This window comes from Oncorhynchus tshawytscha, linkage group LG14 (assembly GCF_018296145.1).
Source record: "Oncorhynchus tshawytscha isolate Ot180627B linkage group LG14, Otsh_v2.0, whole genome shotgun sequence".
In the NCBI taxonomy this organism is placed as follows: domain Eukaryota; kingdom Metazoa; phylum Chordata; class Actinopteri; order Salmoniformes; family Salmonidae; genus Oncorhynchus; species Oncorhynchus tshawytscha.
The window spans coordinates 28,091,701-28,157,923 of NC_056442.1; the positions used below are offsets into that span (position 1 = coordinate 28,091,701).

The window sequence follows — 66,223 nt, forward strand, 5'->3', positions numbered from 1 at the left end:
CTGTATGTGACTAGGCGAAAAAGCTTTCCAAGTCAAACCATGTCATAACCGCTACACACAGCCTACATCGTTGTCCCCATATTAGCTAAAGTAACGTCATAGTCAACATAGCTAATAGAACTAATGTGTTCGTAAACCCGCTACAATCATGCAGTAACTTTACAGTGTATAGTCAGTTATCAGTTCAGCAGTTACACCTGTGCGCCCAGGTGGCAATAAATTAGTAAAACCAAAAGCTTACCTCGACTTGGAAGAGTTCCAGTGTTGTGTTGGATAGTCATAGCCAGCTAGCTACCATAGCATCCCTCTGAGGGTGTTTTGAGTAGGCTATACTAGCTAGCTGCATTTGCTTGCTAAGTAAGTGAAACCTACTTGCTTCTCTTTCATTTGATTAAGTTAATTTCTTCAAAACTGTTCAACTATTGTCTCTCTCTCTCTTTAAGTCTCTGATCCTTTGGTTGGGTCGACAACATGTCAGTTCCTGCTGCAAGAGCTCTGATAGGTTGGAGGACGTCCTCTGGAAGTTGTCATAATTACGGTGTAAGTCTATGGAAGGGGGTGAGAACAATGAGCCACCAAGGTTTTGTATTGAAGTCAGTGTACCCAGAGGAGGACGGAAGCAAGCTGTCCTGTTGAGGCTACTGTGGACCTTCATTGCAGAACAGTGTGTTTTAATACCTTATTTGGTGACATAAATATATTTCGTAACGTTTTATATAAACAAGATAACTTTTGTAATGTTTTACCATTTTTATTTGTATGAAATTCCCCTTCCTCCTCTGGGGATTCTCCACTGGTGTACGTGCCCTTTGACATTTAGGTCGTAAATCATGGTCATAAACTGTTAGTGTGTAGATTCTGTTACTACTACAGTGGTTCTAAACTTTTTGTTTACTGTATCACCAATCACATATTGCACTGCCCATGAGTCTTCCCAAGTACCCCTGTGGATAGGCCAGGTACCCTAGGGTGAGACCCACTGTCTTACACAAAGCCTTTCACTATTCACCTTGTCTCCTGAGCCTGGACTTTGGAACTCATTGCTTGCCATAGTGTCACAAAACTGTCTGGAAGAAATGCTCAAGAATAGGGTTATAATGGAAAACTTTAATTCCAGTTACATATTTTACTTTAGATCTTGAAAGATATGTCAAGGTTCGCAGGTGTGACCTCTGTGAATGTCATGTTCTTCTTACATCTGCAGAGGAGTGAATATATACTGTACATGTAAGGAATGAATGCTTTAACAAACTGACCAACCTTTTGGTAGAAGGAATATCAACATAGTTAAATCATGTATAGTACATGTATAGTATATGGATCAGTTATTTTAAATCTAATAATTCAACATCAATATTTTCACAATTAAAATAGCTCACCAGTTTGTAACCCCTACTTGCAAGGGAAGACATATTCTGTTTCTGCCTGGTCACCTGAATGAAACCATAAGACAGATAAGTCTCAGTAAATGAATACAAGTAACCAAATGTTACTAAAAAGGAAAAATACATATTGGGGAAGGTTAGATTTAAACTTACTCGGCTGGTAGTAGTCGTAGATCTTGACCACCGCTGGCTTTAGATTTTGTACTGGGAGCTCCTGTATGATGTCCAGGGTGTGTTTCAAAGGCAATAGTGATGGTAACTGTCGAGAGATTAAATTATTTATTTTTTAAAACACGAAAAAAACATATTGGTCACAATTATTGAAATGCTCTAAGCAGAAGTTTCCGTTTCAGTAACACTCTACTTGACACCCAGCGTGTTAATAGTATTACCCACAAAACCTACCACATATGGCAAAACATTCCATTACACTATAGCCTCCATGTCAACTGCATGTTTATGTTATATACTTTTTAATTGACAGTATTATTGTAGTTGTAATTGCTCTGTTGCTGATAACTGGGATGAATGCAGGAGTAGGTTTCAAGAGCAAGTTATGTAAAATATGATAAAAGTGGAAGAATTCATTACAACAACAAAGGATTTAAGAAACAAACTTTAAAACGAAAGGAAACATCTTGGCAGGGAAAACACTAATGTGAATAAATGTGTAAGTGTATTCAGACCCTTTACTTGTTGAAGCACCTTTGACAGCGACTACTGCCTTGAGTCTTCTTGGGTATGGCGCTACAAGCTTGGCGCACCTGTATTTGGGGAGTTTCTCCCGTTCCTCTCTGCAGATCCTCTCAAGCTATGTCAGGTTGGATGGAGAGTGTGGCTGCACAGCTATTACCAAGTCTCTCCAGATATGTTTGATTGGCTTCAAGTCCGGGCTCTGGCTGGGCAACTCAAGGACATTCAGAGACTTGTCCCAAAGCCACTTGTCATGACGTTGGCCTCTTTGGGTATAGCAACCCCATCCCCCTCTCCCTGCCTCCTTCAACTAGGCTGCTGTGGTCAGAGGTTGTAAATTCCTGAGAGGATCTCTGTCACGCCCTGGTCAAAGTATTTTGTGTTTATTTTTATGTATTTGGTCAGGCCAGGGTGTGGCATGGGGTTTTTGTAATTGTGGTGTGTTTGTCTTGGGGTTTTGGTGGTGGTATTGGGATTGTAGCTTAGTGGGTTATCTAGCAAAGTCTATGGCTGTCTGGAATGGTTCTCAATCAGAGGCAGGTGCTTATCGTTGTCTCTGATTGGGAACCATATTTAGGCAGCCATATTCTTTGAGTTTGTCGTGGGTGATTGTCCTTAGTGTCCTATGTGTACTCTCGGTTAGTTTGCACTAGATAGGCTGTTTCGGTTTTGATTACGTTTATTGTTTTGTGTAGTGTTCGTGTTTCTTTATTTGATTAAACATGAATCTCAATCGACACGCTGCAGTTTGGTCCGACTCTCCTTCATCACCACTAGAAAACCGTAACAATCTCCACATGGACACATAGTCGAGAGAGAGTAAACTTTCATAGAGAACAAAGGAAATCCTTCCACCTCACAGAACTTGAGGTACGAACAAATGTCATGTTCTGGAGAAAGTATAAAAGATTGGTGAAGAATCCAGCTATGAACTGGTCCGTTTGTCACAACTTGGGAAAGCTCATGGGAGACGGTGTGGCCACATTACCATAACGCTGTTTATATAATAGCCTCAGATATGAGGTTTACATCTAATTGTTGTATAAGATGAATGAGTGTGTATGATACTGTTTGTATAATTGTGTTGTATGATTTTGGACTGTTTAAATGAAGAAAAATACAATTCCCTTTTGATTTGAACTAAATCAGAGGACCGCCCCTGAGCCCAGTTAGGGTCAGACATCCTGGGACAGCCTTTTCTGCCATTCCCAATAAAAACCCCACTCGGGTTTTCGATCAGCAGACCGAGCTTACCTCAATTACGAGATGGCTAAAGGTTGCAGACCATGTTTTTCTCCATTAGGAGGACAAAGGTTGTAGACCATTGCTGAATCTTTTAACCATACCACGTGGTTAAACTCTTAGACTATCGATACCGACAGAATAAGAACAAGTCTTTGATTTGAATTACTAGTCTGCAGCTAGGAATTCGGTATCATTGAACGTGAAGAACGACAACCGCCGAAACATCCATTCTATAACAAATGTCACTCTGAACAATACCCTCTAACCACAAACAAGAGAGAGAGGGAGAGCGATGGACAATTCTACAAAATAAATTAACTTTTCACCAGCGATCAAGACGACACACGTAGCGTAAATATATATATTGATTGCAATTGTTCCCGAATGAGTGAGCATTCATGTGCAAAGGATTAGCATTTCAATTGTTATAATTATCACTTTGTAGTGACTTCTTAGTCGACCCCCACTTCCCCTTTAGTCTAACAAACCGCCATGCCGGTTTAGCCCACTAGGGCACATTCTCCTATCATTACATTTACCTTGTTTGTTTATGCATTTCTGTGAATTACTTAGTTAGTAATAAATAAATGATTTAAGACAATTGATGTATGGATGACTCTTGGTGAAGACTGGGGTTGTGCAGATAACCAAAAATTTACGACGTTTAGAATGAGACTAACGTGAGGTAAAGTAAATAATTCATTAATTCGAAGACTAATTGATCAGATAAAATATCTGAAAAGTTATTTTAGGATTACAGAGAATCTTTGATAAAAACTATCTTCAGTTAATGATGATAAAGACACGACACACTCTTGCGTTGTCTTGGCTGTGTGCTTAGTGTCATTGTCCTGTTGGAAGGTGAACCTTCAACCCGGTCTGAGGTCCTGAGCAGGTTTTCATCTTTGCTCCGTTCATCTTTCCCTCGATCCTGACTAGTCTCCCAGTTCCTGGCGCTTAAAAACATCCCCACAGCATGATGCTGTCACCACCATGCTTCACCGTAGGGATGGTGCCAGTTTTCCCCCAGACGTGATGCTTGGCATTCATGCCAAACAGTTCAATCTTGGTTTCATCAGACCAAAGAATCTTGTTTCTCATGGTCTGAGAGTCTTTAGGTGCCTTTTGGCAAACTCCAAGAGGGCTGAAATGTGCCTTTTACTGAGGAGTGGCTTCTGTCTGGCTACTACCATAAAAGCCTGATTGGTGGAGTGCTGCAGAGATGGTTGTCCTTCTAGAAGGTTCTCCCATCTCCACAGAGGAACTCTGGCGTTCTTTCAGAGTGACCATCGGTTTCTTGGTCATCCCCCTGACTAAGGCCCTACTCCCCCGATTGCTCAGTTTGGCCAGGCAGCCAATTAAGAATGATGGAGGTCACTGTGTTCTTGGGGACCTTCAATGCTGCAGACATTTTTTGGTACCCTTCCCCAGATCGGTGCGTCAACACAATCCTGTCTCGGAGCTCTATGGACAATTCCTTCGACCTCATGGCTTGGTTTTTTTTATGCTCTGACATGCACTGTCAACTGCGGAACCTACTATAGACAAGTGTGTGCCTTTCCAAATCATGTCCAATCAATTGAATTTACCACAAGTGGACTCCAATCAAGTTGTAGAAACATCTCAAGGATAATCAATAGAAACAGGATGCACCTGAGCTCAATTTTGAGTCTCAGAGCAAAGGGTCTGAATACTTATGTTAATAAGGTATTTCAGTTTTTAATAAATTAGCAACATTTTCTAAAAACTTGTTTTCTCTTTGTCCTTATAGGGTAGGGAAAAAAAGGCTGTAATAAACTGTGGAAAAAGTCAATACTTTCCAAATACACTGTATGTCACCACAAGTACATCAAAATATATATACAGTCACTAGTGAAAGTCTAAACACTCCTTGCACATTTTGCTGCCTTAAATTAGATTTTTTTCCTATCCTTGCCAAATTTTCCAAGAGAGAGAGAACACATACACTAAAACAAAAACATTAAACTTCTTGTGCAGGTTTAACCTCTTTCTTGCTCTGTATTTTCTTGCTTGAGAATCTGCTATTTTCTAAGAAGCAATTATTTTATTGACCATTTTAATTGAAAACAATCACATTTCCAAAGTGAAAGAAAATTCACAACCAACTTTACTGATCTTGACCAATTTTGACAAAAACAATGGACATATGTTGCCCTAAGATTTGTGCAAAGTTGATAGAATGGATATTTTGGTTTTACCTCTGTCAAGTACATTAACACATGGTCATCTTCAGTATCAACACGATCCACTTGAAATGACCTCCTCAGCTGTGAAGACAAGCCATACATGTTATTCATCTTGCATTGACAACAAAGTTCATTTTCATGTGAAAAATATTTGCCATGGAAAAAGGCCACAGGTAACACCATAAAAGTATGTTATGACAAAAAAACGTACCCTCTCCAAAGAGTCTGGGTCTGGAGCAAATCCAGACAGCATTTTCAAATCCACAATTATCATATTGGTGGTCAGCTCCTTTCCAGAATATCTGTGCAAGAAAAGAGGCCCCTGACATCAAAGTTAGATTTTGACAAGTGCTTGTAAAAATCAAATGAATGGATACTTTGATTATTTTACCACCAAAACTACCAGGTTTCCTGATATGTTTTCTTACTGTTAGGTCCAAACTAGAAATTAAATAACCTATACATATAGTTCCCTCTAATTATTGGGACAGTGAAGCATTTTTTTAACAAACAATGACTATGAGGTTAAAGTGCAGACTGTCATCTTTAATTTCAGTGTATTTGCATCCATACCGGGTGAACCGTTTGGAAATTACAGCACTTTTTCTACATAGTCCCCCCATTTTAGGGGACCAAATGTAGGCTATTAGGAAAAATGTACATATGTGTATTAAAGTAGTATAAAGTTAAGTATTTGGTCCCATATTCAGAGCATATAATGACTACATCAACCTTGTCACAACAAATGTGTTGGATTCATTTGCTGTTTGCTTTGGTTGTGTTCCAGATTATTTTGTGCCCAATAGAAATGTAGTGTGTCATTTTGGAGTAACTTTAATTGCAAATATTTTTCTAAACACATCCATATTACAGACACAAAAGTTACAGATGCTAAATATATTATCCCCCCCAACGTCCCCTGTTATTGTAATGGTGAGAGGTTAGCATGTCTTGGGGGTATGATATTTGTGCATCTGTAACGGTCTCACTCATCATCATTCACAATTCATTCAGGATTATCTGTAATCATGGTAGCATCCATGGTAGCATTCACATTAACATACACGTTTTTAGAAACATATTCTATTCTTATTTACAATAAAAGTGACTCCAAAATGACAATACATTATTTACCATTCATTTCCATTGGGCACAAAATAATCTGAAACATGTTTCTTAGTCGCAATAATTACGAATAATTACCAAGGGCACTGTAGGTATAAAAACACCAATAGAATTGGGTCAAAAACATTTTTAGACATGCTCTATAATAACACTTTGGAGTGTCATCAATGACCTGATTGAAATAATGCTTCAGTAAATGCAAATGTGTCATTCATTCTTACTGAGACTCGAGGTTCAGCGTGACTCTGGGTCTCAAAGAGTTGCTGTTGCAGTCCACCTCTGTCTTCACCTGGATGCTGAGCGTTGTGCTGTCAGTAGGAGTAGGGATGTTGTAGTGGAGCGCCACCTGGGAAAGAGGGAAGAAGTGTTCAGGGGAACAAGGTTGTCTAAAAATATACATTTTACAAGCTTGATTTTTAAAAACTTTTCATAAACTAGATATCAAGCCAGACAAAGCTTCTTAAATGTTTGGACTTCACAGTAATATATAAATCAGATCTTGCAACATAGGATTGGGAGGAGTGTCTTCACTGACCTGCACTGAGGCACAAGCACTGCCCTTCACTTCCACCGTGTACTTCCCTTCTGTGTCCTGCAGCGCACTCTCCTGGTAGAGAAGCTTGTTGTTTTGGTTCACATTGAAGAGGTGCTGTCCCCCACTGGGAGACTGTACTGTCACTGTGCTGGTGCCCTCTCTACTGAACACTCTGGTGGAGTAGAGAGCCAGGGCCTGGAGGGCCACCACTGTGTCCTAAACACAAACAACAGACAAATGTGTTCAAAATGAATGGAGCTATCCCATTTTACAGAAAGGTTCATTTTACATTAGTTCAGTTCAAGAGTGGCTATTTCTCATATCCATTCATTATCATTTATTGCCTCCATTTCAGCGGAAGTTAGTTTCACCTGGCTTGACATGACAAGAAGCACATACATGCCTGTGGTGAAATCAAGGTAATAATGCCTCACTACTAGTGCACAGCACAGATTGCCATTTCGGACCAGATGTGTTTTGGAAGTATACCTGTGTGGAAGAGAAGCCTCCGTAGGCGTTCTGCTGTCTCACCAGCCACCTGACGATGTGGGAGGCGTAGCCCAGGTCAGTGGTAGACAGAGGGGAGGCACTGAGGGAAGCCAGCAGAACGTAGGAGCTGATCTCCACTGCCAGGGAGGCTGAGGTCTCTGAGGAGGTCTGAGTCCAGTGCAGGTGACCCCCTGAGGGATGAGGAACACACAGAGACAGAGAGAGACACAGAGCCTAGCTTATTCATCATATGACAGACACCTGAGTTCTTTGAAATAATAATTTAATTGAGACTAATGTGCCAGATTTGCGGATGGTTTGCACTTTTGTAATTACTCCATTGCCCAGGTAACAATCAAGGCAAGACATCACAAACCTCTCTTGATTACAACCAAATTATGTGTACTATATTACATATTTCATCCCTAAAAAAATACAACTTTTACATTACTGGGTAGTTTACCAATAAAATGGTCTGACGATGATGTGGAACTCATTTTTCAGATCAACCTCCAGTAACCACTAAAAAACATATACTCGGTATACATATCCAGAAAGAAATTCTCACTCCAATAAATGTTTATAGAAAGTTTGCAAAAATAGATAAGATCTTGCTACCATCTTGCTACCGTCTATTTGTGGAAAAATAACCCTGATTATCCCAGTTAACCTATTTGCTTATGGTCTTGCCTATACCTAGTGACCTGTCTTTAAAATTATTAGCAAAATAAATTCAATATTATTTGAAATGGCAAGCAAGACTTTGGCTTCGGAAAGTATTCCGACCCCTTGACTTTTTCCCAAATGTTGTTACACTACAGAAATCTACACAAAATACCCCATAATGACAAAGCGAAAACAGGTTTAGACATTTTTGCAAATCTATTAACAATAAACAGAAATACCTTATGTATGTATTCAGACCCTTTTCTGTGAGACTCGAAATTGAGCTCAGATGCATCCTGTTTCCATTGACCGTCCTTGAGATGTTTCTACAACTTGATTGTATTCCACCAGTGGTAAATTCAATTGATTGGACATGATTTGGAAAGGCACACACACTTGTCTATAATAGGTTCCGCAGTTGACAGTGCATGTCAGAGCAAAAACCAAGCCATGATGTCGAAGGAATTGTCTGTAGAGCTCCAAGACATGATTGTGTTGAGGCACCGATCTGGCGAAGCGTACCAAAAAAATGTCTGCAGCATTGAAGGTCCCCAAGAACACAGTGGCCTCCATCATTCTTAAATGGAAGAAGCTTGGAACCACCAAGACCCTTCCTAGAGCTAGCTGCCCGGCCAAACTGAGCAATCGGGGAAGAAGGGCCTTGGTCAGGGAGGTGACCAAGAAACCGATGGTCACTCTGAAAGAACGCCAGAGTTCCTCTGTGGAGATGGGAGAACCTTCTAGAAGGACAACCATCTGTGCAGCATTGAATGTCCCCAAGAACACAGTGGTCTCCATCAATATTAAATGGAATAAGTTTGGAACCACCAAGACTCTTCCTAGAGCTGGCCACCTTCCAGAAGTACAACCATCTCTGCAGCACTCCACCAATCAGGCTTTTATGGTAGAGTGGCCAGACGGAAGCCACATTCCTCATTAAAAGTCATATGACAGCCCGCATGAAGTTTGCAAAAAGGCACCTAAAGACTCTCAGACCATGAGAAACAAGATTCTCTGGTCTGATGAAACCAAGATTGAACCCTTTGGCCTGAATGCCAAGCGTCACGTCTGGAGGAAACCTGGCACCATCCATACGGTGAAGCATGGTAGTGGCAGCATCATGCTTTGGGGATGTTTTTGAGCGGCAGGGATTGTGAGACTAGTCAGGATCGAGGCAAAGATGAATCGAGCAAAGTACAGAGAGATCCTTAATGAAAACCTGCTCCAGAGTGCTCACGACCTCAGACTGGGGTGAAGTTTCCCCTTCCAACAGGACAATGACCCTAAGCATGCAGGAGTGGCATCTGGACAAGTCTCTGAATGTCCTTGAGTGACCCAGCCAGAGCCCGGACTTGAACCCGATCTAACATCTCTGGAGAGACCTGAAAATAGCAGTGCAGCGACGCTCCCCATCCACCCTGACAAAGCTTGAGAGGATCTGCAGAGAAGAATGTTAGAAACTCCCGAAATACAGGTGTGCCAAGATTGTAACGTCATACCCAAGAATACTCTTGCCTGTACTCGCTGCCAAACATGCTTCATTTTTGACTACTTATGTAAATGTGATATTTAATTAATTTCTATTTCTAATTTCAGCAAAAATATTAAAAAATGTGTTTTTGCTTTTTCATTTTGGGGTATTGTGTGTAGATTGATGTGGGTGGGAATGATTTAATCAATTTTAGAATAAGGCTGTAACCTAACAAACTGTGGAGAAAGTCAAGGGGTCTGAATACTTCCCGAAGGCACTGTATATAATGAATATGAATTCGGAGGGCAGAAATGATTAAATATCAAAGCATCAAACCTCTCACTAAAGGCGTCAGTCATACAAAAGTTATACTTTGTTCCGAACTGGTTCTCTATCAGATTAGTAAGGATGTCTCACCCCATGTTCAATAATGGCCTATTCCCTTTATTCAGATTGCAACCTCTCACTTTCGGTTATTTGAAAATGAAATAATCTCCAAAATATCACCATTTTTAAAACAAGCCATAGAAAGTTGTTTGCAATTTCAGTTTAAACCACCAGAATAGACAGAACATATAATACAACAAATACTGTGGTTAAACTCAAATATACTAATTGATTTAAAAAACTACACATTAAGGAAAGAAATTCCACAAATGTACTTTAACAAGGCACACCTGTTAATTGAAATGCATTCCAGGTGACTACCTCATGAAGCTGGTTGAGAGAATGCCAAGTGTGCAAAGCTGTCATGAAGGCAAAGGGTGGCTACTTTGAAGAATCTCAAATATAAAATATATTTAGATTTGTTTAACACTTTTTTGGTTACTACATGATTCCATACGTGTTATTTCATAGTTTTGATGTCTTCACTAATATTCTACATTCTACCAACACGATCCACTAGAAGTGAACTCCTCAGCTTTGAAGACGTCTTCACTATTATTGTACAATGTAGAAAATAACCAAAAAAAAGAAAACCCCTTGAATGAGTAGGTGTGTCCAAACTTTTGACTGGTACTTTATATATTTACAAAAAAAATTATGGGGGATTGGAAATAATGCAGACAGTTACATTGATGGAAGCTACAATCTGTAAGCTGATCTACCCCCCCCAAAAAAAAGGATATGTCTCACTCTCTCGTATTGCGACAGTGTCCAGGTGCTGCAGAAGCTGGGCCCGGGTCTCCATGTCCCCTGCCAGGGTAAAGGTGTAGGCCAGCAGAGCAGTAGTGTAGGTGTTGGACAAATCACTGGTGGAGTTCTTCAGGCAAGACAAACTGCCGTACAAAACAGGATTCTGGAGCACAAAATAACAGAGCAGCACATTAAGAGACATATTAGCCTGGTCTCAGATCTGCTAACGGTAACACCTATTCTTATGCTTATTTCTTTGGCTATTTCCAGATAAAAAATATTTTGTGGAGATGCTACTTACCGACACTGACATGTTGAGCTCCAGCATTGAAGCAGTGATGTAGGCCGTCAGTGTGACTTCATCTGTCACCCCACCCTATAAAACAATGTCAAAATACTACAATGTGTATTAAAATACAATTCTGTTGAAAGCATCATTCACAACTTCATGGCTGGTCTGATGAGACACACAACTACACCTTCTTCCATCTTCCTTAAGTTTATTATCAATTATACATTTGATATCAATAAGTACCTTCATTCTGTTATTAAAGAGTTTCCCCAATCTGAAAAAACACCCATGTTTGCCTTGCTGACTTTCCAACCAACTCGTGGACTCTTTCATTTGCGCCGGGTCAATATAAATGAAAGACTGTGCTTTGCCAAAGGATCGCAAGACAAAAGCAGTCAGCCTGTGGAAAGAGAACTTGATTTGAATGTCCCGTCATAATACCCACATAAGGTTGTCATAAACATGACTTAGAGCTTGACATTACATGCAATGACAGCTTATTTTAACTTATGTCACATCCATGGTCTGTCAGAGACAATGCTATTTGATTGGTCAATACTTAATTGAAACAAACAGTTATAATGTGTTTACCAGTAGTTGAAAAACACTATACTCACCAAGTATTCCCAGAGCCTTGTCCAAATGTGCTGTACGCACCATCAAAATGCTTGTAGTTCAGCTGCCTTTGGTAACCTGTCGGTGTGTTTTTAGAGTGAACAATAAAGTGACCAAATGTTTTTTATAGTCACTGAGTGTCTGCCCCAAATGGCACCCTATTCCCTGTATAGTACACTACTTTTGCCAGGAAAAAATAAGTGCACTATGTAGGGAATAGGCAGGGTAGGGTAGATTACTTTCTAAAAGGTAATCCGTTAAAGTTACTAGTTACCTGTCCATAATTGTCATCAGTAACGTAAATTGTGGATTACCCAAACTCAGTAACGTAATCTGATTACTTTGTTACTTTTGGACGACTTTCCCCCTTAAGAAGCATAGAAGATAAAGTATCCATCAAACACATTTGGTGACTTGTGGTCAGACATGCTCAGGTGGAACAAACTCAAACAGCCTTTTCAATGCTGAATTGAATGTCATTGAGGAAACAGAAAGGTGTCAATGTGTTTTTCAGCAAACATTCTTTCTGAATTTAAATTGGCAATAATCTAGATTTTGAAAAGTATCTGTAATCTGATTACAATATTTTAGCTGGTAGCTGATTACAGTGACTGTTTTTCTTTGGTCATCAGATTACATGGAACAGGTTATAGATGTAATCAGTTACTCCCCAACCCTGGGCGTGCCATTTGGGATGCATCCTCAATATTCTCTGATCAAATTATTTCAGTGGGAAAATATCCCGAAGTCCCAACATGTGCTGGGTCAGTGATGCACTGTCGATAAGACACTGTGATGTCATCTCTGCTGGAGCTCTATCATTTACATGATAGCAGGGTCATAGTCATTAGGGCACACTGTGGTGAAACGTAAAAAAAATGTTATTCAATGAAAAAAAAAAGGTTCTGATTGGACAAATCCTGCCCTGTTTCAGTCAGTTTTCTTCCGTTTGGTGTCTAATCAATACGATCTATATGTTGAGGGACTCTTACCACTAGTGAGGAACGTGTTAGCCTTGTCTCGAATTGCTGGAGTGAGCTGCTCTGTGTTCCTCAGGTACTCGAGTATGTAGATATTGGGGGCGAGGAGGGCCATATTCTGCTCTCCACACCCATACGGCATCTGCAGCAGTCCATCCAGGTTCTTGAGGGCCCGACCCAGGATGTCCCCTACAGAGAAACATGGGACTTCTGTAAGACTGACCTCTTTAGCAAACAGCAGCATTATTGCTGGAGAAGGGTTGCTTTTCCCACCACTATGCCTCAAAAAACTCACTACACCTCTAAATGATACAATGGTATATTACCCAGGACTGAGAGAGAAATTCGATCAGACCCATCTACCACATTCTTGGGGAGTTGCAGTTCCACCTCCTCTGTCAGAGTTTCTCCTGTGGACACAGATGATAAGATGAATGGAGATGATCAGTTCAATCAAAGTGAACATTCAACATTCATGCATTACTGACCAGTTGGACACAGCAACCAGTTGTAGGTGTCGGTCTTCTCTGTTCCCTCTGCCTGAGAGGAGAGGAGATTGTTTTCAGTCAAAGGCACTAGATGGTATCTGTACATCAGTAAGTTCCATAACAGCAGTAGACTACATACCTTCACTAGCAGGCTCTTTGTAACTGTGTCGATTCGTCCTCTCTCTGGTACGTTCACAATCTCATTGTCACATGCAGTGTGGGACTGGACAGCCTCTGCACTAACCGACACATTCAAATCCCCTACACACACATTGACAGACAGAGCACAACACAGGTTACACAACATCTAATACGCTGACTGAGAGTACACAACTCAGATTAACATCCATTCTGCTGTTTGAACAGTTGAATGGAGACTGGTGACTTACCCAGGACAGAGGGTGCCATTGTCCAACTGAAGGTCTTTCGTCCATTGGCACACAAACATGATGAATACTGGACATCATTCAGGGGTGTGAGAGTGTAGTCTAAGGAAGGAGCCGGAGTCACAGAAACCTGCCCAAGAGGAACACTTGTAAGATAACATGGAAAACCCAAGACCGATACACTGGGTGTAATAAAAATAAAACTGCAACAAAACACATTTTATACAACTCGAAAAACTCATGAAACGATCATGATGCAGTGCCGTACCATGATGCACTTGGACAGGTAGTTGAACACAGTGGCCTTCAGCTCAAAATGCTCTCCACGGATGATGGAGTAGGGCAGGGTGAGCTCTAGGAAGAAAGGCTGGAAGACAGTGATCTCCACAGGAGGAGCCAGACCGAAGCCGCCAGGGGCCAGGCAGAATGCCTCTGTCTCCCAGGTGGTGATGGTATCTGGGACTGTAAGGGGAATGTCTAGTGTTCCAGATTCCCTGTAATAAAGAAGTCAAAGGTCAAACAGAAAGCCACTAAGTGAAAATAGAAACATTCTCTAATGTTTACATTAATTCTGATTATTTCCAGGGATACACAACAACCTGAAATATATGAAGATATCTTTGGTAGAAAGAATACTAGATTTCCCTTTACGGAGTGATGTTGAATGTAAAAAATGTATAAATTTACACCACGCACCCCTACTCTGTACTGCAGTTTAATGAGGTACAGGTTCCTAATCTGGACCACTAATGTATGTTTTGATATAGGAGGGTTGGTTGTTTTGCAACAAAACCGACACTTACGCGACTATGGGGCAAAGCAGACGGTGTTGGCTTAGATTGTTGACAACAAGTAAACTATATTTTGCCTCCAAATGTTTATTGAAAACGTAAATACATTTGTACAATGAGAACTTGTATCTCAAATGCATCTTTACAGTTGTTGGTTAGCTAGCTAAAGAATTTTTGCCATATTAGCATAGACATGACTCAAAACATGGTATCTATAACAAGATACAACGAGCCACCGACTATTCCCCACAATGGCAGCATCTTGTCATTGTTGCTAACTATCTGACTGTTCAGAATGATAACATCACACAGCCTTCTGCCTCAACGATGCACAAGCATTATTTTTGTGATGTCCTGCCATCCAATCTATAAGGCAACAGCCTCACTGTGCAGTGCTCTTACCCAACTTCCACAAGATCCCATATCCATGTCTCGGGGAAGAACGTACGGACTGTCTGTATGGGTGGTGGAGCTGGAGCGGCACTAAATCCATCACCGGGTACTGCATCAGGTCCAGCTTGACCCAGGCTGTACATGGCTATAGGATGGGAGTAGTGTCTGTAGGATACTTCTAAAACAAAACAGTCATTCCCGTGTTAGAATCAGCCTGGTCAAACCAGACTGAATGCTGCTTTCAACGGTGATGCGTGCAGTGTTCGGACTGGTTTAATCAGGTGATGGGTTCTGACTTCTAAACTTGAAAAAATGAAATATCCATATCACTGAGGGAGAGAGGGGAATGTAGAACATTTCCATTTTGTGAGAATATGTTATTGTTAGACATCAGGAATCCCATGAGAAGGAGAAGGGCCACAAGTCTGGTACAAGTCAACAGGACAGCCGTGAGTTGGGGAGGAGTGAGGTATTTGGGCTGAAATCAGGTCAGATGAATTGAGTAAGAACAGATATCACTAAAGTTCTGTCTAGCAACTGGCTGTTCCGATGTGTAAGGAGGAGACCCAGCATAGGAGGAAGGGTTAAATACCAATGCTTGTGGTGCCGAAGAGGATGTCTGACGTTTTACATGCCCTCAATCAGCCCGACGAACCGGTGTCTGTATGTAGCCTCGCTACATTTATTGCCTCGCTACTGTATATAGTCTCACTACTATTATTTTTCACTGTCTTTTTACTGTTGTTTTTATTTCTTTACTCGCCTATTGTTCACCCAATACCTTTTTTGCACTATTGGTTAGAGCCTGTAAGTAAGCATTTCACTGTTCGGCGAACGTGACAAATAAACTTTGATTTGATTTGATTGTGCGATTTCGTTCATTTTTTCGCGTTTTATGCTTTAACTTATTTTGTACATAATGTTGCTGCTACCGTCTCTTATGACCAAAAATAACTTCTAAACATCAGAACTGGGATTACTCTCCACGGACTGGAAGAAGCTTTTTCCTTTAACGAGTCGAACGAAAATATATACTGCTCTCCTGGGAACAGACCCAGATCCCCGTCATTTGCATGAAGAAAAGACAGAGGAAAAGAGGACGCAGATCAGGTTGCCTTCTGAGAATCCGTAGGCGAGCGAATAAACTCCCAATTCCATCAATTCTTCTTGCTAACATGTAATCTTTGGAAAATAAAAATGGATGACCTGTGATTACGATTATCCTACCAACAGGACATTAAGAACTATAATATATTCTGTTTCACTTCTGCACCGGCAGAACAGAGAAGCTACTTTTGGTAAGACAAGGGGTAGGGGTGTGTGTCTTTTTGTCATTAACAGCTGGTGCGCGATGTCTAATGTTAAGGTCTTAACGTATTGCTCGCCTGAGGTAGAGTACCTTATAATAAGCTGTAGACCACACTATCTACCAAGAGAGTTCGGATCTGTATTATACGCAGCCATCTATTTACCACCACAGACCGATCTTGGCACTAAGACCACACTCAACCAACTATAAGGCCATAAGCAAGCAAGAAAATGCTCACCCAGAAGCGGTGCTCATAGTGGCCGGGGACTTTAATGCAGGCAAACTTAAATCAGTTTTAACACATTTTTACCAGCATGTCACATGTGCAACCAGAGGGGGGGAAAAACTCTAGACTACCTTTGCTCCACACACTGAGATGCATAACAAAGCTCTCCCCCGCCCTCCATTTGCCATATCTGACCATACTTCTATCCTCCTGATTCCTGCTTACAAGCAAAAACTAAAGCTGGAAGTACCAGTGACTCGCTAAATATGGAAGTGGTCAGATGGCGCAGATGCTACTCTACAGGACTGTAGAGTCCCGCTTTCAAGGAGCGGGACACTAATCCGGACGCCTATAAGAAATCCTGCTATGCCCTCAGACGAACCATCAAACAAACAAAGCGTCAATGCAGGATTAAGATTGAATACTACTACACCGGGTCTGACGCTCGTCGGATGTGGCAAGGCTTGAAAACTATTACAGACTACAAAGGGAAACCCAGACACGAGCTGCCCAGTGACGCGAGCCAACCAGACTAGCTGAATGCTGTTAATGCTCGCTTCGAGTCAAGTAACACTGAAGCATGCACGAGAGCACCAGCTGTTCCGGATGACTGTGTGATAACGCTCTCAGTATCCGATGCGAGCAAGACCTTTAAACAGGTCAACATTCACAAAGCAGCGGGTCCAGATGGACTACCAGGACGTGTACTCAAAGCATGCACTGACCAACTGACAAGTGTCATCACTGACATTTTCAACCTCTCCCTAACTGAGTTTGTAATACCAACATGTTTCAAGCAGACCACCATTGTCCCTGTGCCCAAGGAAGCGAAGGTAAGCTGCCTAAATTATTACCACCTGTAGCACTCATGTCGGTAGCCATGAAGTGCTTTGAAAGGCTGGTCATGGCTCACATCAACAGCATCCTCTCGGATACCCTAGACCCAATCCAATTCGCATAGCGCCCCAACAGATCCACAGATGAAGTAATCTCAATCGCACTCCACACTGCCCTTTCCCACCTGGAAAAAAAGGAACACCTATGTGAGAATGATGTTCATTGACTACAGCTCAGCGTTCAACACCATAGTGCCCATGAAAACTCATCACTAAGCTAAGGACCCTGGGAGTAAACACCTCCATCTGTAACTGGATCATGGATTTCCTGACGGGCCACCCCAAGGTGGTAAGGGTAGGCAATAACACATCCACCACGCTCAGGGGTGTGTACTTAGTCCCCTCCTGTACTCCCTGTTCAGCCACGACTGCGTGGCCAAACACGATTCCAACACCATCATTAAGTTTGCTGATGACACAACAGTGGTAGGCCTGATCACAACGATGAGACAGCCTATAGGGAGGTCGTCAGAGAACTGGTGCCAGGACAACAACCTCTCCCTCAATGTGAGCAAGATAAAGGAGCCGATCATGGACTACAAGAAAAGGGGGGTGCCGAACATGCCCCCATTAACATCGACGGGGCTGTAGTGGAGCAGGTCAAGAGTTTCAAGTTCCTTGGTGTCTACATCACCAACGATCGATCATGGTCCAAACACACAATGACAGTCGTGAAGAGGGCACGACAAAACCGTTTCCCCCTCAGGAGACTGAAAAGATTTGGCATGAGTCCCCAGATCCTCAAAAAGTTCTACAGCTGCACCATCGAAAGCACTGGTTGCATCACCGCCTGGTATGGCAACTTCTTGGCATCTTCAGTACATCACTGGGGCCAAGCTTCCTGCAATCCAGGACCTATATAATAGGCGGTGTCAGAGGAAAGCCCATAAAATTGTCAGAGACTCCAGTCACCCAAGTCATAGACGTTTCTCTGCTACGGCACAGAAAGCGGTACCGGAGTGCCAAGTCTAGGACCAAAAGGCTCCTTAACAGCTTCTACCCCCAAGACATAATACTGCTGAACAATTAATCAATTGGCCACCGGACTATTACATTGACCCCCCCCATCTGATTGGTACACTGCTGCTACTCGCTGCGTATTATCTATGCATAGTCACTTCACCCCTACCTACATGTACAAATGACCTCTAACCTGTACCCGCACACACTAACTCGGTACCGGTACCCTGTGTATATAGCTCATTAACGTTATGTTATTGTGTTACTTTATCATTTTTTATTTTAGTTTATTTGGTAAATATTTTCTTAACTCTTCTTGAACTGCACTGTTGGTTAAGGGCTTGCAAGTAAGCATTTCACGGTAAGGTCTACACTGGTTGTATTCGGCGCATGTGATAAATAAAGTTTGATTTGATTTGTGTGACTATGTCTTTGTCTGTTCAGCTGTCTGACCCTATGGTTGAATAAACTTGGCTTGAGCTTTTCATAGGTTCTAAACAACAGAGTAAAAACTAACACAAGCTATGTTAGAATAACAAAAACCATACATTTCCCAAGATTCACCAAAGACGTGGTAAGGAGGACATCTCACCATAGGAGTGATGGTACTCTTTCCCCTTGTAACTTAGGCAGGAAGGTACTCTTATAACCAAGTTAGTTGCCAGCTTCAGTCCTAGGTTCTACAAATATCAGAATCACAAACAAGAGAGTTCAAAATTAATGAATGTCTCCGTTTAATTTTTCTATTCTATATGTATTTTTTGCCTCAAAAAGGCTATTTTAGAAATGTATAATTTAAGAAGATGAATGCATGGTAACGGAATGGTAACTGATTCTTATGAGAGGTGAAAACAGGCTTCAAGTTAAAAGAAAACAAGGTAGAAGTTACCTGAAAAACTTCAAAATGTTCATTTTTTCTGTCAGTTTTTCCACCTGGGTATGGTATTACATATCTCCTTGGTCTTACACGTAAACATGACACTGGATCTTCAAGCTCGTAGGGAATGTATGTTGTCTCCTTGACTGGTAACAAATCAAATATCTGGAATGAGATAATAAGGAGACATGAAATGACCTTGTTCATTGGGCACCAAACAGAAGGCAGTGACTACTTGGACTTGTCTAATCAGAAATGCTCAATGTCAACAGTGAAAAGGCAACCCCCGGGATGCTGGCCTTCTAGGCAGAGTTGCAAAGAAAAAGCCATATCTCAGACTGGCCAATAAAAATAAAATATTAAGATGGGCAAAAGAATATAGACACTGGACAGAGGAACTCTGCCTAGAAGACCAGCATCCCGGAGTCGCCTCTTCACTGTTGACATTGAGACTGGTGTTTTGCGGGTAATATTTAATGAAGCTGCCAGTTGAGGACTTGTGATGCGTCTGTTTCTCAAACTAGACACTAATGTACTTGTCCTCTTGCTGTGTACCGGGGCCTCCCACTCCTCTTTCTATTCTGGTTAGAGCCAGTTTGCGCTGTTCTGTGAAGGGAGTAGTACACAGCTTTGTACGAGATCTTCAGTTCCTTGGCAATTTCTCGCATGGAATAGCCTTCATTACTCAGAACAAGAATAGACTGATGAGTTTCAGAAGTCCTTTGTTTCTGGCCATTTTGAGCCTGTAATCAAACCCACAAATGCTGATGCTCCACATTCTCAATCTCAACTAGTCTAAAGATGACAAGTTTTATTGTTTCTTTTTTTTCTACTGTGTTATTGACTTGTTTATTGTTTACTCCATGTGTAACTGTGTTGTTGTCTGTTCACACTGCTATGCTTTATCTTGGCCAGGTCGCAGTTGTAAATTAGAACTTGTTCTCAACTAGCCTACTTGGTTAAATAAAGGTGAAATAAAATTAAATAAATAAATAAATCAGCACAACAGTTTTCAGCTGTGCAAATATAATTGCAAAAGGGTTTTCTAATGATCAATTAGCCTTTTAAAATGATAAACTTGGATTAGCTAACACAACGTGTCAATGGAACACAGGAGTGATGGTTGCTGATAACGGGCCTCTGTACGCCTATGTAGATATTCCATTAACAAAATCTGCCGTTTCTAGCTACAATAGTCATTTACAACATTAACAATGTCTACATTCTATTTCTGATCAATTTGATGTTATTTTAATGGACAAAAAAAGTGATTCTGTCAAAAACAAGGACATTTCTAAGTTACCCCAAACTTTTGAACGGTAGTGTATGCTGCTGACTCATGTGAGTATAGTGTAGAGAATCATTGTACCATCTAAACCACTGTGAAATATTGGTGTTTCAGCTGTTTGAAGATGGTGTACAAAACCAAAAGTAAAAAATAAAATAGCACACAGAACAGATATACTGCTTCTTAGACTTGCATTCACGTAGATCTTAACTCACATTTCCACTTTAAGTACCAATATGGATATGCTTTCCAGCACACCAAATGGCCCACTGTGAACAGACCCACTCCATATCTACTGTAGTCACTTCTTATTCCCCTGAAGCTGGTTGTTGTGGCCAGCACCACAAAAGCTGTTTATATGGTGGTATGACTGTTGACATTCACTTCAGTGAGCTCTGTTACCTTGTTAGCATCCAGCCTCTTCCCTGGTTCCATGATGTGAACACTCTTGTCCACAGCACTGAGGCCACAGAGGGAGCCGGGCTGGGCCGAGAGCTGCAGGGTGGTCTCCTCCCCTGGGACTGCTTTTGAGGGTGAGAACTCCACAAACACCTGGCACACAGGACATGCATAGGTGTACATGATACACCTTTAGTGTCTGTTGTAAATATGTACCATTTGTGTTAAAGTGGTCGCTAGCTAGCTCGCGTACTCCCTTTAGCGTCAGCATGAGCATTGTCCTCGGGAATGCATCCCTTTAGCGTCAGCATGAGCATTGTCTCTGGTGCTAATGCATTACTTTTAGCATGCTTATTAGCGATTAGCATGTGTTAGCTTTTGTCTGTGGTGCTAGGCAATTTTCGGTTGTAGGTCGCTCATGCTTATTATGTTTTATAATGTGTTGATCTTTCTACATTGCTCTATTGTTTATTTGTGCATCTAGCATGTGTTTGGGTCCAGTTTAGTTTGTTGACATGCAAATAGGCATATTTTCCCATACTGTGCTATAGCCTAAGTTCTCCTATACTTTCTTTTACAAAACCACAATTAACGTTAGTATCAGAGAGGGTGGTGTTGTATTTCTGTGTGTGGATCTTCATTAAACCCTAGAACTAGAACTACTGCTTCCTGCTCGTGTTCTGAACGGACCCCTGTGGTGGTTGCTTCCAGTCTAAAATCCAGCACCTACGTTTTTTTATTGGTTCTTCGAATTCATAAACAACCCATATTTTTCACATACATACACACACACACACACACACACACACACCTTGTGTCTGAAGCATTTCTCAGTGGGAAAATTCATGCTGTGGGCGATTATAGCCTCGCTGGGTAGGATACTGTACACCAGGACCTGTACCAACGGCGTCATCTCTGGAACCACGGCCAACTTCAAGGTGACTTCACCCTCAGTTACTGCAAAGCAAGAGCATATCACACTGAGTACGTTTACATGCACCGTAATAATTCGATATTAAACGGATTATGGCTAAAACGGATTATGGCTGAAAACAGATTATGCAATAGTCACCTTACTCTTTATCTTAATCGGTGTAAAGCCAAACTCAAAAAGAAAGCATACACATTTCAACCAGGCCTGACGAATTAAAACACCAGGGGCATATAAAACTGTATATGTATGAATTTTCTTTTTAATCTTAGTTCTGAATATAATGTGTGCAAATAATCAAAATGAGAACAATGACAGTCTGTTCCTAAAAATGAATTAACATATCTCCAGAATGCCCACTGGCTTTTCACTCAAAACCAGTGTGGTTTATTTATAAAAAAATGTGTAAGGAGCTACTCTCGAATAAAGGCTGCTGACTTTAAGTCTGGTCTATAAAATAAGAATGAATTGACCTATCCTTCCTGTAAAACACCAGGGGCATATAAAACAGAAAATATGCCATGCCTTTTCACGCAACAGTTTCTGTCCTCCTGTAAACTTCAGTGGTTTCTAGTACTGCATTGCAAGATGGCAAAAGTAGCCTCGTGCAGGAATATATGACTCTTATTCATAACAAAAAACAGGTAGCTAAATATAATAATACTACTAATAATAATAATTTTCCCTTAGCGAGAAGAGCGAAAATCGATGTATTTTATCTTTGCGTTCTAATGATTCATTTCATTACCATGATCATTACAGAATAAATCCTCACCTTTTCTGGCTGTGATGGTTTCATAGGCTACCCACGAAATAGCCTATAGGCCTAGGATAGGCTACTTGAATTTCTCAAACATAATACAATAATCATGCAGAATAAATTCCATCACATTTTCTGGCCATAATGAGTTCATATTCCCGAAGTAGCCACACAAGAAATGACCATGTGCATCGCACACGTAATTGGGCTTATTAGATGTGAAATTACAGTATAATAGCCTGTTTTTTTACTTTTCGCATAGGACAGGGAGCGCGGTTTATAACATACAGTATTTAACAGGTGAACAGCAGTTGATTGTTTGTATTGAAGTGTGTAGGCTACCACTAAGTAGGCCTACTGTTTTCATTTTAGACAATGTTTCAGAATTCGTGAGCTGTGCAGCATATTTATGTTTAGAGAAAAAATTATGCAAAACATTATTGCATTCAAACTATATATTTTTTTATTTAACCTTTATTTAACCAGGTATGCCAGTTGAGAACAAGTTCTCATTTACAACTGCGACCTGTGATCTGTTTAGAGGTCCACAACAATTTTCAATTGGTTTTGTCTTTCAGAAATGGCCTGGTAGATCACAGCAAATGTCACTGCAAAATAAATCATTCTGGCAACACCTCCAAAGACATTTGATCAAGTTCAACATGACTATTTCCTGTAGCTACTGTCTTGGCCTAATTCCAATACCTTAAAAGGTGAACGAGGAGCGTTTTCTAGGAGGAGTTATAATGCTTGTTGATTCGCGCACAGATTTATAACAGGTCTGATGTATAATCAGAAACATGCTTATGTATGGCATGCACCAAGTTTATGTATCTCAATATTTGTGTGTGTATGTGCAGTCTTTTCAGAAATGGTGCACGCAGATATTTAGTGTTAAATTTACGCAACGGTTATGAATGAGGCCCCTGGTTTTCTGTACAATCATTCAAATTATTAGTATTTGTAAATACCTTATTCGGTGATGCAAACATGTAAACACCTTAATGGTGTTCCAGCAGTGTATTTGATCTGCTCATGTGCTAGCACCAGCCGAGCGATCTGCCTTCTTTAGCGCAAGGGAAGTGAGTTTGAATGTATGTCGTTTTCACATACACACTTTAAATGTCTGAACTGAGAATCAAGTATGCTTCCCAAAAATAGCATGGTGGCTGTGGTAAAAAGTTTATTTTGAACTTGGCTGAACGTTTATTTATCAGTAGCCTGATTTCAGACTTCCATGTTAACAGGATTATTAGGGAAAGTGTTCTTCTTGCAAAGCATGTAAACGTTTTAATCTAAGTGTTACATTAATCTGCCTAGCCACAATAATCGCATTATTGTGCGCATGTAACCTTACACACTGTCATTGTCATCAAGCACCTCCCAGTAGGTCCATAATTACTTAATACATCATCCTCACCAGGACTCCCCTGCTGTACAGTAACCTTCATATGTCCATGCTGAAGTATCGCCCCTCTGGATAAGGCCTGGAGGAGGGAAAAACAGTTTCCCCATCAAGTCAGGAATAAGGAGATGATGAGGAGTATTGGTGTTGTATAGGGACATCCTTCCTTTAAAGGTGAGAGGCTGGGACTATGTCTGAAATGACCCTGTTCAAAATAGTGCACTATGGAATAGGGTGCCATTTCGGATGCACCCTGGGTTTGCAGCTTGTCACAACTTGTTTCTGGTTCTACTCACCAGGTAGATGACATTCACGGAGCCCTTTGGGGCGGTCTCCCCTACGATAGCATACTGGATGGTGATTGACACTTCCTCCCCACATGCCAGTGGTTTCTCCACCTTCTGAATAGCCAGAGAGCTGGATGTTTTACTGTGAGGGGCAGTGGGCTGGATCAGTGAGAGTACGTGGTGCCCTCTGTTGAAATAGGGGACCCTGTATCTAGTGTTCTCTGCTTCTGGTGTGTTGCTAACCTGGAAAGCAACAGAGGGAAGAGAGAGTATAACGAAAGGCCCAATCCCAAATCGACCCTTAGAGCTCCACCTCACCCTCTGACAGGATAGGTGGAAGTTTCACCATATTGCTTATTATACCAATGGAATCTTCTCTGATCTCCACAAGAGCATGATAGACCTCAGGGTGTAGGGTCAATGGGGTTATTTGGGATTGAGCATAAATCTCAGAATCTTTCAAAACCTTAGAAGGAATCATACTTACTATGAGGTTAATATCCTCTTTGGGCATAGTGGTTGTGTTGAGGGAGAAACTGGCAACACCATGACTGTCCGTGGTTAGGTTCTGGAGATGATGTGAGGACCAGCCTTTCTTCTCCAACAGGTAGACTAACATGTCAGAGATAGGTGTGTTGTTGAAGTGAACAACGTTTATCTGAGGAAAAAATGAGTAATGTCATGCTACATCTATTTATCACTGTTACCTACCATTAGTAGTTAAGTAAACAGGAATGTCAAAGAACAAATGGCATCCACAATTCAACAAAGTACAAGGAACAATAACACTGGATCTGGACTTACCTTGCCCTCGATAATTGATCCATGCTCATAGATTTTGGGTGTGTCGACAAACGTGAGTTTTCCAATCACATAGGAGAGCGCTATGTGTTTTTCCTCTGACCGTGTAATACCTGTCAAAGGAAAACAAATGAGAATAGGATGGTTTATTTAACAAGAATACATGCCACCATGATGCACAATGACAGTTCACAATGCAGAAGTCAATTGCAGTGCAGTTTACACAATATTTTAAAACATGATTAAAAACATATATACAGTGGGGCAGAAAAATATTTAGTCAGCCACCAATTGTGCAAGTTCTCCCACTTAAAAAGATGAGGCCTGTAATTTATCATAGGTAGACTTCAACTATGTCAGACAAAATGAGAAGAAGAAAATCCAGAAAATCACATTGTAGGATTTTTTATGAATTTATTTGCAACTCCAAATTATTGTGATAATTGACTTGCCTGTCCCCTCCTCCTCTACTTTTGCATTAAAACTAAACCTGTCTATGAGCATTTTCTCTCCACCATTCTTTGTGAAAATGGACATGTTGAAGACATGAGAAGCACAGCCAGTTTGGTCCATCTGGGAAAAGCAAGCAGAACCACAGACATTAAGAACTGATTTAATCACATTCAAATGTAATATGTTGGTAAAGACAATTATACTGATGATAGTTTCTTCAGGAAAGCATACAGACCTCTATTGACTCTTTGTGGCAGGGGGCTGTATAATCAGGAACTCCTTGTTGAGTTTCCACATCAAATCTCATTGATATCAATACATCGTTCCTTAAAGGACGGCACAACTCTACCTCTGCTTTTCCAGGTACAGGCTGTCCATACGTGTATCTGATTTGATTTCATAATGAAAAGCATCAAAAACATCATAGATTTCCTACTTAGAGAGACATAGTATATTATAAACCTCATATGAGACATTACAAAGGCTCATACATGCTGCTTACAACAAGTTAAAATGGATTATACCTGCAGGCTTTCTTTAAGTCAAGTACTTTCAACATTGTCAATGCATCTAGACCTGTATTGATAAAGCCTCTCAGTGTATGAGTGTTGATCTAGGATCAGTGTAATCATTTGTGTCACATGTATAGGGGGAGACCTGATCCTAGATCAGCAATCCTACTCTGAGATTTTTTTTTATTTTTAAATTTTACCTTTATTTAACCAGGCAAGTCAGTTAAGAACACATTCTTATTTTCAATGACGGCCTGCCCTGACCAATTGTGCACCATGTTATGGGACCAATCACAGGCAGATGTGATGCAATCTGGATTTGAACCAGGTACAGCAGTGACACCTCTTGCACTGACTTGCAGTGGCTTAGACCACTGCGCCACTCGGTAAATACTTACTTGAAGATGTATGCAAAAGTAATTAAAATAATTAAATTAGTATTTGACTCAAAGTCTGCATTTGCGCAATGCGATTAATTAGACAGTGACATTAGTGGAGTTACACATAACAACAGTGCATTGCAAAACGACGATAGTGTAGACTCACGTTGCACACACTTCTACTTTATACTCCTCTTGAACAATGCTGATCTCATCGGTGAGGTTCATTTTGATCTCAAACTTTGGCAAAACTAGATATAATAGAACAGCAGTTAACTCATGAATGTTCCTGGATTGTGATTTAATGATTCATCTGCCAGATCCATAATATTACCGAGCATGAAAGGTAAATAAAGAAGCTCAACTTACCATATTTTTCTACCTTGAAGTTATGGTATATTTTGTTAACACCAATCCACACTACAATAGCATAGGATCCTACGGGTGCTTCAGAGTTCAGGGGGTGAGAAAGCTGCAGAATGTTGCCGCTAGATGATGTATTGACCCACTGTCCAATCCTGTTCTGATGAATATCCTGTTTATTCATAGAACAAAGGACACATTTAGCAGGGCACAAGACTGTGGAACGTTCAGATACAAACATGTTATGTAAGCCAAACATGCCTGTCTGACATGTAGAATAAAGAGTCATGTCAGTTCTATTCATGACATTTCTATCCGCAATGTTCTGAAGTTTGCTTACTGAAGGTGGCCCAGATGTGTTCACATAAAGCTGATATGGAGGCTTCTGGTAACTGCCATGTGGAAATGAATGATGACCTACCTAGCTGGTGAAGTCATCGTCTTATCATGTTGTAGTATTTTTGACAAGACTAATAAGGGTCTTACCTCAAGTTCCACAACATTGTACTGTGAAGGACAAAGACAACAGGTTGGTTAATGTTTTATGAATAACTAAAATTCCCCCAAAATGAACTGAGGAGCAAAGCTGTCTACAACTATAGGAATTAGGCAGGTGCTTGGGTTTGTCTCCTCAACTAAATATCACAAGTAGTATTTGCACTGGGACTTTAAAATAAATTCAGTAGATTAATTCAATCTCAGGAAAAAAATCCCATACATTCCAATCTGACCTACAGTAAATTCATTGAAAATCCCATGTCCTGTGGTGAATGTTAGAGGACCCTAAAATACACACACACAGGTTTATTTAGAGAACCTCTGCAGAACCTTTGCACTGAGTGCTATGGGTCTCAAATGTTTGTGTAGCCTTATCAAACAAACAAACATGGCCTAAAGATTTGGAATTTGCCCCATAGTTGTTCAAAACATTTCCCATTTCCAAAGTCTTATTGTTCATGGAGTACTAACGAGATGTGTATAACATGTTGTGGCTAGTTGATTACTGAATTAAAATAACCATTTACAGTATATTGTCCATCATAAGCCTTGTCCCTGTCCATAAGGCAGGAGCCTAAGTCCTGTTTCTGTAGAGTGAAGGAGCCTGGACAGGATGCTAGTCTATTGCTGGGCATTAACCTCAATCCATCTCCTTAATGTTCAGTGCCAAGTAGAGAGGCATCTGATCCCGTTCTTTGGTAAGGCTCGACACCCTAAATCTTCCATTCTCAAGGAGGACACTAACCACAAGGCCGTAGAGTTGAGTTGGTTCGACAATATCGTACATAATGTTACATGATACCTGATTGCTACATCTATCAGATAGTAATGTGAAGCAATCCTTGAGATTCTTCTGTATTTGTCTTTTTTTTTAAGTAGTTGAGATACTGATCTAAATGAAGACAAAATAGATGTCATTGTTTTCAATATTCAATCATTTTCAAGACTCACCAGCTGATTGACAAGGCTAAAATTGGTATCCAAGGTGATCACTCTAAACTGCACTGTAAAAAGACAATGAAAAGACAAAGACAAGCACTCAATGAGAAATTTAGAAGCATAATTTAGCTAAATTTCCCAGATTTTCCAGAAATCCCTGTTGAAGGATTCCCAGATTCCAGGAATCTTTCAACCAGGATTTCTGTAAAACCTGGGATTTTTGTGAAAGTTACCAGAATTTTACAAGACAAACTTTGACAGCTACTCTGGATAGTATTTTACACTGTTGGTACTAAGGCCCCAAATCAGTCAATTACAGTTAGAGGAAAACTGCAGTGAGTTCGCTGAAAATATTTACACTATCAATATAAGTTGACTGAGAACACATTCTCATTTTCCGCAACAACCTGGGGAATAGTTACAGGGGAGAGTAGGAGTGATGAATGAGCCAATTGGAATCAACGGATAATTTCCAGGAGAAGAACAGTCTGTAACATGTGATATGTTGGCTCAAATGCCAGTGTACATATTCTGAGTGAACCCACAGCGGATGTGTTCTTTATCTGTACCTGATGGTGCTGTTTCAAGTGTCTCTGGGATGACAGAGCAAACCATCATAGAAACATGCTCCCACCTAATTGTCCTGTTTCTTAGCAAGGAGACTAATTGTGTAGGTCACTGGCTCTGTGTAAAATTACCTGTTTGTCCTGGGTTGTAGATTGGTTTATCCGTTTGGATGAATGTCATTGGACTGTAGGGTTTGATCATGACCTTTCTCTCCTCTGTCGATAGAAACGTTTCACCTCGAACCTCCACCTTAAAGTTTTGCACTTCGTCACTCTCCACTTGAGGGGCCTGTCAGTGAGACAATGAACCAATGACATATGATCCAGTGTGGCTTAGTTGGTAAGAACGTGCTGCAACAATGTCAAGGTTGTTAAGATTCAATCACTAGAAACATTACTGTGCAGCCGTATTCATTGATCTGGCCAAGGCTTTCGACTCTGTCAATCACCACATCCTCATCGGCAGACTCGACAGCCTTGGTTTCTCAAATGATTGCCTCGCCTGGTTCACCAACTACTTCTCTGATAGAGTTCAGTGTGTCAAATCGGAGGGTCTGCTGTCCGGACCTCTGGCAGTCTCTATGGGGGTGCCACAGGGTTCAATTCTTGGACCGACTCTCTTCTCTGTATACATCAATGAGGTCGCTTTTGCTGCTGGTGAGTCTCTGATCCACCTCTACGCAGACGACACCATTCTGTATACTTCCGGCCCTTCTTTGGACACTGTGTTAACAACCCTCCAGGCAAGCTTCAATGCCATACAACTCTCCTTCCGTGGCCTCCAATTGCTCTTAAATACAAGTAAAACTAAATGCATGCTCTTCAACCGATCGCTACCTGCACCTGCCCGCCTGTCCAACATCACTACTCTGGACGGCTCTGACTTAGAATACGTGGACAACTACAAATACTTAGGTGTCTGGTTAGACTGTAAACTCTCCTTCCAGACCCATATCAAACATCTCCAATTCAAAGTTAAATCTAGAATTGGCTTCCTATTTTGCAACAAAGCATCCTTCACTCATGCTGCCAAACATACCCTTGTAAAACTGACCATCCTACCAATCCTCGACTTTGGCGATGTCATTTACAAAATAGCCTCCAATACCCTACTCAACAAATTGGACGCAGTCTATCACAGTGCCATCCGTTTTGTCACCAAAGCCCCATATACTACCCACCATTGCGACCTGTACGCTCTCGTTGACTGGCCCTCGCTTCATACTCGTCGCCAAACCAACTGGCTCCATGTCATCTACAAGACCCTGCCCCTTATCTCAGCTTGCTGGTCACCATAGCATCTCCCACCTGTAGCACACGCTCCAGCAGGTATATCTCTCTAGTCACCCCCAAAACCAATTATTTCTTTGGCCGCCTCTCCTTCAAGTTCTCTGCTGCCAATGACTGGAACGAACTACAAAAATCTCTGAAACTGGAAACACTTATCTCCCTCACTAGCTTTAAGCACCAACTGTCAGAGCAGCTCACAGATTACTGCACCTGTACATAGCCCACCTATAATTTAGCCCAAACAACTACCTCTTTCCCTACTGTAATTAATTTATTTATTTTGCTCCTTTGCACCCCATTATTATTATTTCTACTTTGCAGATTCTTCCATTGCAAATCTACCATTCCAGTGTTTTACTTGCTATATTGTATTTACTTTGCCACCATGGCCTTTTTTTGCCTTTACCTCCCTTCTCACCTCATTTGCTCACATTGTATATAGACTTGTTTATACTGTATTATTGACTGTATGTTTGTTTTACTCCATGTGTAACTCTGTGTCGTTGTATGTGTCGAACTGCTTTGCTTTATATTGGCCAGGTCGCAATTGTAAATGAGAACTTGTTCTCAACTTGCCTACCTGGTTAAATAAAGGTGAAATAAATAAATAAAAATAAAAAACTTCTCCTTTCATCAGTGTGTTTTAAAAATGCTTTTTCTTCAGTAGTTAATGTCATCTTTTTTATGTCAAATTTCAGCTTGAATCCCAGAAAAGTTTTGGTAGGCCACCACATTGATATTTCCCATCAAATAAGATAGCATTGCACTAAAATGAAGAGATGCATCACAAAGCTGAGAAGTACTGTATACTCTTATTGGAATGGTTCTGGATGTCGACCAGTGCTGGCTGACCTGAAACTGGAAGCAGCGGTGAAACTCTTGGTCAGAACTCTCTTGGAGAAGAATTTTGCTCTGCTCATCAACAATCAGAGATATGGTCATGACCAGGGTCTCGTTGGGCTGCAGAAGACTGGCACAAAGCTTGGCCTCTGAGCCTGCCTGGATCACTGCAGGAATGGCTACCATGTAAACCCTAGAGAGAACATATGCCAGCACAGCAGCAAACATACAGGAAAATCAGTACAAAATGAGAGTGCACCTCTAAACAAGAAACTACAGATGTAGGATCTTAATTTCACAAGTATTGTTATAGCAAAATAATCCTGCAGCAACACGATTTGAATGTTTTGTCCATAATGTTGCTTGATATGTGATTCCGCAATTATCTGGACAAAAGTAGGCTACAGGTTGCATGAAAAGTGCAATGCACTAACACATAATATAATTTATGTCTAACACAATGCTCGTCTGCATTTCCTGCGGCGCCATGCAAGTAAAATGTGTGTACAGAGTACATGTAACAACAAAATAAAAATGTTTATTTTGTCCTTCAAAGAGGAGGGGTGGGCCAATAAATAATAATAATAATAATAATTAAGATAAAAAAATAAAGATTCCTTTTTAAAAAGCCTATAATTATAGGTGAAATACACAGAACAAATATCTGCAGAAAGGGTAGATGAAAAACAGTTCTAAATTTGCTCAGGACAAGACGCCACATCTGATTACTAAATTCTAACTGACTGTGTAGATTTACTTACGGTCTTGGAGTTTCTTGACAAAAACAAAGCCAGTGAAAGCAGGCAAAGAATATCCATCTCCAAACGTGAAGCCCAGAAGGAACCATGACTCAATGAGAGAAATAAAAAACACCAAGTCAGCCTATGTCCCAGTATTCCTACTGGCAAGACTTCCCTACTGCACTGTGTAGAGTACAAGCAGGGGAACTGGTGTAGCCAGGTTGAATGATTGAAGTTAAAGCCTTGTGAATGTTTGACCAATTTGTGTCAACAACAGTGATTTTCAGTGATTGGCAGATTCTCTGGCATGGAGACTACACATGCACCATCAATATACATACAGTACAGTGCAGGACATTGGCTTGCACTATGACCTGATTACATCTCAATAGTTTGCATGCAATGCCTGTTTTTTACTTTGTCCATATTAAAAATATATATATATTTAACTTGGCAAGTCAGTTGAGAACATCTTATTTACAATGATGGCCTACCAGGGAACAGTGGTTTAACTGCCTTGTTCAGGGGAAGAATGACAGATTTGTACCTTATCAGCTCGGGGATTCAATCCTGCTACCTTTCGGTTACTGACCCAACGCTCTATCCACTAGGCTACCTGCCGCCCCTTTATAACATACAGTGGGTTCAAAAATTATTGGATCCCTTGATAAAGATGAGCAAAAAAGACTATAAATGAAAATAATATAAATAAATATTACAAACATTGAGCTACAGTGGCAAGAAAAAGTATGTGAACCCTTTGGAATTACCTGGATTTCTGCATAAATTGGTCATAAAATTTGATCTGATCTTCATCTAAGTCACAACACTAGACAGACAGTCTTTTTAAATTAAACTAACAACACACAAACAACTATACGTTTTCATGTCTTTATTGAACACACCGTGTAAACATTCACAGTTTAGGGTGGGAAAAGTATGTGAATCCTTGGATTTAAAAACTGGTTGACCCTTCTTTGGCAGCAATAAACTCAACCAGATGTTTTCTGTAGTTGCGGATCAGACCTGCACAACGGTCAGGAGAAATGTTGGACGATCCATCTTTACAAAACTGTTTCAGTTCAGCAGTATTCATAGGATGTCTGGTGTGAACTGCTCTCGAGGTCATGCCACAGCATTTTAAATCGGGTTGAGGTCAGGACTCTGACTGGGCCACTCCTGAAGGTGTATTTTCTTCTGTTGAAACCAGTCTGTTGATGATTTACTTCTGTGTTTTGGGTCGTTGTCCTGTTGCATCACCCAACTTCTGTTGAGCTTCAATTGGCGGACAGATAGCCTTACATTCTCCTGCAAAATGTCTTGATAAACTTGGGAATTCATTTTTCCGTCGATGATAGCAAGCTGTCCAGGCCCTGAGGCAGCAAAGCAGCCCCAAACCATGATGCTCCCTCCTCCATACTTTACAGTTGGGATGAGGTTTTGATGTTGGAGCACAGTGTCTTTTTTCTCCACACATAGTGTTGTGTGTTCCTTCCAAGCAACACAACTGTAGTTTCATCTGTCCACAGAATATTTTGCCAGAAGCACAGTTGAACATCCAGGTGCTCTTTTGCAAAATTCAGACGTGCAGCAATGTTTTTTTTTTGGACAGCAGTGGCTTCTTACGTGGTGTCCTCCCATGAACACCATTCTTGTATAGTGTTTTACGTATCGTAGACTCGTCAACAGAGATGTTAGCATGTTCCAAAGATTTCTGTACATTTTTAGCTGACACTCTAGGATTCTTCTTAACCTCATTGAGCATTCTGCCCTTTGCTCTTGCAGTCATCATTGCAGGACAGCCACTCCTAGGGAGAGTATCAACAGTGCTGAACTTTCTCCATTTATAGACAATTTGTCTTACCGTGGACTGATGAACATCAAGGCTTTTAGAGATCATTTTGTAACCCTTTCCAGCTTTATGCAAGTCAACAATTCTTCTGGGATCTCTTTTGTTCGAGGCATGGTTCACATCAGGCAATGCTTCTTGTGAATAGAAAACTCAAATTTTGTGAGTATTTTTTTATAGCACAGGGCAGCTCTAACCAACATCTCCAATCTCTTCTCATTGATAGGACTCACATACTATGTCCAACCTACACTGTGAACGTTTAAATGATGTACTCAATATAGACAAGAAAAATACAATAATTTGTGTGTTATTAGTTTACCTTCTTGGATATAGGGGGCACTCTTTTAATTTATGGATAAAAAAACGAGCCCGTTTTAAGTGCAATATTTTGTCACGAAAAGATGCTCGACTATGCATATAATTAGCAGCTTTGGAAAGAAAACACTCTAAGATATTATCTGTGAGTGCCACAGAACTCATGCTACAGGCGAAACCAAGATGAAACTTCAACCAGGAAATGGGCAGAATTTTTGAGGCTCTGTTTTCCATTGTCTCCTTATATGGCTGTGAATGCGCCGGGAATGAGCCTGCCCTTTCTATCGTTTCTCCAAGGTGTCTGCAGCATTGTGACGTATTTGTAGGCATATCATTGGAAGATTGGCCATAAGAGACTACATTTACCAGGGGTCCGCCCGGTGTCCTTTGTCTAAATTGGTGCGTAATCTACAAGCTGCACGCAGTCATCCAGTGATTGAGAGGAGAGAGGAGGCTTTCAAAGAACGATATATCATGAAGAGATATGTGAAAAACACCTTGAGGATTGATTCTAAACAATGTTTACCATGTTTCAGTTGATATTATGGAGTTAATTTGGAAAAAAGTTTGGCGTTTTGATGACTGATTTTTCGGGTTTTTTTGGTAGCCAAACGTGACGCACCAAACGGAGCTATTTCTCCTAAACAAATAATCTTTCAGGAAAAACTGAGCATTTGCTATCTAACTGAGTCTCCTCATTGAAAACATCTGAAGTTCTTCAAAGGTAAATTATTTTATTTGAATGATTTTCTGGTTTTTGTGAAAATGTTGCCTGCTGATGCTAACGCTAAATGCTACGCTAGCTATCAATACTGTTACACAAATGCTTGTTTTGCTATGGTTGAGAAGCATATTTTGAAAATCTGAGATGACAGTGTTGTTAACAAAAGGCTAAGCTTGAGAGCTAGCATAATAATTTCATTTCATTTGCGATTTTCATGAATAGTTAACGTTGTGTTATGCTAATGAGCTGCGGGGATAATTACACTCCTGGATACAGGTTTTTTTCGGAGCTAAACGTGATGAACAAAACAGAGCGATTTGTCCTAAACAAATAATCTTTTTGGAAAAACGGAACATTTGCTATCTAACTGAGAGTCTCCTCATTGAAAACATCTGAAGTTCTTCAAAGGTAAATTAGCATATTAGCTAGCATATTAATTTCATTTCATTTGCGATTTTCATGAATAGTTAACGTTGCGTTATGGTAATGAGCTTGAGGCTGTATTCACGATCCCGGATCCGGGATGGCTCGGCGCAAGAAGTTAACTTATCTTTGCAGTTTTGGAAACGTTAGAGTGTTTTCTTTCCAAAGCTGCTAATTATATGCATAGTCAAGCATATTTTCGTGACAACATGTTTCGCTTAAAACGGGCACGTTTATTATCCATAAATTAAAAGAGCGCCCCCTATATCCAAGAAGTTAAGCACACTGTGTTTGTCTACTGTTGTGACTAAGATGAAGATCAGATCAAATTGTATGACTAATTTATGCAGAAATCCAGGTCATTCCAAAGGGTTCACATACTTTTTCTTGCAACTGTATATTGTAAGCATTTTTTTTAACAATTATATTATTTTATACTAATATAACTGTTCAGAGAAATATATTTTGTTTAACAAGTAATACCAATAATCTCAAAAAGATAAGGGTAAAAAGGATTGGATTCCCTGATTTCAATAATCCAGCACCCTTGCCTTATGAGATTGGAGAACACATTGGGAGGTATCTTAGACCATTCCTCCATACAGAATGTTTCCCGATTCTTGATATCCTTCATCTGTGCTTATGGACTTTCCTTATCAATTGAAACCACAGATTGATTTCTGGAGACTGAGATGGCCATTGCAAAATGTAGATCTTGTGGTCAATTAACCCTTTTTGGGGGATTTTGATTTGTACTTGGGGATATTGTCTTGCTGGAAGATTCACTTGAGGTTGTACCATATGAGTTCATATGTGTACCAGTGAAGTGTACCTTTTGACTTTTTTTACCTCAGGGAACAACACTGTACCCAGAGCCGACTCTACAAGGTGGCAAAGCCGGGCATGGACCCCCCAGATAGAATTTGTGCCACCCCAGTTTTCCTTCCCCATGAACATAACAAATGTTATATGAATCACAGTACACCTGATGACCTGTTGGACTTTGTTACATCTGCTCCTGCCACGCCCTCTACTTCTCATCCGGTGTCTCCCTAACTTCTGTAGGGTAGGGGGCACTATTTTCATCCTGTGTCTCCCCTAGTGCTCTCTCCCTCTCTCTCTCTGTGTGGGTGTATGTGATTGCCACTTCCACGCTGCCAGACCGTAGCCTCTGCTCAGTCAGTCTGCGGTTCAAGCCGTTTGTTCCTGCATAGATCTTGATATCCTCCTGTGCCTGTTTCCCTAGCCTGATGCTGCTTTTCTCTCCACTACAGTTCCGTCTGCTCTGACTCTGGTCCCTGTCTCCAGTCCCTCGTCTCGTCAGTCCAGCTTTCCTACCCCCACTCTACTGCTTCCTTGAATTCTGCTGCAAACCTACTCCCCTTGCCCCAGCCTCAGTTCCTGGTTCCCTGCTACCCGCCCAAGCTTCCCCTGGCCTGCAACCGTATCTTACGGCAAAAAAAGAGCGTCTGGATATCAGGACAGCGATCACTCACCTCGGATTAGACAAAGATTTTTTCTCACCAAGCAGGAAGCACAGGACATTCTCCAAACATCTGACATGGCCAACATCCCCGTTATTTGCAAGAGGAGGAGACGCAGGTATAGAGGACACAGAGCGGGATGCCTCGTCCGGACCCGCAGGAGGCAAGTGGGAAAGCTGCCGTTACCGTCAATATTACTCGCCAACGTGCAATCATTGGACAATAAATTAGACGAGGTACGATCACGAATGTCCTACCAACGGGACATCATAAACTGTAATATCCTATGTTTCACGGAATCGTGGCTGAATGACGACATGGATATTCAAGTAGCGGGATATACGCTGCACCGGCAAGATAGAACAGCACACTCCGTAAGATGGGAGGGGTGGCGGTTTGTGCATATTTGTAAACAACAGCTGGTGCACGAAATCTAAGGAAGTCTCTAGATTTTGCTTGCCTGAAGTAGAGTATATTGTGATAAATTGCAGGCCACACTACCTGCCTAGAGAGTTTTCAGCTACACTTTTCGTGGCTGTTTATTTACCACCACAGACAGATGCTGGCACTAAGACCGCACTCAGCCAGCTGTATAAGGAAATAAGCAAACAGGAAACCACTCACCCAGAGGCGGTGCTGCTAGTGGCCGGAGACTTTAATGCAGGGTAACTTAAATCAGTTCTACCAAATTTCTATCAACATGTTAAATGTGCAATCAGAGGGAAAACAATTCTAGATCACCTGTACTCCACACACAGAGACACGTACAAAGCTCTCCCTCGCCCTCCATTTGGTAAATCCGACCACAAATATATCCTCCTGATTCCTGGTTACAAGCAAAACTTAAAGCAGGAAGCACCAGTGACTCGGTCAATAAAAAAGTGGTCAGATGAAGCAGATGATAAACTACAGGACTGTTTTGCTTTCACAGACTGGAACATGTTCCGGGATTATTCCGATGGCATTGAGGAGTACACCACATCAGTCACTGGCTTTATCAATAAGTGCATCGAGGACGTTGTCCCCACAGCGACTGTAAGTGCATACCCCGACCAGAAGCTATGGATTACAGGCAACATTCACACTGAGCTAAAGGGTAGAGCTGCCGCTTTCAAGGTATGGGACTCTAACCTGGAAGCTTACAAGAAATCCTGCTATGCCCTGCGACAAACCATTAAACAGGCAAAGCGTCAATACAGGGCTAAGATTGAATCATACTACACCAGCTCCGAAGCTCGTTTTATGTGGCAGGGCTTGCAAACTATTACAGACTATAAAGGGAAGCACAGCCATGAGCTGCCCAGTGACACGACCCTACCAGAACAGCTAAATCACTTCTATGCTCACTTCGAGGCAAGCAACACTGAGGCATGCATGAGAGCATCATCTGTTCTGGACGACTGTGTGATCCCGCTCTCTGTAGCCGACGTGAGTAAGACCTTTAAACAGGTCAACATACACAAGGCTGTGGGGCCAGACGGATTACCAGGATGTGTGTTCCGGGCATGTGCTGACTGGCAGGTGTCTTCACTGACATTTTCAACATGTCCCTGATTGAGTCTGTAAAACCAACATGTTTCAAGCAGACCACCATAGTCCCTGTGCCCAAGAACACAAAGGCAACCTGCCTAAATGACTACAGACCCGTAGCACTCACGTCCGTAGCCATGAAGTGCTTTGAAAGGCTGGTACTGGCTCACATCAACACCATTATCCCAGAAACCATAGACCCACTCCAATTTGCATACCGCCCAAACAGATCCACAGATGATGCAATCTCGATTGCACTCCTCACTGCCCTTTCCCACCTGGACAAAAGGAACACTTATATGAGAATGCTATTCAGTGACTACAGCTCAGCGTTCAACACCATAGTACCCTCAAAGCTCATCACTAATCTAAGGATCCTGGGACTAAACACCTCCCTCTGCAACTGGATCCTGGACTTCCTGACAGGCTGCCCCCAGCTGGTGAGGGAAGGTAGCAACACATCTGCCATGCTGATCCTCAACACTGGAGCTCCCCAGGGGTGCGTGCTCAGTCCCCTACTGTACTCCCTGTTCACCCACGACTGCATGGCCAGGCACAACTCCAACACCATCATTAAGTTTGCAGACGACATAACAGATGTAGGCCTGATCAACGACGAGAGCCTATAGGGAGGAGGTCAGAGACCTGGCCGTGTGGTGCCAGGACAACAACCTTTCCCTCAACGTGATCACGACAAAGGAGATGATTGTGGACTAAAGGAAAAAGAGGACCAAGCACGCCCCCATTCTCATCGAAAGGGCTACAGTGGAGCAGGTTGAGAGCTTCAGGTTCCTTGGTGTCCACACCACCAACAAACTAACATGATCCAAGCACACCAACACAGTCGTGAAGAGGACACGACAAAACCTATTCCCCTGCAGGAGACTGAAAATATTTGGCATGGGTCCTCAGATCCTCAAAAGGTTCTTCAGCTGCACCATCGAGAGCATCCTGGTTGAATCACTGCCTGGTATGGCAACTGCTCGGCCTCTGACCACAAGGCACTACAGGGGGTAGTGCGAACGGCCCAGTACATCACTGGGGTCAAGCTTCCTGCCATCCAGGACCTCTATAGCAGGCGGTGTCAGAGGAAGGCCCTAAAAATTGTCAAAGACTCCAGCCACCCTAGTCATAGATTGTTCTCTCTGCTACTGCATGGCAAACGGTACCGGAGCGCAAAATCTAGGTCCAAGAGGCTTCTAAACAGCTTCTACCCCCAAGCCATAAGAGTTCTGAACATCTAATCAAATGGCCATCCAGACTCTTTACAGTGCCCCCCCTCACACACACCCTCTTTACACCACTGCTACTCTCTGTTGTCTTCTATGCATAGTCACTTTAATAACTCTACCTTTGTGATGCATCTCTTCATTTTAGTGCAATGCAATTTATGGGAAATGTCAAAGTGGTGGCTTTTCTGGAATTCTGGCTGAAATTTGACATAAAAAAGATGACATTAAGTACTAAAGAAAAATAATTTTAAAAACACACTGACGAAAGGAGAAGTGATTGAATCTTAACAACCTTGACATTGTTGCAGCACGTTCTTACCAACTAAGCCACACTGGATGATATGTTATTGGTTCATTGTCTCACTGACAGGCCCCTCAGGTGGAGAGTGCGAAGTGCAAAACTTTAAAGGGGAAGGGTCGAGGAGAAATGTTTCTATCGACAAAGGAGAGAAAGGTCATGATCAAACCCTACAGTCCGATGACATTCATCCAAACGGATAAACCAATCTACAACCCAGGACAAACAGGTCATTTTACACAGAGCCAGTAGACAGTCTGCTGGACTGGTTTGCTCTGTCATCACATGTTGCTCCTAAAAGACATTTGAAACAGGACAGGAAAGGTGCAGATAACAAAGATATCCACTGCAGGTTCACTCAGAATATGTACACTGGAGATTGTACCAACATACCCCATGTTACAAGCTGTTCCTCTCCTGGACATTATCATTGTAAATATTTTCAGAAAAGAACACAGTGAAGTTTTCCTTTATCTGAATTGGGGTCTTAGTACCAAAGGTGAAAAATATTATCCAGAGTAGCTGTCGAAAGTTTGTCTTGCAAAATTCTGGTAACTTTCCCGAAAATCCCAGGTTTTCCAGAAATCCCGGTTAAAAGATTCCTGGAGTCTGGAAATCCTTCAATGGGGATTTCTGGAAAACCAATTAAAGTTAGCAAAATGATGCTTCTAAAACTCTCATTGAGCGCTTGTCTTTGTGTTTTTACAGTGCAGTTTAGAGTGATCACCTTGGATTCCAGTTTTAGCCCTGTCAATCAGCTGGTGGGTGGTGAAAATTTGAAATATTGAAAACTTTGATTTATTTGGTCTTCCTTTAGAACAATATCTCCACTATTTTGAACAAAAAGAGAGACACAAGGATCACAACATCATAATACTGTGCGATAGACACGGCAATCAGCTATTATGTAAAACTATGTACAGTGTTGTTCAACCAAATGTTTGGTGTGTTTACGGACATATTCAATCAATCCCTATACCAGTCTGCTGTTCCCACATGCTTCAAGAGGGCCACCATTGTTCCTGTTCCCAAGAAAGCTAAGGTAACTGAGCTAAACGACTACCGCCCCGTAGCACTCACATCCGTCATCATGAAGTGCTTTGAGAGACTAGTCAAGGACCATATCACCTCCACCCTACCTGACACCCTAGACCCACTCCAATTTGCTTACCGCCCAAATAGGTCCACAGACGATGCAATCTCAACCACACTGCACACTGCCCTAACCCATCTGGACAAGAGGAATACCTATGTGAGAATGCTGTTCATCGACTACAGCTCGGCATTCAACACCATAGTACCCTCCAAGCTCGTCATCAAGCTCGAGACCCTGGGTCTCGACCCCGCCCTGTGCAACTGGGTACTGGACTTCCTGGCGGGCCGCCCCAGGTGGTGAGGGTAGGCAACAACATCTCCACCCCGCTGATCCTCAACACTGGGGCCCCACAAGGGTGCGTTCTGAGCCCTCTCCTGTACTCCCTGTTCACCCACGACTGCGTGGCCACGCACGCCTCCAACTCAATCATCAAGTTTGCGGACGACACAACAGTGGTAGGCTTGATTACCAACAACGACGAGACGGCCTACAGGGAGGAGGTGAGGGCCCTCGGAGTGTGGTGTCAGGAAAATAACCTCACACTCAACGTCAACAAAACTAAGGAGATGATTGTGGACTTCAGGAAACAGCAGAGGGAACACCCCGCTATCCACATCGATGGAACAGTAGTGGAGAGGGTAGCAAGTTTTAAGTTCCTCGGCATACACATCACAGACAAACTGAATTGGTCCACTCACACAGACAGCATCGTGAAGAAGGCGCAGCAGCGCCTCTTCAACCTCAGGAGGCTGAAGAAATTTGGCTTGTCACCAAAAGCACTCACAAACTTCTACAGATGCACAATCGAGAGCATCCTGGCGGGCTGTATCACCGCCTGGTACGGCAACTGCTCCGCCCACAACCGTAAGGCTCTCCAGAGGGTAGTGAGGTCTGCACAACGCATCACCGGGGGCAAACTACCTGCCCTCCAGGACACCTACACCACCCGATGTTACAGGAAGGCCATAAAGATCATCAAGGACATCAACCACCCGAGCCACTGCCTGTTCACCCCGCTATCATCCAGAAGGCGAGGTCAGTACAGGTGCATCAAAGCTGGGACCGAGAGACTGAAAAACAGCTTCTATCTCAAGGCCATCAGACTGTTAAACAGCCACCACTAACATTGAGTGGCTGCTGCCAACACACTGACACTGACACTGACTCAACTCCAGCCACTTTAATAATGGGAATTGATGGGAAATGATGTAAATATATCACTAGCCACTTTAAACAATGCTACCTTATATAATGTTACTTACCCTACATTATTCATCTCATATGCATACGTATATACTGTACTCTATATCATCGACTGCATCCTCATGTAATACATGTATCACTAGCCACTTTAACTATGCCACTTTGTTTACATACTCATTTCATATGTATATACTGTACTCGATACCATCTACTGTATCTTGCCTATGCTCCTCTGTACCATCACTCATTCATATAACCTTATGTACATATTCTTTATCCCCTTACACTGTGTATAAGACAGTAGTTTTGGAATTGTTAGATAGATTACTTGTTGGTTATTACTGCTTTGTCGGAACTATAAGCACAAGCATTTCGCTACACTCGCATTAACATCTGCTAACCATGTGTATGTGACAAATAAAATTTGATTTGATTTGATTTGATTTGAAATGGTTACAGTGCCCCCCTTATGGTTAAAGTGTCCACCCTGAGAATGGAAGCGCGGGGGTTCTTATACATCCCATTTGTACTTCATGAACAATAAGGCTTCGGGAATGGGAAATGTTTAGAACAATATTGGACAAAATCCAAAACTTTAGCTCATGTTATCTGTTTGATAAGTCTACACAAACAGTTGAGACATATCACTCAATGCAAACAAACTGTGCATGTCTGCAGAGGTAAGTAAACATGTATGGGCTGATTTGAAGGTCCTTTACCACAGGACATGGGTCAGATTGGAATGTATGAGAATGTTTTTCCTGAGATTGAGTTAATCTACTGAATTGACATTAAAGTCCCAGTGCTACTTGTGATGTTGAAGAGACAAAGACAATCACCTGCCTAGTTCATATAGTTGTATACATTTGCTAAATGCGGAATACACATTTCAGTTGAAGGCATTCAGTTGTACAACTGACTAGGTGTCCCCCTTTCCCTTTCTGTTGATTTTTGGGAATATGAGAGTTATTCATTAAACATTAGCCATTCTTTTGTCTTGATCTTCACAGTACAACATTGTATAACTTGAGGTAAGACCCTTATTAGTCTGTCAATTTATGATGATTGTCACTAAATAATACAACACGATAAGACGATGACTCCACCAGCTAGGTAGGTCATCATTCATTTCCACATGGCAGTTACCAGAAGCCTCCATATCAGCTTTATGTGAACACATCTGGGCCACCTTCAGTAAGCAAACTTCAGAACATTGCAGATAGAATTGTCATGAATTGAACTGACATGACTCCTTATTCTACATGTGAGACAGGCATGTTTGGCCTACATAACATGTTTGTATCTGAACAGTCCACAAGGTTGTGCCCTGCTCAATGTGTCTCTTGTTCTATGAATAAACAGAATGTTCATCAGAACAGGATTGGACAGTGGGTCAGTACTTAATCCAGTGGCATCATTCTGCAGCTTTCGGGTAAAGAAGACCACACCCATGGAAAACATCACCGAACTTGTCAGTTCCCGTCCTCCGTGGTCATGACTGCCCACTCTTCCATGGGTTGTGGACCAATACGGAGAAGCATGAGAGGGGCCGACAAGAGAAGAGGAGCTCACAGCACCGAATGGGCCTGGCACATAACCTGGTTTCCCGCCATAAACTCCGGGGGGAAAAAGTAAACCACATGGGGCGACTAGACGGTCTACTAGGGGAACAGGCAGCAGGATGAGGAGTCCACATGATTGCTGCGGCGGGTCTTCGAAGAGACGTCCAGTGATGAGACGTGCCACGGAATCGAGAGCCAAGGGGAAGAGGGATCTAGCCAGGCAGACGAGGATAGGAGGAAAGAGAACTGCTTTGACAGATCTTCCCAGAGTCCACACCAGAGGAGTCCTGACCGGGGTTTGGCATGGAGACCAACGACCCCCACCCTGTCCGACAGTTTCCCTTACCGAAGACCTTATGAGTCAGTTTGGCACGGCCCAACAGCGAGATCCGGAGGTGCAAAGGCTTGTGGACAAAGTGGCAGTTATTGATGGGAAGAGGCTACAGGATGAGGGTGAGTTACATTTCCCATATTTTGCCATACATAACGGCCTATTATATTGGGTATGTAGGAGAAGGGAGGGGGAGTTTGAACTATTGGTAGTACGGAGGTCATATCAAGACACTGTGTTGCACTTAGCCCTCTCCCATGTCTTGGGGGACATTTAGGATGGGAGAAAACGGCTGAGCGGGTACTCACTGCCACGGTCAACCAGAGGACACAATACATCCTTGTAGTAGTGGACTACGCCACCAAATATCCCGAGGCTATTCCATTACGCACCATGGCGCCAAAAGGCATAGCCAAGGAGCTGGTTATGTTTTTGCGAGTAGGATTACCCTAAAATATTTTAACAGATCAAGGCACTCCCTTCATGTCCCGGCTCATGAAAGACCTGAGCCAAATATATTTCAACTCAGTTTCTCACAATTCCTGACATTTAATCCAAGTAAACATTCCCTGTCTTAGGTCAGTTAGGATCACCACTTTATTTTAAGAATGTGAAATGTCAGAATAATGGTAGAGAATGATTTATTTCAGCTTTTATTTCTTTCATCACATTCCCATCACATTTTAGGCCTCCTTGCTCACACATGCTTTTTCAGTTCTGCCCACAAATGTTCTTTAGGATTGAGGTCAGGGCTTTGTGATAGCAACTCCAATACCTTGACTATGTTGTCCTTAAGCCATTTTGCCACAACTTTGGAAGGATGCTTGGGGTCATTGTACATTTGGAAGACCCATTTGCGACCAAGCTTTAACTGATGTCTTGAGGTTTTGCTTCAATATATCCACACAATTGTCCTTCCTCATGTTGCCATCTATTTTGTGAAGTGCACCAGTCCGTCCTGCAGCAAAGCACCCCCATAACATGTTGCTGCCACGCCTGTGCTTCACGGTTGGGATGGTGTTCTTCGGCTTGCAAGCCTCCCCCTTTTTTCTCCAAACATAATGATGGTCATTATGGCCAAACAGTTGTATTTTAGTTTATTCAGACCAGAGGACATTTGTCCAAAAAGTACAATCTTTTTCCCCATGTGCAGTTGCAAACCTTAGTCTGGCTTTATTATGGCTGTTTTGGACCAGTGGCTTCTTCCTTGCTGAGTGGCCTTTCAGGTTATGTCGATATACCAATAGTGGATATAGATAGTGGATATAGAAACTTTTGTACCCGTTTCCTCCAGCATTTTCACAAGTTCCTTTGCTGCTGTTCTGGGATTGATTTGCACTTTTCGCACCAAAGTACGTTCATCTCTAGGAGACAGAACGAGTCTCCTTCCTGAGCAGTATGACGGCTGCGTGGTCCCATGGTGTTTATACTTGCGTACTATTGTTTGTACAGATGACCGTGGTACCTTCAGGCGTTTGGAAATTGCTCCCAAGGATGAACCAGACTTGTGGAGGTCTACAATCTGTTTTTGGGGGTCTTGGCTGATTTATTTTTATTTCCCCATGATGTCAAGCAAAGAGACACCGAGTTTGAAGGTAGGCCTTGAAATACATCCACAGGTACACCTCCAATTGACTCAAATGTTATCAATTAGCCTATCTGAAGCTTCTAAAGCCATGACATCATTTTCTGGAATTTTCCAAGCTGTTTAAAGGCACAGTCAACTTAGTGTATGTAGACCTCTGACCCACTGGAATTGTGATACAGTGAATTAGAAGTGAAATAATCTGTCTGTAAACATTTGTTGGAAAAATTACTTGTGTCATGCACAAAGTAGATGTCCTAACCAACTTGCCAAAACTATAGTTTGTTGACAAGAAATTAGTGGAGTGGTTGAAAAACGACTCCAACCTAAGTGTATGTAAACTTCTGACTTCAACTGTATGTAAACTATACAGTGTAAAGCAGATTAGAACGAGTGTTTATCACCCCCAGACAGACGGACTGTGCGAGAGGCTGAATAAAACCATCATGAGCATGTTAAGATGTGTTGTGGATAAGGACAGGAAAAATTGGGACATGCTGTTGCCCCACCTTATGTTTGCAAAAGAAGCCTGGGAGAACCGACCAATTCCCTACCGCTCGTTCATTGAGCACGTAGTCCTAATGTAGAATTGGGTAGTTTTATATGTAGTAAATGTATTATGTAGTAAATACTACAGTAATGTCCACAAAAACACAACAGTTTTTATACCACAGAATTTAATTAGCATTTACCCTGCTCATTCCCCTCCCCCATATCACATTTGTGCCACCCTTAAGTGAGAAACCTACCATATATTGTGTTCCCTACAGGTTATAGTTCAGAGCTTCAGCTCTTCTCTGTAACCTATCTGTTCAGACCCCAGTCCTACCGACCTACAGGTTATGGAATATTTGCTCTTGTTGTATTTCTCCCGGAGGTTTCCTGAAGGAGAAAGCCTACACTTTTATATGTTGTGATAATTGCGTTGTTAGTTCTATAAGCAGTTAGTTCATATGCCTTGACACTGTGATAGGCCGAGACAATAAGAAATCAATTCAACCACACCTTCGTTTGATCACAAAACTGGAGAGCAACCTCTATCCAGTGAAGTCCACAAAGCATATTGCATGTAACAAACAGTTGAATGATCAAGCAACTTAATGTTTCTGACATTTTCGGACGACTAAACAACTATTGATTTAGAATCAGAGTTACAGCAAGTCACAAAGAAAACAGGAGCTGCCTCCACTATTCCAGCACCACTTCAACATCATCAAATCACCTTTGCTTAGTCTCATACAATGACCAATCAAATAAACCAAAAAATGATTTAGTCCAATCAACGTAAGGTAAATATTAAGGTAAATATGATGTACCTGTCCATGGTTCCGATTTCTGTCTTTGTGTGTGCTCGTTGTCCCTCAGGGGGTCTCCTGCACTGGACTCAGACCTCCTCAGAGACCAACCCCCTCGCAGTGGAGATCAGCTCCACTGTTTTCATGTGCTATTTCGTAGGTTTGATGTATTCACTATTATTCTACAAAATAAAGCATAACTCTTGAATGAGTAGGTTTGTCCAAACTTTTGACTGGTACTGTATATTTTGATGTACTTGTCGTGACATACAGTGGGGCAAAAAAGTATTTGGTCAGCCACCAATTGTGCAAGTTCTCCCACTTAAAAAGATGAGAGAGGCCTGTCATTTTCATCATAGGTACACTTCAACTATGACAGACAAAATGAGAAAAGAAAATCACATTGTAGGATTTTTAATGAATTTATTTGCAAATTATGGTGGAAAATAAGAATTTGGTCACCTACAAACAAGCAAGATTTCTGGCTCTCATAGACCTGTAATTTCTTCTTTAAGAGGCTCCTCTGTCCTCCACTCGTTACCTGTATTAATGGCACCTGTTTGAACTTGTTATCAGTATAAAAGACATCTGTCCACAACCTCAAACAGTCACACTCCAAACTCCACTATGGCCAAGACCAAAGAGCTGTCAAAGGACACCAGAAACAAAATTGTAGACCTGCACCAGGCTGGGAAGACTGAATCTGCAATAGGTAAGCAGCTTGGTTTGAAGAAATCAGCTGTGGGAGCAATTATTAGGAAATGGAAGACATACAAGACCACTGATAATCTCCCTCGATCTGGTGCTCCACGCAAGATCTCACCCCGTGGGGTCAAAATGATCACAAGAATGGTGAGCAAAAATCTCAGAACCACAAGGGGGGACCTAGTGAATGACCTGCAGAGAGCTGAGACCAAAGTAACAAAGCCTACCATCAGTAACACACTACGCCGCCAGGGACTCAAATCCTGCAGTGCCAGACGTGTCCCCCTGCTTAAGCCAGTACATGTCCAGGCACGTCTGAAGTTTGCTATGAGAGCATTTTGATGATCCAGAAGAAGATTGGGAGAATGTCTTATGGTCAGATGAAACCAAAATAGAACTTTTTGATAAAAACTCAACTCATCGTGTTTGGAGGACAAAGAATGCTGAGTTTCATCCAAAGAAAACCATACCTACTGTGAAGCATGGGGGTGGAAACATCATGCTTTGGGGCTGTTTTTCTGCAAAGGGACCAGGACGACTGATCCGTGTAAAGGAAAGAATGAATAGGGCCATGTATCGTGAGATTTTGAGTGAAAACCTCCTTCCATCAGCAAGGGCATTGAAGATGAAACGTGGCTGGGTCTTTCAGCATGACAATGATCCCAAACACACCGCCCGGGCCCGGGCTACAATGTGATTTTCTGGATTGTTTTTCTTCTAATTTTGTCTGTCATAGTTGAAGTGTACCTATGATGAAAATTACAGGCCTCTCTCATCTTTTTAAGTGGGAGAACTTGCACAATTGGTGGCTGACTAAATACTTTTTTGCCCCACTGTATCTCTACTCTGAAATTATTTGTGTAGAATGTCCTTCAGTCAGCAAAACTGAAATTACACTTCTGCATAGAGCGTTTAAATAATTGTGGCCAATCCCTATTCCTACCTTTCAACCACACCCTGGACATCATACAGGAGCTCCCAGTACAAAATCTAAAGCCAGCGGTGGTCAAGATCTACGACGTCTAACAAACTGCTGTTGTCACGCCCTGGTCAAAGTATATGGTGGTTGTCTTTATTTATTTGGTCAGGCCAGGGTGTGGCATGGGTTTTTGTATGTGGTGTGTATGTATTGGGATTGTAGCTTAGTGGGGTGTTCTAGTTAAGTCTATGGCTGTCTGAAGTGGTTCTCAATCAGAGGCAGGTGTTTATCGTTGTCTCTGATTGGGAACCATATTTAGGCAGCCATATTCTTTGAGTGTTTCGTGGGTGATTGTCCTTAGTGTCGTTGTTCCTGTCTTTGTTAGTTTTCACAAGTATAGGCTGTTTCGGTTTTCGTTACGTTCTTTGTTTTTGTCGTGTTTGTATTGATTCGTGTTTTACGTTGGTTTATTAAACATGGATCGTAATCTACACGCCGCATTTTGGTCCGACTCTCCTTCACCACAAGAGAACCATTACAGTATCACCCACCAACCAAGGACCAAGCAGCGTGGTAAACAGAGGCAGCAGCAGCAGCAGCAGCAGCAGCAACAGCAGCAGCAGGAGAAGCGACAGGTGCAGCAGGAGCAACAGCAGCAGCAGCAAAGGCAGCAGCAGGAGAAGCAACAGAGGCAGCAGCAGCAGCAGTGGGAGAGGCTGCACTATTTGGATAAATGGACTTGGGAGGAGATCCTTGACGGGAAAGGACCCTGGGCAGAGCCAGGGGAATATTGCCGCCCTAAAGCCGAGCTGGAGGCAGCGAAAGCAGAGAGGCGGCATTATGAGGAGCTGGTACGGCAGAGCGGCTGGAAGCCCGAGAGGCACCCCAAGAAAGGGGCACAGGGAGAGTGTGGCAGAGTCAGGAGTCAGACCTGAGCCAACTCCCCCTGTTTACCGTAAGGAGTCATGGATGGAATTGGAGCTGTCGGAGAAGCTGAGTGCTGAGTCTGAGAGTGTTGAGGATGTATTGGACAGAGTAGAGAGAAAGCTGTTGGTTTGGCATAGTATGCGGCATTCGCCCTGAGGAGCGTGTTAGCTGTCCGATGTCACCCGTGTCAGTTCCTCGTACTCAGCCTGAAACGTGTGTTGGAGATCCGGGGGATTTGATGCCGGCTATACACACCAGGTCTCCAGTACACCTTCACAACCCGGTGTGTCCTGTTCCTTGCACTCACCCAGAGGTGCGTGGCCCGGTACCACTAGTGCCAGCTCTCCGCACCAGGCTTCCTGTGCGTGTCCTCGGCCCAGTACCACCAGTGCCAGCACCACGCATCAGGCCTACAGTGCGTCCCGCCTCTCCAGCGTTGCCGGAGCTTCCCGTCTGCCCAGCGCCGTCAGTGCCGTCAGTCTGCCCAGCGCCATCAGAGTCGCCAGTCTGCCCAGCGCCACAAATGCCGCCAGTCTGCCCAGCGCCGCCAGTGCCGCCAGTCTGCCCAGCGCAGCCAGTCTGCCCAGCGCCGCCAGTGCCGCCAGTCTGCCCAGCGCCACCAGTGCCGCCAGTCTGCCCAGCGCAGCCAGTCTGCCCAGCGCCGCCATTGCCGCCAGTCTGCCCAGCGCCGCAAGTGCCGCCAGTCTGCCCAGAGCAGCCAGCGCCGCCAGTCTGCCCAGCGCCGCCAGTGCCGCCAGTCTGCCCAGCGCAGCCAGTCTGCCCAGCGCCACCAGTGCCGCCAGTCTGCCCAGCGCCGCCAGTCTGCCCAGCGCAGCCAGCCAGGATCTGCCCAGCGCCACCAGTGCCGCCAGTCTGCCCAGCGCCGCCAGTCTGCCCAAGGGTGAGGGGGGTTCTGTCACGCCCTGGTCAAAGTATATGGTGTTTGTCTTTATTTATTTGGTCAGGCCAGGGTGTGGCATGGGTTTTTGTATGTGGTGTGTATGTATTGGGATTGTAGCTTAGTGGGGTGTTCTAGTTAAGTCTATGGCTGTCTGAAGTGGTTCTCAATCAGAGGCAGGTGTTTATCGTTGTCTCTGATTGGGAACCATATTTAGGCAGCCATATTCTGAGTGTTTCGTGGGTGATTGTCCTTAGTGTCGTTGTTCCTGTCTGTTAGTTTTCACAAGTATAGGCTGTTTCGGTTTTCGTTACGTTCATTACGTTCTTTGTTTTTGTAGTGTTTGTATTGATTCGTGTTTTACGTTTGTTTATTAAACATGGATCGCAATCTACACGCCGCATTTTGGTCCGACTCTCCTTCACCACAAGAGAACCGTTACAGCTGTCCTATCTAACAAACTGCTGTCCTATTTTAAATCTAGAATCGTTGGTCATCTTTTATAGCTGACCCATATACTATACATGTACTATAAATTATTTTATTTAACTGAGTCAATATTCCTTTTACCTAAATGCTGGTCAGTTTGTTAAAGCATTCATTCCTTACATGTATCTATCTATCATTGTATTTACCCCTCTGCAGTTATAAGAATAATTACATTCACAGAGGTCACACCTGCAACCCCTGAGACATATTTTAAACTCTAAAGTAAAATATGTAACTGGAATTAAAGTTTTCCATTATAACCCTATTCTTGAGCATTTTATCCAGACAGTTTTGTCACACTATGGCAAGCAATGAGTGAAGACATCAAAACTACGAAATAGCACATGAGAACATGTAGCAACCAAAAATGTGTTTCACAAAATATATTTTAGATTCTTCAAAGTAGCCACCCTTTGCCTTGACAGTTTTGCACACACTTGGCATTCTCTTAACCAGCTTCACCTGGAATTCCTGTCCAAAAGAGTGCAGGCTCAGGAGACAAGGTGAATAGTGAAAGGCATTGTGTAAGACAGTGGGTCTCATCCTGGGGTACTAGTACCCATGGGGGTACCTGGCCTATTCACAGGGGGTACTTGGGAAGACTCATGGGCAGTGCAATATGTGATTGGGGGTACAGTAAACAACAACATTGGGGGTACAGTAAACAAAAAAGGTTGAGAACCACTGTGCTAGACCACATCAAAGGGCAAAAAAACTATCCCTTCTGAAACAAATTATTGCAGCTCTGAATCTTAACAAATACAATGTGCTGTTAATCGGTGTTGCCAAATATACAAAGGTGTGTGGGCCAATGTTCTTTCTCAATTTTGCAGGTTCTCATCTTTTTTCTTCCTCCATCTGTTATCATCATGGACCCCCTGTAGTTCTCATCTTTTTTCTTCCTCCATCTGTAATCATCATGGACCCCCTGTAGTTCTCATCTTTTTTCTTCCTCCATCTGTAATCATCATGGCCCCCTGTAGTTCTCATCTTTTTTCTTCCTCCATCTGTAATCATCGTGGACCCCCTGTAGTTCTCATCTTTTTTCTTCCTCCAACTGTTATCATCATGGACCCCTGTAGTAATAATAAAGGCGTGGTTCTCTTTTATTTCTCATCAGGGAATGGGATCCAGGAAATCCACTCACTCTAAATTCCATCAACAAGGGGATGTGTCCTGTACTGATCAAACCCATAATGAGTCCTGGCTATAATCTCCATTATGAATTTCTCCTAATAATTTATTGAGCTAATGGTGTGGACAAGGCATGGAAAGATGTAGTTGAAAACACAAATCCATTTAGAGAAAGAGTAACAGAACAATCGAGAACACAAACATATACACCCACAAAACAGATATTATAGAGCCCTGTTGTTGATAACACAGCTCACGAAAGATATCAAAACTTATACTGAGAATTATGGACATATGAGTACGCTGTGAAAAACAGTACTTTTGAAGAGCAGCAAGACTCTTCATGACCTAACAATGGGGAAATTACAAACGTCCTTGTTATGGGTTAACAAGTGTACATGCTGAGCTGATATCAAGAAAGAGTATTCAATCACACTACACTTTAGATGTCAATACAATACATCCTGTTTTTTGCTCAGAGAAGATGCAACTCAAGCCCACTTGATTGGACAGTAGCTCTTTAAACCCCCCCCCAACTCCTCTTATTTTTCCTCCTGCTCTCTTCATTTGTGCCCTGCCCAGCCTACAACAGTGATTCTCAGATTTCTGTGCTCTTATATTGCCATTGCTGAAGCTAGAACCAAGTGAACATCGAAGACAGCCCTGAAATACAGTCAACAGTGACAACGGTAAGATAAGACATTTCCCTCTTGAAATATTGCATGGAAATAAACCTGTTGAATGGAGGAACTATCTTGGAAACACTCCAGCCATATTCTAAACAATACAAAATGTTGGCATGTACTCTTTGGGATCATAATACTATGGAAAACATGCTTTTCAGAGATGCTGTGCAAGTAATAAATACAACTCATGGATATCTATTTCAATTTTAAAATACTCAAATGGGCAAAGACATGGAGATGGTAACAAGCTTCCCTGTTAACAAGCTTCCCAGCTCTGGTCATTTTTTAAACAACATATTTTACAGTTTCTAGTGCCTTTTGACTTCCTGTCTATTTAATCCCGATTAGATAAACAATGGCAGGAATTATTGAATGATTTGAAGACCAATGGATAAGAATATCACACCCAATTCAGTGGTTACTGTTTTTAAGGGTAAAAGGAAATCAACTGTATTCTAACCAAAAGTTATTTTGGAACAATGATGTCGTTTTTCAAAAGAGTCCACAAGACAAGGAACACTGTTGCCTTTTGCAAAACAATAAATGTGTTTTCAAAACATAGTTCCCTTCTCAAAACACAAATACATTAATCGAAATTATTATACCGTCAAAATTGCTAATACATTCATCAAAAGAACACAACTGCCTGCAAAAAGATTAATGCAACCATACTTATCTCGGCGCAGACAAAACAGAAAGTTAGTCTGTCTTTAAAGATCCATGTAGATCAATATATTTTCTTGGCAGTCACTAAATCATGATGATCAAAAATTGGGACTTAAACTATCCAAAAGTTCAGAATTATGGGCAGTTACTCTCCTTTTATGCATATTTCACCAAACAATTTCAGGTCTAGTAACCGAAAGGTTGCAAGATCAAATCCCTGAGCTGACAAGGTAAAAATCTGTTGTTCTGCCCCTGAACAAGGCAGTTAACCCACCGTTCCTAGGCTGTCATTGAAAATAAAAATTTGTTCTTAACTGACTTGCCTAGTTAAATAAAGGTGAAATAAAAAATCTCATATTATTCCTGATTAATAAAAATAAGCACATTGTGTGCAGGATTCATTCATTGGTATCATCACAATACAATTCCATGTATTCAGTACGTAGCCTGGTTTGTTCATAGCTTTGTAGACTTTCCATTTGCGCACAAAAACACAATCCACAAAAGAAATAGGAAAGGTGAATCCCAGTAGATTGGTGGCACCTTAATTGGGGAGGACGGTCTTGTGGTCATGGCTGGAGTGGTATATATGGAATGGAGTCAAATACGTCAAACACATGGTTTGATATCATTTCATCTGCGCCGTTCCAGCCATTATTATGAGCTGTTTTCTCCTCAGTAGCCTCCACTAAGGTGAATACAATGGAGAAACGTATATGCCTCAATCTACACTCAAATAATGGAAGGTCACAATGTTGGAGAGTATAACCTAGGAGTAACCAAAAGTTATGTAGAAGTAACCCAACTTCATTCTCTACATGTCCGCAATATTGTAAAATATCATACATTGCTGTTCTGCTATAGATACATTTCAACAGAGATCCAAAAATGATTTGTACGCGATTGAGAAAATTTGTAAGACTAGGACAGCTGTAGTCAATGTTGGATAGGGTAATGCATTGTTGACCCAACCAACATGTAGGCTCATGGGGGATACTCAATCACCTGTGGACTACCCGTCTGGTCTACTGCAACTCGCTGTTGGCTGGGTTCCCCTCTTGTGCCATCAAACCAATGCAACAACCTTCCCAAATTCTCCCATGTCACCCCGCTCCTCTGCAAACTCCACTGGATTTAAGTCAGTGAATCACATCCACTACAAGACCATGGTGCTTACCTACGGAACAGCAAGAGAAACTGCCCCTCCCTTCAGGATATGCTCAAACCCTTCATTCCAATCCAAGCACTCCGTTCTGCCACCTCAGGTATCTTGGCCCTCCCACCCCTAAAGGAGGGAGCGGGATCTGCCCAGTCCAAGCTCTTCTCTGTCCTGTCACCCCGATGTTGGAACCAGCTTCCCTCTGAAGCTAGGACAGCAGAGTCTCTGCCCATCTTTCAAAAACATCTGAAACCCTACCTCTTCAAACAGTATCTTAAATAATTATCCTCACCCCACCCCTCCCCCTTCTAGTTCTAACTCTACTGATAGCTACTTTATTGAGGAAAAATGTACTTTCTATGCCTGTGATTTGTTGTTGTCCCACCTAGCTATCTTAAGATGAATGCACTGTAAGTCACTCTGGATAATAGCGTCTGCTAAATGACTAAAATGTAAATGATAGATTTTTCATAGTTATTCATTATAGTCAGGATTATGGGGATAGTTTCAATTTGCTTTCAACGTTGTGATGGGTGGAAATGTTCAGACCTATTCAATTGTTTCAGAGTTCAGATCTACAGGGAGTTCCTAGAGGTGAGGCTCGAGTTGCAATTCAGAACCAGTGTGTTTTATCTCCCACAGAGCAACACTGGGCCGTCGGGAACATGTTCCTCTTTTCCACAACACTTCTCTTCCTGTTTCTGGGTGGGTAAGCTAGGAAGCTGCAGACCAGTGCTGCACGCACAACAAGCTCATAAATCAGGAGAATCCCTGTAATCAAATCTGTCTGCTGATTGAATTACCTCGCTAGATGCATGTTGGACTTTGTCATGCTTTTCTTTTTTCTCCACTTGTTGAATTCATATAAAGACATTATTTCATATAAAGATACATACGTTCTCTTTGCATCACATTTATACCTGTGTGGGGGCTATTAGAAATGTCAGGCTTACACATGCACACTATAACAAGTCATGTGATGAAGCACTGTTTATGTTACATTTTCTTAAAGGGACATTACACTTTCAAATCAAAGTTTGTCAGACGTTTTCAGACCTCCAAAGTAGTCTAATGTCAAGACAAAACCATTTCCCACAACATTGGCTGAGTGTTGATCCACCTATATGCCTCCACCCTAAGTGAGTGGAAAAGATAGGCACTGAATAAAACCAGAGAATTAGATGGTGCTTATCTTTTCCATTAATTTGGGATTGAGGCATATAGCTGGATCTACACAACAGATGGTCTAGGTTGTTGACGTGGAGTACCAGTCAAACGTTTGGACACACCTACTCATTCAAGGTTTTTATTTTTTTATTTTTTTTTACAATTTTCTACATTGTACAATAATAGTGAAGACGTCTTCAAAGCTGAGGAGTTCACTTCTAGTGGATCGTATTTATACTAAAGATAACCATGTTTTAACGTACTTGACAGGGGTGAGACCAAAACCACCCGTCAGTTTGAAGCAGTATACATAGTACTAGCAATGGAATTAATTTGAAATAATATATACAGTACCAGTCAAAGGTTTGGACACACCTACTCATTCCAGGGTGTTTCTTTATTTTTACATCTTCTACATTGTAGAATAGTAGTGAAGACGACATCAAAACTAAACTGTCCCTTTTTCAGGACCCTTTCTTTCAAAGCTAATTCGTAAAAATCCAAATAACTTCACAGATATTCATTGTAAAGGGTTTGAACACTGTTTACCATGCTTGTTCAATGAACCATAAATAATTAATGAACTGCCACGGCCGATGCTGGAAGAAGACCAAGGTGCAGCGTGGTGAGTGTACATTTTCCTTAAAAAAAAAAATGTCACCAACAAAACAAAAAACGAAAGGAACAACCGTGAAGTTTACAGTGCTATAGTGCCACTAACAAAGATAACTTCCCACACTTAAAGGAGGGAAAGGGCTACCTAAGTATGGTTCCCAATCAGAGACAACGATAGACAGCTGTCCCTGATTGAGAGCCATACCCGGCCAAAACATAGAAATAAAGAAACATAGAAAACAAAACGTAGAATGCCCACCCCAAATCACACACGGACCAAACCAAATAGAGACATAAAAAGGCTCTCTAAGGTCAGGGAGTGACAGTACCCCCCCCAAAGGTGCGGACTCCGGCCGCAAAACCTGAACCTATAGGGGAGGGTCTGGGTGGGCATCTAGCCGCGGTGGAGGCTCAGGTGTGGTACGCAGACGCCGCTCCATCTCTGGCTCAACCCTCGTTGCGGGCCCCGGACTGGGGACCCTCGTTGCGGGCCCCGGACTGGGGACCCTCGTTGCGGGCCCCGGACTGGGGACCGTCGTTGCGGGCCCCGGACTGGGGACCGTCGCTGGAGGCTCCGGACTGGGGACCGTCGCTGGAGGCTCCGGACTGGGGACCGTCGCTGGAGGCTCCGGACTGGGGACCGTCGCTGGAGACTCCGGACTGGGGACAGTCGCTGGAGACTCCGGACTGGGGAACGTCGCTGGAGACTCCGGACTGGGGACCGTCGCTGGAGACTCCGGACTGGGGACCGTCGCTGGAGACTCCGGACTGGGGGCCGTCGCTGGAGACTCCGGACCGCCGCTGGAGACTCCGGACTGGGGACCGTCGCTGGAGACTCCGGACTGGGGACAGTCGCTGGAGACTCCGGACTGGGGAACGTCGCTGGAGACTCCGGACTGGGGAACGTCGCTGGAGACTCCGGACTGGGGACCGTCGCTGGAGACTCCGGACTGGGGGCCGTCGCTGGAGACTCCGGACCGCCGCTGGAGACTCCGGACTGGGGACCGTCGCTGGAGACTCCGGACTGGAGACCGTCGCTGGAGGCTCCGGACTGGAGACCGTCACTGGAGGCTTCTTGCCATGAATCATCACTGGAGGCTTCGTGCCATGGATCATCACTGGAGGCTTCGTGCCATGGATCATCACTGGAGGCTTCGTGCCATGGATCATCACTGGAGGCTTAGTGCCATGGATCTTCACTGGAGGCTTCTTGCCATGGATCATCACTGGAGGCTTCTTGCCATGGATCATCACTGGAGGCTTCGTGCCATGGAACATCACTGGAGGCTTCGTGCCATGGATCATCACTGGAGGCTTCGTGCCATGGATCATTACTGGAGGCTTCGTGCCATGGATCATCACTGGAGGCTTCTTGCCATGGATCATCACTGGAGGCTTCTTGCCATGGATCATCACTGGAGGCTTCTTGCCATGGATCATCACTGGAGGCTTAGTGCCATGGATCATCACTGGAGGCTTTGTGCCATGGCTCATCACTGGAGGCTTCGTGCCATGGATCATCACTGGAGGCTTCGGACTGGAGGGACACACAGAAGGCCTGGCTCTGGGAGCAGGCACAGGACTCACCAGGCTAGGAAGACATACAGGAGGCCTGGTTCTGGGAGCGGGCACAGGATACACTGGGCCGTGTAGGCGCACTGGAGGTCTCGAGTGTAGAGCCTGCACAACCCGTCCTGGCTGGATGGTTACTTTGGCTGGCACGTGCGGGGTGCAGGCACAGGACGCACTGGAGACACAGTGCACAGAGCCGGTGCAGGATATCCTGGGCCGTAGAGAGACGTACTGGCGGCCAGATGCGCTGAGCCGACACCCTCCGACCTGGCTGGATGCCCACTCTAGCCCGGCCGATTCGGGGAGCTGGAAGGTAGCGCACTGGGCTGTGAACGCGCACTGGAGACACCGTGTGCTCCACCGCATAACAGGGTCCCGGCTCATCTGCGTGAACGTGCATGCTGCAAGGAGGCATGAGGACTGCAGATGTAGCCAGGGCAATAAATTGCAATGTCCGTACTGTGAGATGCCTAAGACAGCGCTACAGGGAGACAGGATGGACAGCTGATCGTCCTCGCAGTGGCAAACCACGTGTAACAACACCTGCACAGGATTGGTACATCCGAACATCACACATGCGGGACAGGTACAGAATGGCAACAACAACTGCCCGAGTTACACCAGGAACGCACAATCCCTCCATCAGTGCTCAGACTGTCTGCAATAGGCTGAGAGAGGCTGGACTGAGGGCTTGTAGGCCTGTTGTAAGACAAGTCCTCACCAGACATCCCCGGCAACAAACCCACCGTCAGGGGTGACAGGACTGGCAAAAAGTGCTCTTCACTGGCGAGTCGCGGTTTTGTCTCACTAGGGGGGAAAGGTCGGATTTGCATTTATTGTCGAAGGAATGAGCGTTAAACCAAGGCCTGTACTCTTGAGCGGGATTGATTTGGAGGTGGAGGGTCCGTCATGGTCTGAGGCAGTGTGTCACAGCATCATCGGACTGAGCTTGTTGTCATTGCAGGCAATCTCAATGCTGTGTGTTACAGGGAAGACATCCTCCTCCCTCATGTGGTACCCTTCCTGCAGACTCATCCTGACATGACCCTCCAGCATGACAATGCCACCAGCCATACTGCTCGTTCTGTGCATGATTTCCTGCAAGACAGGAATGTCAGTGTTCTGCCATGGCCAGCGAAGAGCCCGGATCTCAATCCCATTGAGCACGTCTGGGAACTGTTGGATCGGAGGGTGAGGGCTAGGGCCATTCCCCCCAGAAATGTCCAGGAACTTGCAGGTGCCTGGGTGGAAGAGTGGGGTAACATCTCACAGCAAGAACTGGCAAATCTGGTGTAGTCCATGAGAAGGAGATGCACTGCAGTACTTAATGCAGCTGGTGGCCACACAAAATACTGACTGTTACTTTTGATTTTGATCCCCCCCGTTGTTCAGGGACATATTTTTCAGTTTATGTCTCAGTTGTTGAATCTTGTTATGTTCATACAAATATTTACATGTTAAGTTTGCTGAAAATAAATGCAGTTGACAGTGAGAGGACGTTTATTTTTTTGCTGAGTTTGTGAAATAATAAATATGGAATCGTGTAATAACAAAAAAAGTATTAACCAAATCAAAATATATTTTAGATTCTTCATTGTAGCAAGGAAAGAAATTCCAGAAATTAACTTTGAACAAGGCACACCTGTTAATTGAAATGCATTCCAGGTGACTACCTCGCGAAGCTGGTTAAGAGAATGCCAAGAGTGTGCAAAGCTGTCATCAAGGCAAAGGGTGGCTACTTTGAAAGTGTTTAACACTTTTTTGGTTACTCCATGATTCCATATGTGTTATTTCATAGTTTTGATGTCTTCACTATTATTCTACAATGTATAAATTAGTAAAAATAAAGAAAAAACACTGAATGAGTAGGTGTGTCCAAACTTTTTACTGGTACTGTATGTATCTCAACATTAGTGTACTTTTGAGGTCTAAAAACATTGGACAAACTTTCCTTTATGAGTGAAATGTCCCTTTAACCTTTTACTGTATCAATACATGGAGTTGTTATTAAAACCAAAAGCATTATTGTAAGTATTTGTATGTCTTGTACTTTCAGTCACCTGTTCACCAGAGAAGAAAGGCGATTTTGGAAAACTTAATGCCTGTATCACTGAAAACAACAGCCTCATGTTGGAATGCGAGTACCCACCATGTCCAGAGTCACCGTCCTTTGATTGTGACTTCCTCACCACAGAGGACGGGGTCCTGTTGGGGAGCTCTTACAAAAACTTTCAGATGACAAATTACTCAACCTTTCACATTACAGCAAAAGGTCGGTGTCAGCTTATTCTCATTGGCCATGCCCTAACTCATTCCAACGAGACAAAGAGTTATAACTGTACTTTGATACGGAGAGGTAGAGAAGAGAGGAAGAACATCACTATAAACTACATGAACCCCCACAAAAAACGTGAGTATCAATCAAAAGAATAGACATATGCTGGTGAAATTACTTATTGACCTACAGGTAACCGCCAAAATAATGGAAACACTTGAGTAAATGAGTGATACAAAGTATATTGAAAGCAGGTGCTTCCAAACAGGTGTGGTTTCTGAGTTAATTAAGCAATTATCATCCCATCATGCTTAGGTTCATGTATAAACTTTCTGCACAGGACATTATTTTGGCTACCATGGCTATGGGATAGCAATGCCCCCATCCACAGGGTATGAGTGGTCACTGAACGGTTTGATGAGCATGAAAACGATGTAAGCAATATGCCATGGCCGTCCGAGTCATCAGCTCTCAACCCAATTGGACACCTATGGGAGATTCTGGAGCGGTGTCTGAGACAGCGTTTTCCACCACCAACAAAATACCAAATTATGGAATTTCTCATGGAAGAATGGTGTCACATCCCTCCAATAGAGTTCCAAACACTTACAGAATCTATGCCAAGGTGCATTAAATCTGTTCTGGCTCGTGATGGCCGAATGCCCTCAAGACACTAATAGGTTGGTGTTTCCTTTATTTTGGCAGTTACCTGTATATGCCTTTTGAAGCAATGCCAGCTACGTTATGACATTGTATAATAAGACAAAAATGTATGTCAGTGGATTAAATAAAAACGCTGTTCCAGTCTTATGGACAAAGTTCATAAGATCTCTATTTCAAATATATTTCTGAAATCTAGCATGACCTGCATGCATTCCTATGTATTGTCAAAAGGCACATATGACTGAGGAAAGTTGCAATGCAGCCCTAAAAGCTTGATGGAATTAGGTGTATAAAAACAAACGAGTGGAAAAAACACAAATGTCCACTATATAACACGAACGCAGATGAGGCCCACTGCTGAAGAGAGAACTCATCCTGACAATATTCATCAAGTGGATGACTTTGTACATGTTAATGAACACAATAACCTTCCTCTCCCCAGAACACATCAAACCTTGCTCTACCATGGGGTGGATGTTGCATCAAGCTCCCACCCTGCTATGGCCTGTGGTATTCATGTCACTATGGAAGATCCTCTCCTGAATGCACAACCTACCCTGACAAGCTGAAGCTCAACTCTGTCTGAAATAGGCTACTCTGTACAATTCATGACATGACAAATAAAAATGAAATATAAATATTTAGCCTTCCTGTGGCCTAATTTAAAATAAAACAATCTTATTTGCACGTCACATCAATGATATTATGTCACCGTGTGGGACTGTGGGTTAATTAACCTTGTCGGAGTGGGCGCCCTGATTGTAGTTTATGAGCTAGGCAGGCTACTGCCTGGGAAGGTCTCCCACTCAGAAGTACAAGATGGGAGGGGGGTAGGTTGACCTCAGGTCTCCCCACTGGAAGCCCGAGGTAGGGGGAGTGGGGGAATCTATCAAATAGCGCACCTCTAACTTTGTACAGTACTAATGCAATTAGTAAAATCACTCACACTACGAAATGCTACCAAATAAACCACAATTCATTCATAATACTGTGAATATATAGATTCAAAGACATATTGCTGCATCTTTTTCTGGTTTGTGCGAAATCGTTAAGAATAATATAAAACCAGTCTGCACACCACCAAGGTGAATTGGTTTAGTCATGACTCTTGTTTGACAGTGTTGGTGGATGGGTAATGTATTGATGCTCGAGTGCCAAATCAACACAAATTTGTTTCTATTTGTCTTTGTTTCTTCTTTTTTATATTTATGAGTCCTATTTATATATTTTTATATTTATATAGTTTTAAATGTTATGATTATTTATTTGTGTTGTTTCAAATGTTTGAATAAAAATTACAGTTAGTGCAGAGGGGTTGTTCGCCCAGGGAGCCATACAAGCTAGAACTGCCACTGATAATATACACACGAGACAATCCACAACAAGCATTATGAAGAAATGTATGGAGTAACATACATTTTATCAAATAGATTACGTTCTATAGTTCAAAGACTCATATTTTATTTTCTGAGTCACATTTTTGCTGTCCATTTTTAAACATGGAGTAGCATATACAGTGGGGAGAACAAGTATTTGATACACTGCCGATTTTGCAGGTTTTCCTACTTACAAAGCATGTAGAGGTCTGTAATTTTTTATCATAGGTACACTTCAACTGTGAGAGATGGAATCTAAAACAAAAATCCAGAAAATCACATTGTATGATTTTTAAGTAATTCATTTGCTTTTTATTGCATGACATAAGTATTTGATCACCTACCAACCAGTAAGAATTCCGGCTCTCGCAGACCTGTTAGTTTTTCTTTAAGAAGCCCTCCTGTTCTCCACTCATTACCTGTATTAACTGCACCTGTTTGGACTCGTTACCTGTATAAAAGACACCTGTCCACACACTCAATCAAACAGACTCCAACCTCTCCACAATGGCCAAGACCAGAGAGTTGTGTAAGGACATCAGGGATAAAATTGTAGACCTGCACAAGGCTGGGATGGGCTACAGGACAATAGGCAAACAACTTGGTGAGAAGGCAACAACTGTTGGCGCAATTATTAGAAAATGGAAGAAGTTCAAGATGACGGTCAATCACCCTTGGTCTGGGGCTCCATGCAAGATCTCACCTCGTGGGGCATCAATGATGATGAGGAAGGTGAGGGATCAGCCCAGAACTACACGGCAGGACCTGGTCAATGACCTGGAGAGAGCTGGGACCACAGTCTCAAAGAAAACCATTAGTAACACACTACGCCATCATGGATTAAAATCCTGCAGCGCACGCAAGGTCCCCCTGCTCAAGCCAGCGCATGTCCAGGCCCGTCTGAAGTTTCCCAATGACTATCTGGATGATCCAGAGGAGGAATGGGAGAAGGTCATGTGGTCTGAGACAAAAATAGAGCACTCGCCATGTTTGGAGGAAGAAGAAGGATGAGTACAACCTCAAGAACACCATCGCAACCATGAAGCATGGAGGGGGAAACATCATTATTTGGGGATGCTATTCTGCAAAGGGGACAGGACGACTGCACCGTATTGAGGGGAGGATGGATGGGGCCATGTATTGCGAGATCTTGGCCAACAACCTCCTTCCCTCAGTAAGAGCATTGAAGATGGGCTGTGTCTGGGTCTTCCAGCATGACAACGACCCGAAACACACAGCCAGGGCAACTAAGGAGTGGCTCCGTAAGAAGCATCTCAAGGTCCTGGAGTGGCCTAGCCAGTCTCCAGGCCTGAACCCAGTAGAAAATCTTTGGAGGGAGCTGAAAGTCTGTATTGCCCAGCGACAGCCCCAAAACCTGAAGGATCTGGAGAAGGTCTGTATGGAGGAGTGGGCCAAAATCCCTGCTGCAGTGTGTGCAAACCTGGTCAAGACCTACAGGAAACATATGATCTCTGTAATTGCAAACAAAGTTTTCTGTAGCAAATATCGGCAGTGTTTCAAATACTTGTTCTCCCCACTGTACAATGTATTGAAACAGGATGTTGACGACATCGCGGTTTATGTATAGTACACACATTTACCATATAACATACTGCGCTGGTGTAGCTCAGTGGTTACTTCAAACACTTTCTCTATCAGAAACATTCTCTACCTCTGCAAAAGGGTTTGAACCACAGGCGCTGTCCAGTGTTTTGCCAGTCACTTTTTCATCACTGTAGAGAACCTTTGATAATTTTGAGTGGGAAAATAAAGACTACAACAAAACAAGACAGAGTTACGGTGCATGCAGGAGTCATTCGTTTGGGAATTTAGATGAACTTTTACATAATTGTCTATGATACCCCTTCGGCCAAAATAACTTCTAATGTAGGGTACTTGCCACCGTCCCAGATTCAGGATCGGTTATATATTGTGTCTCCTTCTGATTTATACCAGGGGTGTGGTTAGAATGCTGATCCAAGATCTGCATGTGTATCGGGTGTATCAAATACTTGTTCTCCCCACTGTACAATGTATTGAAACAGGATCTTGACGACATTGCGGTTTAAGTATAATACACGCATTTACCATATAACAAGCTGCGCTGGTGTAGCTCAGTGGTTACTTTGAAAACTTTCTCTATCAGAAATGTTCTTTACCTCTGCAAGTCTGGGGTTACTAACCACATATTGGGCGCTGTCCAATGTTTTGCCAGTCACTTTTTCATCACTGTAGCTGTAAATTTGATAATTTTGAGTGGGAAAATAAAGTCTACAACAAAACAAGACAGAGTTACGGTGCATGCAGGCGTCATTCGTTTGTGATTTATGTTAGCATGTTCACATAATTGTCTATGATACAAAATTGAAGGGAGGGAAGAAAAAAACAGAAAGCTCCACTCCATCCGGTCAAACGCCTTCTCAGCATCCAGTGAAGCCAGCAGGACAGGGGTCTTCTGTGCGTTTACTTGATCAATAATATCAAAAAGACAGTGAATGTTATCAGAATGTTATCAGAAGAGTATCTGTCACTAATAAATCCAGTTTGGTCCGCTTTTATTATTTTGGGAAGAAGAGTGTTTCGTCTTTTGGCGAGCAATTTGGTAATTATTTTGTAGTTAAAATCCAACAAGCTTATGGGCCGGAAGGACGAGCAGGATAGAGGGTCCTTGTCTTTTTTGAGCAACACTGTAATGCAAGCTGTTTGCATTGAGTCTGGGAGAACTCAGTTTTTGCAAAAATCCTTCAGCATTTGCATGAAGATAGGGCTGAGCTGGGGCCAAAAAGCTTTGTAGAACTCTCTGGGGAATCCATCTGGGCCTGGGGACTTATTAGGTGGCATGGAGGTAATTGCCTCCAGGATCTCCTCAGGATTGAATGGGGAGTTGAGATCTTCTCGGTCAGTCTCTGATAGTTTAGGTAGCAAGATTCCCTCTAGGAAAGAGTGGAGTTCTGCCTCCGTGTGTTTTCTCTCAGAGGTATATAGTTTGCAGTAAAAATCATGAAAAGTTAAATGTATCTTTTTTGGGTCATATGTGACCTCATCCTCTGCTGTTCGGATGGCCATGATTGTACGCTCTGACTGCTCTTTTTTAAATTGGTAAGCAAGCAATCTACTGGGCCTATTTCTATGATCATGGTATTTCTGTTTGGTAAAGAAAACATATTTTTTTAATCTCCCGAGTGTAGTCCAAATTCAGTTTGGCTTTGGCTGCTTTAAGTTGACTAAAGGAGGTGCTGTCTGGGGATTGTTTATGTACTTTTTCACAGCATTCCAGCTCCCTCTCGAGATCTAGCCTGTGTGCTTCCATTGCTTTTTTCTTAGAGGAAGCATATGCGATTAGATGACCTCTTAGTGTGGCTTTAGCAGCATCCCACATTGAGGCCGGAGAAACAGGATAATCTTTATTGTCTTGTGTGTAGTTGTCTATCCATGTAGTTACCAATATATGGAACGCTTCGTTTGATAGCATGGAGGTGTTGAATTTCCAGCTCTTTGACCTCAGGATGTTTTTGCAGAGGACAAAGCGGAGGTGGACAAAGGCGTGATCTGAAAGTGCTATGGGTCCGATTGTACACGTGGCTGAATTCATGAAACTCTTTGGGATAATAATGTAATCTATACGGGAGTAGGTGTTATGGACATTAGAGTAGTATGTATAGTCCATAGATGAGCTATTAGTCTCTCTCCAGATATCTATCAGTCCCATCTCTTTAGTAAGAGAGTTCAACATCTTTGCAGATCTAGGATTTGTGGTGGGGACTTGAGATGATTTGTCTAGGGTTGGGTTAAGGGTACAATTAAAATCTCCGGCCACCACGCCAAAGGAGACACAATGCTCATTGAACAGGGTTATCATTTTTGACATGAAAGCAGGAGTATCTGTGTTAGGGGCGTATATATTTAAGACAGTAATTGGTTGACCATATAGTGACCCAGTTATCAAAATAAATCTCCCCTCCGGATCAGATATGTTTTTGTCAATTATGAATGGAACATTGTTATGGATAAGTATGGCTGTGCCTCTACTGTTTGATTTGAAAGATGAGAAATACACCTGTCCCACCCAAGCTCTGCGGAGTTTGGCATGTTCAGCATCACAGAGGTGTGTCTCTTGTAATAGCGCGATGTCTGCTTTTTCCTTTTTTAGAGCACATAGTATCTTTTTCCGTTTTATTGCATGCCCTAGACCATGGCAGTTCCATGTCAATAGATTTAAGGTAGTAGTCATCGTCATCGAACAGTAATCAAACTTTAGTGCAAGTCATCGCTGGGTAAAAGTGGATAGTAGTTACAGCTGCATTCACATAAAAGGAAAATAAATGGTGTACATAAAATAATAATCTCAACACCCCAGGCGAGTTCCCAAACAACTCGACACATCCCGTTGGATACCCCGCCCACCCCTGCTCAGTCTCAATTCT

General features: G+C 42.6%; 1 protein-coding gene across 2 annotated transcripts; it reads right to left on the bottom strand.

Annotated features, from left to right (window-relative positions):
- Nucleotides 1–1,087: 1,087 nt before the first annotated feature.
- Nucleotides 1,088–31,828, bottom strand: LOC112265383 (alpha-2-macroglobulin). 2 transcript variants are annotated; one of them, XM_042297290.1, is made up of 36 exons: nucleotides 31,640–31,828; nucleotides 30,891–31,071; nucleotides 28,881–29,037; nucleotides 28,195–28,247; nucleotides 27,232–27,252; nucleotides 26,752–26,917; nucleotides 26,549–26,633; nucleotides 25,726–25,876; nucleotides 25,490–25,610; nucleotides 25,041–25,150; nucleotides 24,724–24,894; nucleotides 24,246–24,479; nucleotides 23,965–24,031; nucleotides 21,665–21,810; nucleotides 20,857–21,006; nucleotides 19,179–19,331; nucleotides 18,882–18,969; nucleotides 14,908–15,073; nucleotides 13,983–14,208; nucleotides 13,718–13,844; nucleotides 13,468–13,589; nucleotides 13,329–13,380; nucleotides 13,167–13,250; nucleotides 12,853–13,029; nucleotides 11,863–11,938; nucleotides 11,489–11,645; nucleotides 11,255–11,329; nucleotides 10,954–11,116; nucleotides 7,680–7,870; nucleotides 7,191–7,406; nucleotides 6,877–7,001; nucleotides 5,742–5,832; nucleotides 5,543–5,611; nucleotides 1,539–1,644; nucleotides 1,380–1,433; nucleotides 1,088–1,198 (listed from the first exon to the last, which is right to left on the bottom strand). In XM_042297290.1, exons 1-35 carry the CDS (start codon nucleotides 31,723–31,725, stop codon nucleotides 1,393–1,395), a joined length of 4,404 nt encoding a protein of 1,467 aa, XP_042153224.1. In that variant the 5' UTR covers nucleotides 31,726–31,828; the 3' UTR covers nucleotides 1,088–1,198; nucleotides 1,380–1,392. The 2 variants fall into 2 exon arrangements, with proteins under 2 accessions (XP_042153224.1, XP_042153223.1); XM_042297289.1 differs by having other exon boundaries at nucleotides 14,908–15,076.
- Nucleotides 31,829–66,223: the final 34,395 nt, after the last annotated feature.

Bases quoted from the DNA above. Each gene is read 5' to 3' on its own strand.
- LOC112265383 (XM_042297289.1), bottom strand. From the start codon at position 31,725: ATGGTTCCTTCTGGGCTTCACGTTTGGAGATGGATATTCTTTGCCTGC. The intron at 27,253-28,194 runs GTGAGTCTTGAA...TGTCCTTCACAG, and splicing joins TTAGCCTTGTCAATCAGCTG to TACAATGTTGTGGAACTTGA. The intron at 25,877-26,548 runs GTGAGTCTACAC...AAATCAAATCAG, and splicing joins AAAGTAGAAGTGTGTGCAAC to ATACACGTATGGACAGCCTG.